Source organism: Convolutriloba macropyga, chromosome 4 (genome assembly GCF_964194025.1).
Source record: "Convolutriloba macropyga chromosome 4, txConMacr16.3, whole genome shotgun sequence".
Taxonomy (NCBI): domain Eukaryota; kingdom Metazoa; phylum Xenacoelomorpha; order Acoela; family Convolutidae; genus Convolutriloba; species Convolutriloba macropyga.
Genome location: NC_134471.1, coordinates 51,455,975 through 51,528,063, shown reverse-complemented (window position 1 = coordinate 51,528,063; position 72,089 = coordinate 51,455,975). Strand labels below are relative to the sequence as shown.

General features: G+C 36.7%; 1 protein-coding gene and 1 long non-coding RNA gene across 2 annotated transcripts in view; both read right to left on the bottom strand.

Moving 5' to 3' along the window:
• Positions 1–14,195, bottom strand: part of LOC142338494 (uncharacterized) — a 19,321-nt gene extending 5,126 nt beyond the window's left edge. The window contains exon 1 of the long non-coding RNA XR_012758985.1: positions 14,045–14,195. This is a non-coding gene — a long non-coding RNA (uncharacterized LOC142338494). The remainder of the gene's footprint in view (positions 1–14,044) is intronic.
• A 27,415-nt stretch (positions 14,196–41,610) lies between these two features.
• LOC142338492 (uncharacterized) lies at positions 41,611–66,286 on the bottom strand. Its single transcript, XM_075388271.1, has 3 exons — positions 66,064–66,286; positions 64,038–64,224; positions 41,611–41,905 (listed from the first exon to the last, which is right to left on the bottom strand). Exons 1-3 carry the CDS (start codon positions 66,166–66,168, stop codon positions 41,628–41,630), a joined length of 570 nt encoding a protein of 189 aa, XP_075244386.1. The 5' UTR covers positions 66,169–66,286; the 3' UTR covers positions 41,611–41,627.
• Between the last annotated feature and the right edge of the window lie 5,803 nt (positions 66,287–72,089).

The window sequence follows — 72,089 nt, the reverse complement described above, 5'->3', positions numbered from 1 at the left end:
CCTGGTAGCTCAGAGGAACAGCTGACTCCGCAACTTCCAGTGTCAAACAATTTTTTAAAATCAGAATACCACTAGGCTCAACCTACCTTATAACTGGTTTTTGTAAAGGCAGGAACTCTCAACTAGGCCGAGCAACAAAAATTTTGGTTAGGGATGCCCAATGATATTTGCTTCCAGATACAAAGTACGAAGAAAAGTTGATGCCCGCCACTGAGTTATTGTGCATATCAAGGTTTTTTGGTATCTCGAAAAAAAACTTGGTTAGCCGGGAATATGATGGGTTTTCTTGATATTTTTTACAATTAACGGAAAGTTATCACAAAAATGTGAAGATGACGATGTTTTGGTTTTTTTCACCATGCAGCCATTACACCAATTTAATTTTAAAAAATGTAGATGAAATTTATGCTTAAAAACACATTGCGGAACATTTCAGCTTAGCTCTGGGGTTTCGTTATGATTTCTTATGTTTTAACTTTTTTTTATTCGTTTGGTTATTGTTCTCCAGAAAATTATATATTAATCTTCATCATATAAATAACTGAAGAAATGGTTTGAGTTAAAATAAGAATAATTCTAGACGTCTTGGTAGTATTAGTTGGCAATAAGATCATTAGGAAAAAAATCTTAAAAAAATTCCTTTAGTCATTTTAATAGAAAAAAATTAAAGTTAACAGTCTCCCTCATTGTTTTTCAGTTTCATCGTTTTTTTCTTATGTTTACCAAACGTTCTCCAGTTGATCGCCTCTTTTGACAACCTACGTTATCAAAATTTTGCCGAAGAGTTACGAAATCGTAGACTTCGTCTTGGTGCAAAAATTTGTTGAAATATGATGAAATAATCTAATTTTGTTTTCTGTTATTCTGAGCTGCGAGCAACTATCTTCCAAAACTGTAAAGTGCAATCCAAATCCTTAGGCAGCCTAAATTTATTTCTTTACACACACACATAAATTCTTATATATATATATATATATATATATATATATATATATATATATATTCACTTAGGATAGGCGTACCCATTAATGATATACTCTTGCATCTCAGTTCGGCCAAGGATTGCAAGTTTGACGAGGGTCAGCATGAAGAAAATTGGCTTGGAACCACACTGGCACGTTCAATTTAGCAAAAAACTGTACTGTTACTTAACTGAAAATCAATTTTCAATTTGTCATTATTCGTGAATTGCAGGTATTTGTGTATATATATGTGCAAAATAGGGTCCAACTAAATGGTAAATTTGTCTTGTGGAGAAAATGTTAAAATTAATTCACAGGGAGCCTGCAAGAGATTGGAGAGAGAGCGAAAGAACTCAAAAAAGGAAGAGAGTAAAAGATAGAGAGAGAAAGAGAGTGAAAGAAAGAGAGCAGCTCACTCTTTTTAATGTCCAAAGACGTTTTGCAGTAAAAAAAAACAGACGATAAAGAGCTCTAAAATTCCTAACAAATACGAGGGTTAATCAGGGAAACAAACTTCCAAAAATATTTGTATATAAAACTTTTTCGCAAGAATAGAAAATTACTTCTCAACATCCGTATGTCTTTTACGTTTAACTAAAAAAATGTTTTGAAATCAATTTTAAAATATCGAAGCATTGTTGTATAAAAATGAATAGTATGCAAGAGTTATATTACTAACATTTTTGGAAAAGAAGTTTTTTGCCATCACGAGACTTTTCTTATCATAAAAATTTTAGCCGTGAAGACGTATTCAATTTTTTTTGATTCCGTATGTTTTGCCTCAATAAAAGGTCCGCACGTTAACATCCTGGTTACATTTGACCGAAAAATTCAATTCACTGATACATTTATATGCAACATATGTCATTCAGGTCTTGAGAACCTTCTGGTTTTCATCCAGTTGGCTTTTAGCAAAACCTACATTTCAAAGGTTTATATTTTTCGCATCATTCAAACACCTTTTATCTTTTTCAGTCTTTTTTAATGTTCTGTCTTTAGGCAAATTTTGCCACTATCGAAAATGAACTAATTGAGGTTTTTGCAGACTCTATTTGATAAATTTATCCATAAATTTTTCAATATTTACGCCCACTATAATAGAGAAAAAGAAAATTGGAACCGGAAATTTTAAACATTGTACAAGGTTTTTAAATATAAGCAAAAGAAAAAGAGAAAGAAAGAGAGAAAGAAAAAGAGAAAAGAAAAAGAGATATCAGAGAATAAAATCAATAGCAACAAAACGTGAGAATCAGTCTGAGCCCACAATAATTTCAATGTTCTCAACACAGCTTTCTCTGCAAAACAATCTTCATCAATTTTTTTTAAAAGTTGGACCACTCAGGGATAAGTCTTTCAGGGAATATGCAATTTTTTCGAGATGTGAATTTCGATGCCAATCTATCCCAACTAACCATGAGTGGGAAACTGAATACTGCCAGTTAAAATTTACAAGAATAGAGGGAACTCGCGGACCTGTTTCTATATATCACTTAAACATTAAAACAAGAGACCGAAAACAGTTAAATTAACTGACTGAATAATGAATTGATTCTGAAAAGAATGAAAAGTAACAAAAAGAGAGAGAAAGAGATTAGGAAAAAATGAAATATTTTTTTCTATGTTTGCTCAGTTTGAGGAAAATAAATAGTGAAATCACATTTATATCAGACTCATGCGACGCGGGAAGACCAATGCAACAGAGGGCCAAACAAAAGTCAAGAGTTGGAAAAATAGCCACATTTATGTAAAGTAACAATTTTTGATTGAAAGGAATGAGCCTTGTTTTTCCGTTTTTCTGATGTTCAAAGTGTTGGAAGCAGAAAATTATTGTCTCTGTATCTTATCTAAAAATAGTGTTTTAAAATGTAAGAAAATTGGCGACGATGTGTAGTAATTATCCTAGATAATAATTTATGAGCAGTTTCTGGTTGCGTGTCACAGCAACCGCATTCATCCAAGGCAAGGGTAAAAATCAATAAACACCGTTGCGAAATTTGCATATCTAAATATTAGTTTAATAGTTTTTATTAAGATCAACTTTTTTTGACAGGGTTCTCTGCTAGCTAATATTACTTGAGAGTATGTTTGTTTCTCGGAGAAGAAATTGTTTTTGTTGTCTGCATACGTTAGGTTGAGATAATACTGATTTAGTTTTGCTTCTGAATGTTTCTTCAAAGGCCTGCTCAAATCCTGAAAGTGGTGCCCCGTGCATGAGAATGTTTTTTTGAATAAATCTTTCTACGTTGTTACCTTTTTCATGATCAAAATTGAGTTTGACAGATAAACATTCAGCATTTAGAGAAACTATCTGTAGATGCCAAACAAAAAAATTGCTTGATCCAAGGCGTAGAAAAAATAGCCCTCAAAGTGTATTTGGAGTTATGCATTATGAATTTGACAATTTTTTAATCTCCTTTTTTATGCAACTATTGGATTTATCTCTTGGCCCTATCTGTCATTCCTCACCACCCTAGATGAAAAGCTTGGAGAAATTCCGATGCGATCGTCAACACAGACGAGGCCTGACTTTACATGGAAACTCCGCCATCAGTTACAAATATACAGAAACATTTTTGCATTGCTCCTCATTTTCTGTTGTGCTGTGAGGCATGCCATCTTCACGTGAAGCTTGCCAGGAGCTGATTCGTGAAAATGTTGGGCTGTACGAGCATTAAAACATATGAATACAGTTGAATTCTTACCCTGATTTTGACGGCGCTCTTTGTTATGTCTGTAATTTGGGTATTGTTGTTTAATCGAAGGCTCTGGTCCGTCATCATATTGACATTGATGTTATAGCAGCTTTAGAAGTTGATAAGATAATTGCAAAGTAAAATGTTTGCAACATGTCGCTCTCTTTTTGCATAGTTGTCCCTATTTAACAAGAAGAGTTTTGTGCAGCGCATTACCAAGTCTAATTTTGTAACAACAAATATTTCGTTGCAATTCTGGGTTGCGAGGATCAGTTTTTACTAATCCCATTCTCGTGCCTACCCTGCAAATGTTCTATTGCAAAGTTGATTGATAATAGTCGATCTATACAACAAGTAGGCAACTTATGTAGAGTTGCTGGCTGGACATTCTTTCATGATTGATGTCAATGCTCTATGATACATAACACTAAAAAATTTTGCATAGAAGAACAAAAATCAAAATATCCAAGCATTTACAAATCTTGCTTATTATATCAATGTTATCAGGATTTACGAAACCTGGCGGGAATGGCATTTTCCTCGAGTTTTCTTATCTGCTTTTTTGAGCGTGCATATTCCTCGACGTCACGCGTCGCACTTAACGCGGGTTTCTAATGTAGGACCAAAATGTTTGTTCTTATTTGCTGGTGAATTCGGAATCAAAATTCCGTTGAAATCTCATAAAATTTCTGTCCAAACAAATTCAACTAATTATTTGAATAGTGGCCTTAACTGGTGAACATTGCTTTCTAAGTTTGAAACAAATTTATTCCGATGATGCAGACGTCAAAGAGGGTTTTTTGAGGATGTTGCCCGGAAAAAAAGGCTGGAAATTTCGTTTCCTAACTATTCGTCAGCTTTTTATTAAAATTGACTTCTTCCCCGTCTTTTTCGTTCTGAGCTAAATAGTATTTTGGTATTTTTTGTCTCGGAGATTTTCTTCATCGTTATTTTCAAGATAATTTCTTTTTATTTTATGCACTCTTCTGTGTTTGATTTGATTACAATAAGTTCGTCATCAAAAAAACGGTTACTTTTAAATCTAACTAAATCATTTTCAATCACCCTCCGAAAAAAAAGTAGCATGTCTGTAGCTAAGTAACTGTCAAGATACCGCCCACATAAAATAAAGCCGAAGCAGTTGAATAAGCTGAATAGTTTAATAGTTGAATAATCTCTTTTGATAGTTTTCTTTATTATGGCGATGAATCTTTGATCAGAGCATTAGTTTAACACTTCAATACGTTTTTGTTTGAAAAGCAGTTCTGAGTCAAGCGTTACTTCTCCTTGTGATTCTATCAGAAGACAGCAATTTTCTGACGAGGAGATTGTCACTCTTTGTAGAACTCAGACAAAACAGTTGTATTAAGGAGTATTCAATGACATTTGGGTAACTATTTAAACCATTCGTGGTCCTGGCAAACGAGAACTTTTTGGGGCTGAAATTTTTCTTTTTTTGTTACAATAAGAACATCTCGGATCAGAAATTTTGTCTTCCAATAACGGGAAGTGCGCAACTGCAATGCGGCCTGAGATTAATCACATTTTCATCTCACTTAATGAGAGATGGGATCAAGAACAGCTCTTTTAAGATCGTTAAAGAAAGATAAGGTTACTGAGAAATAATCTGTTGTGAATTGAGTACCTTTGGGTTCCTAGAAAGATCTTCTCAGTCAATTTTTATGTATTTCTTGTAGTTGAGTGATAATATCCTGACTAAAATGGTTTATATGCAGGAAATTTTGATATTTTTCATGTTTTTGTACGTTTTGGGAACTATCTAAGAAATTAGATCATCAAGCAATTAAAAACATTTCTCTCTCTCAAAAAGGACCAATTGCGAGAGGCTTATAGCGTGGCTCTATATCTGTTGACTGCGACATCTCGTAGATAGAAAGTGAATTTTACTTTGTGAGGTGAATCGCTGCAAATCAGCTTCAACAGAGTAGAACATTGCAGCGCAGTTTGAAAAATAGTGTCAGTAACTGTTTACAGGAAAAGATTGGGACTCCTGACCCAATTGTTACGTAACATTTGAGATACAAAACAATAGAGCAAAAGAGTTTAACTAACTGACTAAATCTTGCTTTGGTTCAAAAGATCATAGCAAATAAACATTAAGACAACAAATGGAATAATATGCACAAACCAACCATTTTAGTAAATAGTTCGCAAATAAATTTTCGTTTCTGGATGCGCAACGCGGGATGATCATTATAACAGATGGCACGCAAAAGCCATTGACTGACTTGAATGATTACATTTATGTAACAAGATCTTCTTATTAATTTTTTTTTCACAGATAACAAAACACTTGGTTTAAGGAGTATTCATTGACATTTGGGTAAATATTTATACTATTCGCGGTCTTTTTAAACGAGAGATTTTTGTGGCTAAAATTTTGTTTTATTGTTACAATGAAAACATTTTGGATTAATACGTTTTTGACCTGAGAAACCTAAGCTGCCTGTTAAAATTTAGTCACGCATGCAATTGAAACAATTCTCATCACATTTTTGAACGATCTCATTTTTGACTTCACTTAATGAGAGATCGGATGAAATACAGCTCTGATACTATCTTTAAAGAAAAATAAGATTACTGAGAAACAATCAGTTATAAATTGAGTACCTTTGTTTCCTAAAAATCTTCGCAATCAATGTTTATGTATTTGCTGTAGTTGAGTGATAATATCCTGAATAAAATAGTTTATATTCCAGAAACTGTGATAACTTTTTCAGATTTGTTGACGTTTTAGGAACTATCTAAAATAAAAATGTTGATCTTCTGATTTTTCATCTTATTTTGAAATCAAAATCGGCTTCTCTTATCTGTTTTTATCTTTAATTCATAGCAGGATCTCTTTTTCGATGTACTTACGGTGGCTCCCATAGGCGACGAAAAGATTGGATCTCCTTTAAAAGTAATGCGTTGTTATCTGGCAAGATCACTAACATGCCAGAGAGGAAGCACGAAAAACGTGAAATGGTATAAGATTTGATAAAAAAAGATTTGGTCTAAGATATTAATTCAAATAAACTGGCTGCCACATGCAGATCAGCTACAATGATTAAATATATATAAGTGTTAACTGCATTTGCAATGGGTCAAAGTACAAAAGTGGAAGCCAGATTTGAAAGCGAGCAAATCTACATTAAAAATTAGTAATTTAGTAGCAGTACACGTCTGTAAAGATGGGATTATATTATCAAAAAAATCAGAAACGAGGCTATCCCCAGTGAAAAAAAACTTGATACACCCCGCCATGTCATGCAAGATCTTGAACACACTTGAAAAACTAGAAATATCCTACCAAGACAATGAGAGCAAAAACTTCTCGTAACACCTCGGTAAGATCTTGACAAGATCTTATCAATATATGTCAAAAGCTACATCTCTTTGCGTAACTTGCTAAGATCTTGATAAAATTTGACAAAAAGAAAAACAGTTTTTGTAGCATATATGGCAACAGAAATACGTTTTCCAAATCAAATTTACGGTTTAAAATTGGGGCAGTATATCAAGAATAGTTTCAGACCCTCTATTTGCAGAAAAAGTTTCTAAGCACTATGAATGGAGAAAAACTAAACATCAAAAAAGGTTCATCAGTATTGCCGCGCTATATCAGTACTCCAATAACTCATTTCATTTTATCCGCAACTGCCGGTCACCAGCGCGGAACGGAAAAAGAGGAGTGAGAACCACACAGATGATACCGGAAAATCTAAATCTTGATTTGTTTTAATCAACTAGAACAAATTTTCCGACAGTTCTAGCATAACCTTATTAGTGCTTGTTTTCAATTCCCAACAACTTGTCAAATTTGCTAAGATTTTTTCCGCATAGCCTTGTTTCTGATTTTTTAGAGCAATTTCAGACACCGAACAAACTTTCAGACATCAGAAAGCGAATAAACGTTCAGACAGCGAATAGACTTCTGAACAGTACAATTGACCTTTCTTCTTTTGAAACATTGGTCGACTTTGCACTTATGCAAATACAACAAAACTAAATTTCAGTTTTCATTCAAAATACAGAAATTGCAATGTCTATCACTAATAATATTCAACTAGAAAGCCAAGAGCATATCAGTCTAAATGAACAAACTGATCCTTCATTAATATCCCTAACGGAATGGGTTCAACTTAAAAAGGAAACTTCCTACAAATTATATCTTGACTTACATCAAAGAATATAAAAAAGGGAAAAATTTACTGAGAATGTGCTCGTTACTTATCAGCGACAACTGCAGAACAAAACATTGGAACAGTCATCTACTGAAGGTGAGGTCACAACCAACCATGAATCAAAATCTCGGAAAAACCAGCTTTTTTCAGAGAAAGTCAGAGATTTTGATTTAATCCCCCTCAAACAAGAGCAATCAAATTTCGTTCTGGGTAGCATCATTGGTAAACTAGAATGGGACGCAACAATACCACCGGACACAGCTATCCATTCCTACCGTGGGTCAACCACCAAAAAAAAATAAAAATTGTGGAAAAATATGAATGGAAAATACATAAATCTTTAATTCTTCGAGACAGAACAAATACTGTTTCGAAATTACACAAAAAAAAAGAGCAATGAGATATTAGATGACATGATCAAACTTATTGATGCCTGCAAAAAAAGTTCTAACCTGATGTGTTTATAGTGTTTATAGTCATGGAGGTAATACAGTTCAAAGAAACCGACTACAACAGGTCGAAAAAAACAAATTAATTGAAGAGGTTAACGCTGCAATTAAAGAATCTCTTGGTGAAAATTTTGTGTTGCTCAAGATGAATGAATTAATAACCTCAATTGCCTCCTTCAACCCAAAGATCAATCATTTTAATCTTCTTTATCATGACAATGTACATTTGAATTTCAATCATGGCATTCTTTTCTTTCCCTAAAAATCATCTTCTAATGTTTTTACTTCAAACATCTACTGGAATTTGTGATACTAATAAATTCACCAACCGGAGGTATAAACTGAATAACTCATTTCAAAATTCAAACAACAGTACTGACCTAATGCAAGTGCTAACCCATAATTTTAACTTGAATAGTCATTCCCATTACAAACCATATTAGTAGAGGAAAACTTATAAAATGCCGAATCAATTGTAATTTTCTGTTGTATTGAATGAATGTGGTCTCAACAGTTTGATAAGCTTAATGTTTTCAAACAAGATATGTTTAATAATTGTAGGAATTATGTTGTTGAGATCTCAAGTGATTTCCTCTTTTACCACGTCACTTGACTCCATAACATTTCCTACTCAAACTTGGTCAAAGACCAAGTCCAGTAGCAAGAAGCAAGCTTTGATATCATTTGGATGTTTTGTCTTAATTAACTTATTTATTTGGTTATACCTTAAAAGTATCTAGCTATAAGAGCATAAATAGAAAACAACTTCCGTTAAAAAGGCTAATGAATGATGTGGGCGCTAATTGCATCTATGGTCTATCTGAAACATGGCTAGATACTAAGATTGACCCTAATTTGATAAACCTGAACAAAACAAACTGTCTTTTATTTCGCAACGATCGGGTGAGTTCAAAGTGGGGAGGTGTATTGTTAATTGTTCCCAGGAAACTTAACCCAAAACTACTCGTTTATCTAGCTTTCAAAAGTACTCTTTTTGATACTCTGTGGGTCGAATAAACTTGCCTAAATATTAAAAACTTACCTAATAATGATTTCCTATAAAACAAAAAAGCTTCTTTACAAAGAACTTCCGGAGAGGTCTGCTAGATCAATTGATACAGCAGTTACTGATAACAATACATTAATTATAATGGGAGACTAAAATATCAATTATTTGGAAACCACAGAAAATCAGTATATAGAAACAGTCATTCAACCGTATGTTCTAAATGTGACTAATGAGCATCAAGCAACTTGAGTTAAGGATGAATCGAACTCACATATAGATTAGAATATTATTGACGGAAAGGAACCCTTTCCTTATAGTGAAATGTTTGACTCACCAATACAAACAGATCATTTTGCTGAATTAACTTTTCTTGGAACAAAACTTAGCAAGAAGAGAGTAATCAAAAAACAAATTTATGATAAAACGGATTACAGCTCAAATGATTTCAAACAATTAAATTGGGAAACTTTTTACAATTCTGCAGTTCAAGTGAAATGCTACGCTCAATTGAGCCAAAACTTGAACAGCAAATACTCCTTCATGTGCCAATCGAAACAATTTTTATGAGAAACAACAAATCACAATTTTCTCTTGCCAATCGTTTCAATTTCAAAAACACAGGTAACAAAAATCTGCTTAGAGAGCAGTACCTCAATTCAGAATCTTTCCACGAATTTTTCAAAATGAAAACCGAAGTGTGCGCTGGGTATGAAAAAAATGTTGAACATTTTCATAATCAATTAATTGAAAGCTGAACCTCAGTGTGAAGGAAATGGAATTTGATCAATGAAGTAAGCAACTCCGTGAAAACGACAACTACAGTATACTCTTCAAAAAACTCTTTCAATGATATTATTACCGAAACAACTAAAATAGCCAACTTGCTTTATTTAAAATTCAGTTAATTAGGGGAACTCTTGAAAAGTAGGAACTATACTTTAGCCATGGACATGGTGAGGAAAAAACTCATGGGCATTGCGGGACGCAGCTAGTGAACTAGCAGAGCCTATATGTTTTCTATTGAATGAATTTATAAAAGCAGAAACATTCCCTGCTGAAGTCAAAAGGGCCAACATCACTCCACTTTTCATCGAATCTCGTATTGAATAAAAAATTGATGAAAATGTACCTAAGAATGCCTTGCTTTCTAAAACAAAGTCTGGTTTCAGAAAAAAGTTTTCTACAACAGACGCGCTAGCTTATTTAAATGAAAAAATACGATGCAACAAAAACGGGAAAAAAATACTGCAGCAGCTATCAAAAGCTTTTGACTCCATTAATCACGAGCTCACGATTTAAAAGCTTTCCATTCTTGGATTTGCGGTTCCAGCTCAAAATCTAATTACGAGTTATCTTTCAAACAGAACACAAGGAGTCATAATCAATATTGTTAAATCAGGGTGGATTGTAATGGCTCAAGAAGTTTCGCAAGGAAGTTTTAGGTCCTCCTCCTCAACCTATATGTTAATGATCTCAGCAATTTTTCGTCATGCGAAACAATACAATACGCACATGAAAAATTCCTATTAAGGCCTCATGATGAAGTTCACAAATGCAAAGACGAGCTTGAGAAGGCCATAGAAAAGTGTATACACTTTTTTAAATTACATCACCACAAGATCAATCCGGATAAAATAGAGTTTTTTATTTTTGGTAGCTCTAATCCTCAAGACGAAACGACATTAAAAGTTGGAGATCAATTAATAAGTTCGAAAGCAGAAATCAAACATCTGTGTGTTTATGTTGACAAAGACCTCAAATATCAAAAACAAGTAAAAAATCTTTTTGTCAAAAATGGCCAGGTCATTAAATGCATATATGCACTCAGGAACATAATTCCCAGTTATACACAAAAAACACACTTTCAAGTCTTTTGTTCTCAGTCATGTTTAATATTCTTCTGTATTACTTCCAACTATCAAAATCTCATGACAACACTAGAAAAGCAGTTGAATTGGGCCATCAAAGCTTATTTTTACAGACAAAAGTTTGACTCCTCATCAGATATTACAATCAATCTTGTCATACTACCTATTTCGCTACTTTCTGATTGCAAGGCTGCCACTTACTGTCATAGCATCATGAATAAAAACAAGCCTGCCTTCTCAAGCTCAGCTTTGAAACTACCAACAGCAAGTTTTTATATACACGACTGAACTCAAAAACTTTTTAGGCAGCCAATTTCAAAAAACAATTTCCATGAAAAACGTGTTTTTAAGAGAGGTATTCTGCAGCACAATTCTTTTCCAAGAAATTATTTGTGAATGCCATACAGCCTTGCAAAGAAGAATTATAAGCAGTTTTTTTCTTAATGAATACAAGAAGGACCCTAAGAAAACCAAACATGGTTCAATTACTTGGAAATATCTTAAGTTCAACTAACTTTCTGTTTGTATTGTTTGATTGACTTTATGTTATTGTCGTTCCTCCCCGTTATTACAAATGATTTCTCTATTCGGTCGGTAGTTTAGTTTTTTTTTAATTATTAGTTTTCTCTGTTTATATTTAATAGGTTTCTACACTGAAACGTTTACAGATATTAGGAGAAATACAGTGTTGCGTTTTTACAATTCAATGAACTTGAATTGTATTGGGGCGCTGTGTTTTTCACACATTTTTGAATGACATTGGTCGTTCATAACGGGATAAACAGGTAAAGCCAAGCGGTCATTAAATTTCAATAGAAGCCCGAAGTGGGCTTCAGTAGTCCCGAAATCGCTTAGAGTGGTGTAGTTGCTGAGATGGCCTTAATTTAGAGTTAAAAGGCTATTTTTAGGAGCTTTGGGTGCAATTTTTCATGTTTTTTAATGATCTTTTTGAATTTTGCGTTTTTTTAGTCTGAGTTTCAAAATTCTGAAAGTTGATGTAGGCCTTTTGCGAGACAAGATTACTCGTTTTAACCATTTTATGAGCTATATATTTCAGTGCTACAAACAGAAACACGCAAAATGATGCTAAAATTTGCAATTTTTTTCAAATTTTCTGAAAAGTTTTGTCTTTTTTTTAGTTTTTCCAGCTTCAGGGGCCATGAAATCTCTTTTGAGGTTCGACAATAGAGCATTGTATAGTTTCTGGTAGTAATGGACTGGTTTTGAAAATTTTAATGTCTCAAATTTTAGCGTTTTTTTTTGATAAAATCTCCTATTTTTTTAGTTTCTTAAAATTTTTGGTAATTTTTGATTTTTGTCCATTCCCAAGTGCCATAAAACCGATTCCACAGTCTGATTAAAAATTACTGCTCGGTTGTTACTTTCAATGGATTTGTTTTCAACAATTTAGCCTCTTGAATTTTAGAAATTTTTTGATAAAATTTGCAAATTTTTTCAAGTTTTTTCAAAATATTTGATTTTATTCAACTTTTCTCGCCTCAGTAAACAGGTAACCTCATCCAGGGTTTGATAGTATGTTGTAAAATTGTTGCTAGTGGGCAAGTGAAAGATTTTCAACATTTTAATAGAACGGATTTCTATCTTTTGATATTTGAAATTTTAAAAAATTATTGCCTATCGATCTTTGAGCCAATGATTTTTTAAGGCTTGGAATTGGGTTACCGGATAGCCTCTAGAGACACGGAAATGATTCTGAACATATTAATATCACGATTTTCAGCAACATTTCACTAAAATTTGAAATTGATTTCATTTTCATTTTTCGGTCGTTTTCGAGGCAATCGATCTTCAATTGCCAATGAATTTTTTTCAGGTCATGCAGATATAATAGTGGAACGATTTCAGAAACAAAAATTGGTTTTGAATTTATTATTGAAAGCGGTATATTTAAAGGAATCCAATTTTGCCAAAGGGGTAAAAGCTTCAAGAGTTTTAGCAAAGAGCATATTTTTGTTTAGTTTGTTTGGTTGTTTTAGTTTCTCTATTTTTTGAGATGATTTTATTTGTGTTTTGGCTGGCACTGTTCAATTGATCTGCTTGTCAAGTAAAGTACTTCTAGGTTTTTAATTCAAATCTTTGAATTGTATTTCAGGACTTGTCCTGCTATGTTTTTTTTTCTTAGACATTATTTCTTCTTTATCTTATCAAGATCATGTTTCTTGATTTTCTACCAAAGACCTTTAATGTCCATAAATATCTTGACTTTTTCTTGCCAAGCATCCAACCAAGATCTTATCAAGATTTGCCACATTTCAATAATCTTCTTATTAAGATGTTTCGTTTCATTTCAGTGGGTGAGAACTGTTCTGAAAACTTTAGCAAAAGTATTTAATTTTTAGAAAGTGCAACATGTAAATAAAAGATTTTGTTTACATAAGCAAATCTAACAGAAACTACTGCAATTTAAACAAAAGTGATTATAGTGAACTAAATTTTGAAGTGAGGAAGAATTAAATTAATGAAAATATGGTCCACTGTTATTATTATTCGAGCAGAGTGGTTTAACAACGGAACCACTCTCACTACCTTCTGTATGAACTAAAATTGATTTCACTGATATTTCTTCGAGAGTCGAAGAATTTATTAATTAAGAGGTGTAATAAATGTCTTTGGCTTGATATCTGTAAATTGATGTTTAGTTTTTCAAAACACGATTAAAATTTGGAGGCGAAAATTGATTTAAAGTGCCATCAAAATGTTCGAAATAGCTGAAATCTATAAAAACTGTTGCTCATGCGCTTGAGGGTTGCAATTTGCTAATTACTGCATCCTCTAAGCTTTGGTGGGGTGTGGTGGGGTGGGATAGGTTGAGGCGGGGTGGCGCGCTCAAACTGAAACAATCCAAAATTACTTACCTTAGCGCTAAACAGTTTCGGTTTGGCTTGGTGAGCGACTATTTTAGATGAACTTTTCTCCACGTCCAGAGATTCGGGAACTGAAAAAAAATACGGAGTTCAAATTTTTAAAGTAGTTCCTTATTAAAGTTATGTTTGAATAGGTGTTGAACCTGTCATCAGGAAAGAAAACCGATTTGCTTGTTATATATTATTTATAACATTATTTATTCATTTCGGTATTTTGAAGCAACTACTCTATCTGCAAACCTTACCGTTAACTCATAATAATAATAATAATAAATGACGCTTAAAAGGAAAGCAAATGAGATTTAAGCGCACTATTAAGATGAGAGTGAACGAATCAAATCAATATCCGCTGTCATATTCATCTGATTATATAAAAGAGGCCAGGGATTGGTTGTTTAGTTTGATAGTCTGCTTGTTTACTTCTTGAATTATTGATTAAAAATTGAAAAAACTATAAGAAGAGCTTTTCGGTTTGAACTTTCAAGAACTAGAAACCTGAACTTTTAAAGTTTGAGGTATAATAGTTCAACTTTCCAGACGTTTAGAGCTTCAAGTTCTTATGGACTTTCATGGATTGATTTGATAAAATTTGAGTAGGATCCTCTGGAAATTATAGCAATCCAGAAATCTCAAACAGTATGGCTTAGAACAATTTTTCAGAACATATAGTCTGGAAATTCAGCAATGTTAGAAATTCGCCAAGACCCTGATCCGCTTTGAAAGAACACGTGACTACGCTGAAATTGAGCAGCACATACAAATTTAATCAACTTTGATAAGGTTGCGAGATTGAGTAAGATGAAAACAGCATGGATAAAGCCAGCAGTGTGAGTTACAATCATGCAAAAATTGAGTAAGGTAATTGAGTTGTGCCAAGGGCACGTGCAATATTCGTATCTATTCTGTTTCGCCACCCCCCCCCCCCCCAGTGTTTTTATGACCCCCAGTTACAAAATATATGTTGTTATACAGCACGATACTATGTAAGAAAATAGTACGCGCGCCTGGGGGTCATAAAAGATTTATGCTCACTGAGCTGGGGGGGACAGATTAGATCGGGACAGATTAGATCCCAATATTCAACAAGGTTAACTTTGTCAAAATCAGAGTATAATAACAATTTCTATATATATATACAGAAAGAATATGTTGTTTTTTACGGAAGTTAAAGAATTGGTGGGTTAACATCACAAAAGTTCTATGCTGTAGCCGAGGAACAACAGTTGTCAAAGTGATTCCAGCAAATCATGCCAAAATAAACTATTATACCAGTTCTAGCAAAGCTTGCATCGGTGAAGCAAGCTGATTGGCATGTTCCTCTGTGGTCAGATCACTGCAACACCATCAAACATAATCAGAACTAACTGAAAGAAGAACACTAGCGTGTTCTTCTGCGAGTTTTCGTGGTGAACCCCCCTCCTAACTAAGCTTGAATCGCACTCCAACGAAAAAGATCATTGCAAAGACAAAAGCAAGGTCGAAGGCAAAGACAAACATCAGAGCCGCAAAGACCACAAATCCGCGTACCACCAACAAAGTTACCGAACAAAAACAAAAAAATCTTTCGAAAATGTGGTATAGTAGAACATTGTGTCAAAAGGGACTATTGATTTGGATATACCAAATCTATTTATATTAAGTTGATTTTAATTTAGTTCATTTTGTTTATCATTTAGTTTGAGTTCATTTCCAATTTCTTGTTTGAAGATCAGATCTTCATATTTCACGTTTCCTTAATTTGTTTACATCCTATGTCTGAAAACCCTGTCTGTTCATGAAGTCTTGTGATTTGAGTTGCCGCGTTTAGAGATATTTTGTTGTGATCAAATTGTTGTTCAGATTTAGTTAACTTTAATTTCCTCATATTTCATCTTTCCTAATTCAAATTCAGTTGTCTCTCTTTTAATATGAAACCGCTAAAGCGCTAATTCGTATCGAACAATTCTAATCTACATTTCGTAATGCGAAATACGAGTCTAGTCGACAAAGCTAATTTCGTGCCACCAATTTTATGTATTCTCTGCACTCACAAAATTGGATTAATAAATTACAACATTAATATTGAATTCGCTCCGCGAAAGAGCCAATAAATCTAATTGATAAACGCTGTAATTTGGCACCGCAAATCTACTCGGAATACAGTAACCAAATCTGTATGACATGGCGCAGCCATTTCGTGAATCTCGGAAAACGCCGCTGTTGATAGAACCATTTTGGGAACGTCCTACTTCAGATCCTCCAATAAGATGGGAAAAGTGGCGCATTCAAGTAAAACATGCTATTCTCGCTCGAGAAAACATTACACTAGATACGCTCTTACAACTAAAACCAACAACTGTCCGACTACCAGCTTAACCGAAACATGAGATGGCTATTGAAGATGCAACGGAAGACACAGAAAGAGATCGCCAAATTAGGAATAGTTAATTGAAACTTCAATGGGACTTGAAATGCCAAAAACTGATGGAGGCAGGCGTTCTGTGTGGAGAATGGCCATGGAACATGTGTGACCAAAAATGTGTCTCACTCTTGTACATAAGTATCGGAACAGAGGGACGACGTCTTCTAACACAAAAATTCCCTCATGACAACATATACGATCTCACCACCCTCAAGCTCTGGGAGATGATGAAGACAGCATTCATTCGTCCAAGAAATATCACTTCCGATTGCTATGTGTTTTTCTCAAGAAAACAGAAAAAAGGTGAAACGGTTGAACGATTCTACATTATATTGAGAGAATTGGCGGAAAATTGCTACTTCGAAAACCGAGAAAAGGTAATAATCAGAGACATCTTCATCACAAACATGTTGGACGATGACATTGAAAGTGAATTTTTGCGTGACACAGTTGACCCAGAGAGAGCACTCAGTATAGCTGTAAATATGGAGATTGGCAACCAAAATCAACAACGGATTTCATCAAGCAACAATAACAGCGCAGCTAACAATACAATAAATGCAATACAATCCTACAATCGATTTCGCGGCGCGAGTGCACGCGGAAATCCGACAGGCAGGGTAGCAGTCAATCGAGCACCGATTTGTCAATGTAGAGGATGTGGTCAGGCTTGGACTACAACGCACCGCCAGGTTTGCCCTGCACTGGGTCAGAGATGCAATCATTGCGGTTTGTCTAACCACTTCGCAAAGGTATGTCGAAAAAAATTCAATACTACACGAAACTCTCGACAAGGTAATCGTATTGATAATGTAGAAAATGCTGAAACTACAGAACCAAATACGAATTCTGAAAATCAAAACGTTTATTATATAAACTATAATGAACAATTCAACTCTGATTACGATTCTTCAGACGATAATTACGTTGCAACGGTAGAAAATGTTAGCACAACGCCCATTGCACTGCAAAATATGACGATAGCAATTGGAAATACAGACTGTCAATTGCTTCTCGATTCTGGTAGTGGTTGTACTATTATTAATATGCCACTCGCAAGAGAAGTAATGCTTAATTGTGCGCAATCACAATGGTCGGAGAAAAAACCACTTGAATTATAGTCTTTTTCGAACGATATAGTTGAAAATCTAGGAACTTTAAAAACGCCAGTTCGTTGTATTGACTGGAAAATTCATAAAGCAAAAATCACGGTAGTAGCAGACGGATTTCGACCCATCCTTGGACGGCACCTGTTTGATCAATTGGGAATAACAATTTCACAGAAACATTGCCCAAATACAGAAATCAATAACATAGAAATATCCTGTGCAATCAAAAAATCACTAACAAAAGCATTTCCTGAACTAATCTCACGAATAGGAAAATCGAAGCAACATACGGTCAATTCAAAATTTCATAAAAATTATCGAGTTACACATCAAAAAAGGAGGAAAGTGCCCATTCATCTCCAACCAAAAGTAAAAATCGAACTTGAAAAATGGTTGAATGAAGGACATATCGAAAAACTAACAAATTGCTCTGATCAGTTTTTCATATCTCCGATAGTCATTACAGTCGAAAAGGATCAATCAATCAAAATAGCATTAGATTCCAAAATCCTGAATAAAGCTATCCACAAAAACAAATATCATTTGCCGAATATAGATTCGCTAATCCAAACGATTTCACAAACACTGTCAACCGCGCCGCAAGAGACGGCTTATTTTACGACTCTCGATTTGCAGAACGCCTACAGTCAATTAAATTTATATAGTGATACGGCCCGCCATTGTAACTTCAATCTTGTAAGCGGAGATATGACCGGAACATATCGTTTTAAAACGGGATTTTACGGTCTTACGGATATGCCAGCCGAATTTCAAAAAGCAATAGATTGTACCGTCGCTGGCTTAAACAATACATTCTGTTTTTTGGACGATATACTGATAGTGAGTAGAGGAGGAATAGAACAACATCTCGATCTTGTTCGAAAATGTTTGATAAAACTAGATTAAGAAAATCTTCGGATAAATCTTGCGAAATGCCATTTTGCAAAAGATAAAATTGAATAGCTTGGACATAGCATAACTTAAACAGGCATAACACCATTGTCAAATAAAACGGATGCAATCGAAAAATTATCCTCACCCTCAAATCTCAAAAAAACTCAGATCATTTATGGGATCAGTTCATCATCTGGGCAAATTTATTCCGCACTTGTCGCAATTATGTTATCCACTTAGACCTCTACTTAAGAAGACAACAAAATATATTTGGACGGATGAACATGAGAAACAATTCAAATTGATAAAAGAGAAGATTGCCGAAACAACCGGAAAAAAGCTTTTTAATCCGGACTTAGAAGCACGCATAAAATGTGACGATTCTCGAAAAGGCTTGGGTTTTGCATTAGAACAACGAACTCCAAATGGTTGGCACACCGTGGCATTTGCTTTGCAATTTTTGAATTCTGTGGAAGATAGATGTAGTATCAATGAGCTCGAGCTAGTCGGTGTTGTCTGGTCTATTGAACACTTCAAATATTATTTAAACGGCAAGCCATTTATTGTAATAACTGATCATACGGCTTTGCTTTTGATCATGAGAGAAAACAGAGCTAATAAATCTTACAATAATTGACTAACACGTTGTGTAGATTGACTACTGCCTTTTGATTTTACGATCGATCATCTTCCTGGTTTAAAAATGGAATTAGTTGACTATATCTCTCGCGACCCACAACAAAAAGCTGTTAATATATCTGCTTATGACGAGCAATTCATAGTTGCTAAATTGGATGTAATTAAGAGCAGCGCGAAACGCTTCCTATTAAACGTCGAGATTTACGTAAACTTTGCAGCGCGAAATCCGCTTATAAAACCAGCCTCAAATACTCCAAATTCCAATAGCAAATTATGTAGTGAATTCGCACCGCGAAATCCAGAATATTCTTCAATTAGGAGAATGATAATTGAATTAGCAAATTAGAACCAAATAACTCAAATTCTATTCTCTAAATCGAGACAGTCTCCAAATCTAAACATTCTTCACTAGCTTTTGGCCTTGAACCGCTCTACTGATAAGTTGCCCAATAAATTGAATAATTTCCAACGAATCGCTAACAAGTGCAACAGTGTCCTCATGATGTCGAACTCTGATGAAAAAACCTTGATGCAAGTAAAATAATCGACACCCTCCAAAGTTAGATTTGCCGATGAGGCAGGACCATCAACGGCTCCTGCGGTGCCAGCAACAACCTCTACTCCAAATACTGATACTACAACAGTCACGTCACCTTCAACCGACGATCTGTATACAGATGCCTTCAATCTTGCGCTATCCAAAATCTTCTGCAGCACATTGATGGCCAGTCTAACCACCAAAGACGCGATCCTCGAAGAAATAAGAGACTGAATCCTGACGGAACACGAGGATCAATGCAAACAGATTTCACCGTATATCTATTCTTTTTGGAAGAATTTGCACGTCAAGAATGGATGCGTGCGCTTCGATGAAAAATAAGCCATCCCGAATTCGATCAAGGATGCGTACGTGGAAGCCATTCGTGCAACCCACCCAGGAATCTGGGGGATGACAGATATGGCGACACATGCATGGTGGCCCTACATGCATCGGTACATAGTTACAAATACGGCAAAGTGCAATCCCTGTGTTAAAATCGGTAAAAAATTTAAAGTCTATTATTCCTGCTAGCAAATGGGCACCATTATCAATATGCAAAGTACCAGATGAAGAAATCCAAATTGATTTTGGTGGACCAATTTATAATGAAAAAAAATCCAGAAGTATACTTCCTGGCATGTATAGATCGATTTTCAAAATTTTCAACCGCAGAGGTATTCGATAAAGCTAATGCAAATAATATTTTGAAATTTCTTCAAGAGTATGTTTTGCTACACGGAATGCCCCGTTCAATTAGATTAGACCAAGCTCGATGCCAAAATGGTCACCAAATTAAAGCATTTTGTAGTCAAAATAATATACAGCTAATTGAAGCTCCAATACACGATCACAGAGCGATTGGACTAGTTGAAAGGCTATTTCAAACAATCAAGAACAGTTCAGCTTGTATTAAAACGGCGGCGCGAAATCAATTTAATTTGAAAGCATCGATAAATTCCATTATTTACCAGCTACGTATATGCCGTCAAAAGACTATCATTATATCACCATTTGAGGCCCATTTTGGTAGAAAGGCTAATACTCCATTCAGTAACATATCAACAAAAACTGATCCTAAAAGTCTCACGTATGAACACATTTTGAATAAATATTTAGATTTGGAGACAGTCCGTTGGGACGAACTCATTTCGGAAGAAAAATTGGACGTAGAGACCAGAAGCGACACGGAATTAGAACATAACAGGGACAAACTGAGCAAAGATGCAGCTAGATGAAGGAACGCGGATCCAGAAAAAGAGTCCAGAATGATTTCTCATCCTGAGTTCGGTTTGCCAGTACCGCGGACAAAAACTTCCCTGGCAGTCAAATTAGCCAAAAAGAAACCGAAGACTAAAAGGTCGAAAAAAAGTCTAGATGGACTGTACGAGGTTTTGGCGCCAGGTTCTTCAGTGGTAAAAGCAGACACATATACTTATGTCATAAAAGAACCCGGAAAAAGAGACGTCACAATGCACAATTCAGATTTGGCGAAATTTGGAACGAAAGCGGAACGCCAAACTGAACTCCAAATGTATGCCAATAGGAGGCCCAAAATACCCACCGGAAAAACAACACAAGACCCTAATTTAATAATTTACAAAATTAGTATTGAATTCGCTCCGCGAAATAGCCAATAAATCTAATCGATCAACTCTGTAATCTGGCACCGCAAATCTACTCGGAATACAGTAACCAAATCTGTATAACAGAAAAAATGCAAACAGCCGTACTCTATGCAAGCAAAAAACAAGTCTGATGGCGGAGCAAGTTCGTTAAAATCTGCAGTAAGCGAAACACTTTGTTTGCATAGCAAAAAATGACTTTAACAAGAAGCGTTCATGACAAGACAGGAAAAGAGTTTGCAGAATTTTAGTTCGCAGTTAGATGACGACAAAAAGAAAGAGTAAAATCAATAACTGGAACCAGATTAAATACACAAAAAAAAGCGAACTCATTTTTCCTGAGGACAGCTCAGTATCGGGACCAGAAAACAAACAGAACTGCAACGATACAGAAAGAGCAGCACACTTGACTGATGAAACCTCAACAGATGAAACGATAACATCAGCAACATCGCAGCAACGAACATCCACCAGCATCAAACAGCAAAACTTCAACCACCAATCAATTGAAAAACAGCAGACGGCGGTTTCTAGAATCCCAGGCCAGCTTAGCCAACGATATATGACAAACAGCAACATATAAAAACTAGATTCACATGTTCAGAATCTTTCTGCATTTCATCAACGACAATCTTCTACTTGTCTTTAACCGAACGGAACCATTCTACACACCTTATGTTGAAGTGCTTCTCAAATTGGACTTTCAGAAAAACAATGGAGACGCGAGTAATTGGTCAAACATTTTCAACCGTCTTCATGATTGCAGACAGGCATCTCAGTGACGTACAGAAGATCTCATGTCATCAGTGACTTGTGATCTGTAAAGTTAAGGCAGCAGTCGAAGGATTTAATTGCATTCGGCACTCGTAAAAATACCATAAAGGATCTGTATCAATGGTTTGGGAGCTCACTTTGTGTTGAAGATTTTATACTTCTCGACATTCTTTGAAATGATGACCTAGTCTACAAGAGTTCTTTTTCAAAGCAGACTTGAAGTGTATCACTATCTTGAATCTTTTAACCGACAACCCTCCTGACGGCAATGAATTAGAATATTATTATAGGGCGACAGATTTTCTGCCAACCAACAGTTGTAGTTTTCAATAAACGACTTAAGGAAATGGCTGAAGATCGTAAACGCTCACTACATCACAGTGAGGGCAACACTCCGTAAAACAATCAACCCCACGCAATTTGAATATATGAGCCAATCAAGTGGACGCCGACAGAAAAACCAACAAACATTTTTTACAAACACCGAACAACAAACACCACATCAAATCTTCTCTCTGAAAATCCAACGCAGCAGACCGTAGGCGTTACAGCCGTCAATAGCAAAGATGAAACCAATTAACCTCCTGTTTGAATGTTCAACGAAGTAAACCGCTAACTGTTTTGTTGTGCAACAATTATTTGCAAAAAGATAGATGAAAGAATGGAGAAAGTTTATCAACTGAATTTTTACAGGAACTGCTTAGGAAAAAACAAAAACCACCAACAACTGTCATTCTAACTGAAATTAAAGAGTGGAAGGATGTACTAGCAACATAGCAGAATGCTACATTGAACAAATGCAAGAGATTTGAATGACAGCAACAAACTGACCGGTAAACTTTCCACAAAACATCAACTGTTGGAGAGAAAAGACTTTTGCAGTCATAAAAAAGAGCGGCACAGCAATGAAAAATTTAGGGAAAACCACAAACTTGGTTCATAATATGCCCGTCTCCTTATATAACTAAAAGCAATCAGTTCGAACATTTTCTTTCCTTAACACGGGTAACAACTTGATTATTGTTTTTAAAACAAGAGTACAGCGACTCCATTTTAAGAAGGGCGCACCTCAGTAACTTGTCCTGTTAAGAGCAAATGGGACAGACATCAAAACTTGTTTAAGTGCATTGACGGAGATATCCTAAGTTTAATACATCAACCAGTTTGGATTGAAAATACAGTTTGTGGAGAGTATCAAAAGACGTAAACTGAGACAGCACACCAGATTTCAAGACAAAACAACAACTTCAGGCACCTCAACATACCAACATTAACACATTAACAAATTGGTTGTCAGAAATCTGGTTGAATAAGGCAACCCCCGCTGTTATCACCATTCAAAATTAAGGGAAGACCAGCTTCAGCACCTAACGCAATTATCTTCAAACTAATATGGACTGTCTCTGCACCACTTACCTTGCCATATGATAAAATTAACTACCCTTAATGACACCACAGCATGTTTTTACAGCAATACTACAAGTATGATATCGACCCTAACAAGAACACTTCGAACTTGTCAGACGCCGAAGCCACGCAAATGTAAAAGAAGACAAAGTCAGAAGAAAAATTGTTCCGTTATTTTGTCAACAACGGAATGCTTCTCAGAACAAGCAAGAGGTTACCCGAGATCGGCAATATAAAACAACATCTCTGTTTGAAGACAATATCAGTTTGCCAGGTAAAAGATCACAAGCCTTTGTACATATCAGAAATCTAGCAGCAAGCAGCACACTACAGAGTAAGCCAGAAAAAAACAAGGAGGGGATAGGAGTTGATTTGGAAAATTGTTACATCAGAAAAGTACTGTCTTAGGAGCCAAAAGGTGGCCCATATGTAAAAATGCACGTGTCAACCAAAAAAAACAGTTAAGACACAAAAAACAAAAGGAAACCAACGCATCACAGAATGGAACCAGCCTCAAATACAGACCTGTAGCCGAACCAAACCTACAAACAAATATGCAAGAAAATTTTACTTAGACTTCCGCCACTTAAATTTGCCACGGTTGCACTAATAATAGAAAGGTTTCCTTCTAAATATAAAGAAACAACCCAACAAATCAACACTAGAAGTTCAAAACTTTTATCCACACAACTTTAGAGCGAGTGATTCGCTAATTTGTGCCAAACAACTTTCATAACAGACAACCGACACGATTAACCACAAAAACATGTGTAGTGAAGAATAATCTTTTTATATGGGTGTAATGTTTGCATTATTCGATGATAAATTACCTGACACTGCTACCGTTAAAAAACTATTTATGCTATCGCCAAAGATGTAACCGACAATGCTACTGTAAAAATGTCAAGGATATTCTGGAAAAAAATTCAAATTGTCGAAAGGGGAGCAGCAACTGCAATAGTTTTTGTCAGCAATTGCAAAACAGTATCACAAAAATCAAATAAGATCTTTTCAGCAGCGAAATGGTTCGGTGATTACTTCGATTTCGTTGCAGCAGTACCAAAGTTCTTAGAGGGATCATAAACTGCAACGGGAAACACAAAATATACAGTGGAAACAAAATAGTTGGAAAACCTGACTTGACATGCGCTCAACCAGAGAGATATGGACCACCAAACAAGAATCAACAGCCAAGGGAACAAGGGGACTTTGAGTATTCCAAATGAAATAAATTTCGCATTGGCTGTGAGGTCCAAATTTTCTGCAAGAAAAATTTAAACAGTGGATTATTGATTTTAAAGAAAATTCTTATCAGCTAAGTCAATCAAGAGATCGAAGATGCAAACTGGTTCAATTGACACCAGTAATGTGTCAAGATGGAAATATTTGATCAAACAGTAGACTCATCAGTTAATCACTCTTAATGGCAACCAAAAACAATTAACCTTAGTGGGAAGAAGAAAAATTGTTCCACTAATTTTTGCAATGATTTACAGCATCAACGTTCACGAAGGAATTGAATAACGTACTTCTAATATACAATGGACTTATTGGGTTTTTCAATGCAAATTATTAACAAATAAATTTTCCACCGGATGTTACGACTACCGAAAAAAAAGAGCTGAAGAGCTAGCCCTATAACCTGGGTTTTTGATGACTATCTATAATCTGTATAATCTAATGCTTAATGTTTAAATGTACTTATGTCCATAAAATAGCACGCATAGATGCTATTATATTAAAGTTTGTCTAAAATTATAAATTATTGTAAAATAGCTTATTGTAAACTAACTTGATAAACCATCTTACCTAATAGCACATTTAATAATTATCAGTGGTTATATGATGACTTCTGCTTCTATTTTTATTAAGTGATGATCAACTTAAAGTAATTTTACAACCAGGACAACAAGCTTTTTCTTTACTACAATCTTTATTTAAGCTACTTGTTTTATGAAAAATATCTTTTTCAATTTTAAATTGTGCACAGGTTTTATTTAATTTAGTAGAGGTATTATTCGTCTTATCTATGCAATCATCTGTTAATTTGTTCATAATCTCTATCATCAATTCAGTCATAGTCTCAGATCCTCCTTGCGCAAGTCTGCCTGCGCATACCAGCCATTGGTCATCCTGAACACAAGCATTGTTCAATTGTGAATTGTGCTTTATTCTGCTTATTGCTTAAAATTTCTTGCTCAATTTATAAGCTTTTGTTACATTGCGACTAAAAAAACTTGATGTTTGGCAACTTGTAGATGAATGCGCTGCAAAAAAATCAGAATTGATAACAAATTATATTTTCATTAAAAATATTGCATTGCTTTGTAATCTGCTGAATTGTTATTGTTTACCTTACTATGGACAAGGAATGAATTGGATACGGTTATACGGATACCGGAAAGAATAACGGGCCAAAAAAACGAAAAGGCGCTTCACTGAGATCTTGGAAAAAAGTTTAAGCTTCAGATTTATTTTGACTTTAATAACAAAAGAGATTAAAACTTGGTGTTTCAGGGCTACTTTTATATTGAGTTTAAAGTTCGTCACATCCCATGTTTCTCCATTCATCCCTCAGCTCAGCTATCTCTTCATTCAATTCATCATTTTGCTGATTGCGAGAGTCAATCAAAGCTTTGTTCACAGATATGTCCTCATTAGCCTGTGCAATCTGAACATCCAAATCGTAGCTCTTCTTTGCGAAGTCGTTGTAAACATCTAAAACCAGTTCTAGGGCTTCGTAAACGTTGGAATTGGTGGTCGCTGCATTTCCTAGCTTGTCCAGAAGTGCGTCAACTTCTTCGGTTTTGTCTGCGGGTGGTTTGTAGTTCGGGTCATTTGCAGCTTCGAGGGCCTTGTCAACTATTGCGGATCCGTACTTAGCCTCAGCTTCGTCCAGCATTACGTCCAAATCGTCGGATAGTTCCTCGTTAGTACACATTGTATCACTGTCGCAATCGTCGGCCATGTCCAGAATTTCTTCGACAATATCAGCCACAATTTCGTCTTCACTCTTGCCGTACAAGAAATCGAAGTCTCGTCTTTTGGGATCTTCGTCCCGCTTTGCAGGTTCGGGTTGTTCGTTTCGCTTTGCGGGTTCGGGTTGTTCGTTTCGCTTTGCGGGTTCGGGTTGTTCGTTTCGCTTTGCGGGTTCGGGTTGTTCGTTTCGCTTTGCGGGTTCGGGTTGTTCGTTTCGCTTTGCGGGTTCGGGTTGTTCGTTTCGCTTTGCGGGTCCAGATTGTTCGTCTCGTTTTGCGGGTCCGGGAACGTCACGTTTTACTGATGGTTCAAGAATATCTCGTTTTGCTGGTTCGGGTTCCACTACTTTGCGAAGTGCGGGCTGCACAACATCTTCACGTTTTTGTTGAGTCGGTTCAATCGATCGGAGTTCGGGTGCGTGGGCACGTTTCCAGGCTTGCCGCTCTTGTTGTCGTTTTGCAATGTCATCATCGCCACTTCGTTTCTGGTTTCCCATCGAATTCCTCTGTTCGGTTGGGAAAACCGCAATGAGAAGAAGGCATATAGCTAGGAGTAGAGCTTTGTTCATTCTCTCAGATTATTACTCAAATCAGTTCAATTCAATTTTGTTTAGTTATAACAGAATTAGCTCGTTTAATATCAAACTTACAAAAAGTAATAAATGATATGTGTTTGGTAGTGCTCTCAAAAGTTTAAAATGAGTTTTGGTATGATCGTTACAAACACGCACGTTTTGGTCGAGCTTTAGCCAGTTATTACATGAATTCGGCTTTATTACTTAAAATTACACCAATTGGTTGCTATGCAAGCTACATTGAGTTCAAAAATCTCAAGTAACAAGCTGTGATTTGTATAATAAATTAGACTGACTTTCTTAATGGCAGCATCATGAAAATTCTGTTTTCTAAACATGCTTTAGAAAGACGTGCATATTATAAAAAGCACATAAATCGCTTTTCGTTTTTTTTCTCGCAACGCCTGTAATCACAATTCAGTTCGTTAAGTTGAATAACTTCAATTTTAAATATAAAAAATAAGTTCATCAGCTATCACCTCAATGATGTTCGTGAATGGTTCGGCATGTTTTTTGATCAATTTTAATTATGAAGTTGTGAACTCCTGGAGATGAAAATCATGTTCCATTTTAGTTCAACTTCTGAGCATAATAACGCATGCTGTTCATTCGAGAAAGGTTCGGTCATTGTTACAGAATCAACATTTTACAGATATATGATACGCTTATGTTAAACGAGAACAAGTAATAGCAGTCGTCAAGTGCGGCTCGAGTTGTCAACGCCTAATATTGATAAAATTGTAATGATTGCTGTGAAAGATTCCCAGATCGAGTTGTTCACCGTGGAAAAAAATTATGGAAAGAGAGGAAAAGTTGAAAAAATATTTCCATCGATGTAATAAAAAAAATCTGGGTCATTTATTTTAAGGGCATAGTTAGGGTTTGATTAAAGTGCATAGTGGCGGCTTCCACACTTTCACTCCTGTCCGCAATTTCGATCGTTGGAAGTAACTGATGGAATTAATGTGAAATAATTATGGAACGAAAGTGTACTTATAGTGGAACTTCAATGTGTTCAATCTTCCACCCTCATCCCCCTCCTTTACTATTAAGGAATTGACCATTTTCCACCTTCAAAAATTGGGAATAAAAGTTTGCGCAAGTCTATAATTTTATCCTATAGGATAAAATTATAGACTTGCGCAAACTTTTATTCCCAATTTTTGAAGGTGGAAAATAGTCAATTCCTTAATCCGAGTTGTAAAAATTGCGTTTTTATCAATGAAATCTGTGGAAAAAAATTCACCGCTGAAAACAGCAAACTTTTCAAAAAAAAATCAACTTTAATTTTCCCGAAAAAATTACTGTTAATAGTAGAAAACTTCACCGTTTTGAGCGCGTTCGCTGCTGAATGGTGCTGAAGAAACATTTTAACTACTGTTCACTGCTATTCAACATTTTATTTTGAAAAACACTTCGACCCACGAGATATGATTTCTTAAAGGTCGAAAACAAAGATGAGAAGAAAGCTGTTGGCAACTTCAACTCTTAAGGCCGCATATTTATAGATAAAAGGGTTCGGCTGATTTAAAACTGGCAAATTTCTCTCACCTAACGTCATGGAAAGTGTGCTACAGCAAAAAGAACTGATTTCTTTAACATGTATATGGCCAATTAGAAACATTCGAATGTCCAATTTTGTGGACAAAGCTTGTGCATTTCACTTTAAAGTTACCCGATGTCAAAATACAACATAAATGGGCCGTATAAAAAGTCATTAAACTCTCTAAAAAGATCTAAATGCTCCTGCCGAATTGCTTGTAGTTTATTTTCTTCTGAGTGGACAGAATTATGAAAACCAAGCTGATCATTGCAATAAAAATTTTGTCCGATGTCTCTATTATAATTCAATTGCACTTAGTGGTAATTTTAAAAGTAATTAAAATTTTGCTTAAAAAAATATCCATTTTTTGCAAATATTTGCCAAAAAGATAAAAAATTATATCTGGTACCGCTGAAGCTTAGTCTTATGCATAAACATCAGATACGTAAATTTCAACCCTCTTGTTATTGACGCTTTTAATTAATCCTAGGCATTCTCTATGCCGTAGAGTAAAAAAAGCAAAATTTAGGCGAAGCCCAATCTAATGTTAATATAATTTTAGTCTATTAAATTGAACTATACCTATCGTTGTAAATTTAAAATTGTTTCGCCATATTTTAAAATTTGATTTTTGTGGAGTGTAATTTTGCAAATAATTAAAAAATACACAATTTACAAAAAAAAATGCAACCAAGGACTTATAAAGGACTAGGACTGCAGTAAACTTCAAAAACAATGGAAAACAACCATACAATAGATTTGCGGAATGTGAAGCAATGTCATTATGCGGAAAATTTGTACAGTACGAACCAACCACTATGATACGTCTTCGTTTTTTTGATAATTTTTAGAACGGTTTTACTTCAAAACAATTGAGTTGTGAGATCAAAGTCATTCAAGATCATAATTTCTGGTGTTTGTTTGAAACTCGGAAGTTTTCTATCTTTAATCAACAATCAGATCCCGATAAGAAAACCAAATGAGAAAAAATCTTGATTTGTTTTTTCTGGGGACTCCTGAAAATGGGTGTTTGCAGATTACTGCTAACCAGTATCTCACTTTAAATTGTTTTGAAATTTTTCTTGGGTTATAATGTAAAATCTGATATAATATTTCATCAGAAAGTTTACTAGGCAAATAATGTTAAATTCATACCGAAAAAAAAATCTTTTTTGATTTCATTTTATCGTGTAAGACCTGAACAGCACTTCATTAGTTCTAACAAATTAAAGTATGTACAATTGGAATACTGCATAATGTCTCTGAATTAAATTATCAGAATATATCATCCAATGAATTGGATCTCATTGTTTTTCTCATCTCACAATTGTTTTTTTCTGATTAAAATTGAAAAAAAACTGTCATCAAGCTGGTATTTGAACTTCTTAGCCTTGTATTTTTTATTATAACATAGGCATCAGATCCGGAAATTTTCATCTTGCTGTGAATTATAGTCGAATAGAACATCGAATGGCAATGATTGAAATTTCAGATTGTATTAATTCTATTGGCATAAAATTCCTTTTTTTCAATTTTTCGAATTGATAATGAGTTTAAAGGCACTCTTACAATTAATTTAAATTTGCCTAAAAAAGATATAATTTTTGTTTTTTAACCTTTTTTTAAACAGTTCAACTTTTTATCTTGTACCACTGACATTTAGTCTAATATACTAGCCTATAATACGTGGTCTTCTGAAGTTTTTATGATTACCAGTTTATATTAAATATAGATTTTCTCCTCCTCTGAAGTAAAAGAGATTCCCAATGATTCCAGAAATTTTATTTTGCTATGGTATAAGATCTCAAAAAACATCATACGATAATTCTTGAAGTTGTCAAATTATTATTTATCACTGCATAATTTTTATCCTTTTTGCGTTCGTTAATGAATAAATCTGTTAAGGGTAATTTAAGTTTGAAAAAATGATGTTGATTTTATAACTCTATTAAACACTTTCTTTTCAAAAACCCCCATAACACTTTTGAGTAATTATCTAGTTTTCTGGTTTTGACAATTCAATTTAATACCACATAAAAGAGTATCCACAAAACTACTTTCGAAGATCCAGAAACCAGCTGAAATTCCATAACTTCAGCGCAACTTCAGCCCCAACGGCGCATCAATAGCTATGTTGACCATTGGCATGTTTTGAGAAAATTAATTCAATGGTTGACGTTTTCATCATCATTTGCTGAAACCACGAAGAGTAAAAGCCGAGAAAGATTGGAACTGATAAAATTAAGTGAGTTTTTAAGATCTGGTTAGTTTTAAATAGACAAAAACAAAGCCCGTTTCCCTAAAAGCTGACGAAAAACTGTTTTTAATTGTGCGACCGAATCATAAAAAGTTCAATGAAAATGTTGCAAATAAACGTGAAGCTCTCATAAGATCTACGGAAACCTGATAAGTATTTTGTATGCTCTTTGAAGATAATAATCCAAAAGCATGAATTTTTTTAATAAAAACTTAGAGATACTGATCAGATCTTTTGCTACAAAAAAGTTAGACTCGATAAAATTTTTCATTATAAACTCTCTGATATGAGTTATAAATTGCTACCCGAATACGTGATAAAAGTTCCGGTAACATTATTAAAGAAATAATGGTTTGCAATGAATTTGAAAGCTGTTAACTCTGATAAAACAGAAGTTCGGGCTCAATTCAAATCTTTTTCGACTATAAGAATACGTACAAAGCATAGCAACAACGTGTAAGCATTAAGACGTACAAAGCAACAAGTGGAACTTAGACGGCAAGATTTTTTGTTGTTCATTTAACAGGTTTTTTTGTCTGATGACATTGACGTCAAAATCAGTTCGTATTCAATTGGCAATTATCTAGAAAACCTAAAAATATTAAGCCGAAAACCAGCTTAATCGATACATATAGTGGTTATATTTACTTAAAATTAGGTTAAATGAACTTTTTCGGAACTTTCTACGTATATTAGAACGTATTTAATTCTTATTTTAAAGTTTAGAAATACTCGAATCTGATTGGCTAAAATTCGTTGTTTTATTTACTTCGTAACATCCTCCGGCCCAGAAGAAGATGTTGGGAAAACTGGTACAAGTTTTACAAGCGGGCGGACAAGTGAACCAGTCGACGTACGTAAAACGGCGGAGCGCGCGACGCTATCGGAGCCGTAACGGAGTTCCACAATCCGAGCGGTTGGGTAGTAACCCCTAGGGTTGGTTTCTTCAACTATCCAAACCAAGTCACCGGTCTTAAGGTGTTGCTCGGCAGGCGTCTGCCACTTAGAGCGTCGGTTCAGTGTCGGTACGTACTCTCTGATCCAACGGGACCAGATCGCATTAGCGTACGACTGCGCACGGGCGTAGCGTTTACGGTGGTCAAGCTCATTATTGCCGACAACAGACGGAATACCGGTAGAGTATTCTCCTAAAAGAAAGTGGTTGGGCGTTAAAGCGTTCAAATCGCACGGATCGGCGCTTACGGGTGTTAAAGGACGCGAATTGAGAGCATTCTCCACGAGACAAAAGGTAGTATGCAGTACCTCATCCGTGAGGCGACGCGTGCCAAGAATAGTGTACAACACGCGTTTGAAGCTGCGTACCAATCTCTCCCAGATACCACCTTGATGTGGTGCACTGGGTGGATTGAACCTCCACTTTATACCTTTGTGAGCGAGCTCAGCTGCAATGTTGACAACGTTCCACTTTTCAATACTTTCTCGGAGTTCTTTCTCCGCCCCAATAAAGTTAGTGCCATTGTCCGACCAAATCATGGCAGGTGTACCCCTACGTGACACAAACCGCTCAACTCCCATAACACAAGAACTGGTGTCCATGGATGTAACTATCTCGACATGGACAGCGCGCGTAGTGAGACAGGTGAAGAGGAAGCCCCACCTTTTCTCAGTAGTTCGGCGGACAGTAACATAGAATGGCCCAAAGTAGTCAACGCCAGTGTTCGTGAAGGGAGGAGACTGGTAAGCAAGTCTCTCCTTAGGTAAGTCAGACATGATTGGTTGCATAGTTACAGCTTGGAATTCTCGGCATCTCAGGCAGTGTGCTTTGATGGAACGCAAGGATGATCTTAGTTTCAGTACTGTATATTGTTCCTGCACAATTGATCTTAGGTATTCAACGCCTTGATGAAAATGCTTTACGTGCGTGTGTTCAAGAAACAGTTTTACAAACGGATGACGTGCGTCTAAGATGATTGGGTATTTTACGTTAAACCCAACTTCAACTAACCGCTTGATGCGGCCCGAGGAACGGATTAGCCCATTTGGACTAATAAACGGTGAATGTGGAGCAATTCGGCTACTCCGTTTAACGGATTTATTGTCAAGAAGATCTTTTCTTTCGGCTTCAAAAGACTCTCCTTGCACCAAGTACTGTAGATGACGCTCGGCTTCGTCAAGCTCAGTAGGGTCAGTAATGCTACCATTGGGGTTACGGTAGCCGGCATGTTTCGGCAAAAGCCGGAGAACGTACGCGGCAATGCGCAAGTACTTTTGATAAGAACTAAACTTATCAAGTGGGAATAACGACGGAACGGGAGTTGTCTGGTTTTTAACAGATGTAGCGAGAGAGACAGTGTCTTCTATGATGACTGCTTGGTTGACGCCAAGTTTGATGTTATTAATGACGTCTTTGTTTGGCACGAAAGGGAACCTTGAGTTAGTTAAGAAATGTGGACCATTGACCCAACTGCTTAGTTGCAAAACCTCAGCGGACATTCCACGCGTGCCAGCGTCAGCTGGATTATCCTTAGTTGCGACGTGGTTCCATTGGTCAACGCTGGTATACTCCAAAATTTCACAAACGCGGTTTGCAACAAAGATTGGTTGCTTTTCATTAGAGTTTATCCACTGAAGAACGGTCGTGCTGTCTGTCCACATGAATACTTGGTGAACAGTTACAGTAAGTGCCTGAATAATTTCGTTCTTCAGCCGAGCGGCAAGTAGAGCTGCTTGCAATTCCAGTTTTGGGACAGTCATTACCTTCATTGGCGCCACGCGCGCTTTCCCCAAAACAAACGCAAGCTCTGTTTTCATCCTGCCCGTAGGAGTTGTTACTCGGGCTCGAAGAAATGCAACGGCACTAAAAATATCCTGAGAACTGTCACCGAACATATGCAACTCTATATTATCAAAGGGTCCACTAAAGTAACTTCGAGGAATTTTGATGTTTTCAAGCTTTGGTAAATCCGCACTCCAGACCAAGAACCTTTGAACCATGTCCTTATGTCCTGTGGGAGCTTGTCATCCCATTGCTGTCCTGTGACACGCCAGATGTCTTTTAAGAGCAATCGCGCATCGACGGTAAACGGTGCGACAAGACCAATGGGGTCAAAGACTTTCGAGACAAGACTTAGGACCAAGCGTTGCGTGAGGGACTTGGTGATAGCGCAGCTTGTACCCCTACTCACAACTAAAGTGTCATTAGTGTGATCCCACTTTAACCCTAGCACATGCGATGAATCCTCCTGACATGAAACAATAACCTTGGGCTCAGTAGATTGAGGCGAACCATCAATTCGATCAGCCAGATTTTGCACATTGCTTACAAACTTTGTAAGCTTGAACCCACCGAGATGGAGAAGATGTACCAATTCCTTCGATCTATTGATGGCTTTCTCAGGAGACTCCACTGAGTCAAGGTAATCGTCCATGTAGAAGTTTTCAAGGACGGCTTTTGCAGCTTCGGGGTAAAACTTGGCATTGTCTCTCGCAGTGCGTTGTAATGCATAGTTGGCGCATGTGGGCGAGTCTTTAGCCCCGAATATATGGCGCGTATATTGATACACTACAACGTTAGTTGTGGGGTCCTCCCGCCACAGAAAGCGAAGTGATGGTTGATCTGATGGTAATACACCAACCTGTAGAAACATTCCCTCGATGTCGGCGGACACGGCATATGGATGTTGTCGGAAGCGAAGAAGTACGTAAATAAGATTTTGGAGCAGATCAGGGCCAGTGAGCAGAGATTTATTCAGTGAGGCGCCATGAAATTTTGCTGCTCCATTGAGCACCCTACGCACCTTACCTGGTTTGTTCGGGTTTAAAACCGGATGGTGGGGTAGGTACCACTCTTTATCAGACCGACTCTCAACCTTGTGAGCGTCCGGAACCTCAATTACATACCCCTTATTTAGGTCTTCCTTGATGGTACTAGTATACTTCTCTCTGAGAACCTCATCCTTGGCCAAACGTTTTTCGAGCGATTTTAGTTGCACAAGGGAGGAGAAGTAATTATTTGGGAGCTGGATGTTGTCTGCTGCCCACAGCATTCCGACATCGTATCTCAGGCCATTGTGTATGGAGGTACTCTCAAGGACTTCGTGAGCCCTTGCGTCTGCTGCAGATCTTGAGTCGACCTGCTTGTTTGCCCCGAATGATTCAATGTCGTACCATGACTTTACTTGACTTGCTAACTCATTGTCTTGTTCGATATTCACTTTAAAGCACGTTGAGGTTAAACACGAACTTGATGGTAACGGACCGCTTAAGACCCAACCTATGGGCAAGCGTACGGCAACGGGTGAACGCTTCTCATCGGCAGAGAAGTATTCTAACGGGCGGATGGCATGATAGACATCTTGTCCGAGTATCATCTCAATGTCTTTATAGGAATATGTTACGGGATCAAGGACTGCTAAGTGTGGGTAAGTCTCTTGCAGGGCCTGTACATTAATTATATCTGAGCCGACGTTCAGACTCTCTTTAACGAAAGGGTTGACGGTGAATGGTTCGAAATCTTGTTGTTCTTTTGGTTTCACAGTAACTTCAACAACCCTAGTATCAACTACTTCTTCGGTATTAATACCCTTGACAGTTAGCTTTAGTGCTTTACCGTGCAAACCGAGTCTATCTGCGAGACTACCGGCCACCCAAGAGTTACTGCAGGCGGTATCACACAAAACTAAAGCCTTGGTATCTAAACCGGACGAATTGACCAACTGCAATTCAGTCACCTGAAGGAGCCCCTTAACATCAGTAACAGATGACATTGTTGTGGTCTTATTAGGCTGGAGTTGACTAGAAGCTGCTTTACTTTGCCCTGTGTTGCCAGAAGGTTGAATGGTATTGGAATTTGTCGACTGTTTTGTTGGAAAAACCCTATCTGCTCCATGCAATAGTGTGTTATGCGAACTATTGCACCCTTCTGCTCGGCACTTTCTTGGTTGAGGGCACTGGCGCAATGTGTGCATGTCCCGTAAGCACGAAAAGCAAAGTTTATTATCCGCCACCAACTTAGCTCTCTGGGTTGGAGTCTTTTCCTTGAAAACTCGACACTCCCATAGCCGGTGGTTACCTTTGCATACAATGCAGCGAGAGTAAGTGTTTGTGGAAGAAGATGGCATTTGCTTCTTTGTTTCCCTTTGTTGTGAATTTGATGCAAACACTTTTGAGGCTGTTTTGGTCTCGGTTACTGAAGTGCTGTTATCTTCAGGCCTTGCCTTGGTTGCGCTTTGTTTCATAAGATCGTGGGCCTCAGCCTTTTCTTTAAGCCAGTCGTTAAAGTCAAGGAGGGTAGGCTTAACCCAGTGCTTCTTAACCGTAAAGAGTGACCATGACTCTTTCATGTTTGGTGGTAACTTCTGTACCGCTTGGTTAAGTAGGGAAGCGCTCTTCAGGTCAGCATCATATGATAGTGACTTGAAAACCCCAACGAGGCTGGATATGGCTGCAGAATAGTTAATGATGTTATCACTATTGTGCATTTTAAGAGGCGGAAAGTTGCTTAGTTTATCCAAGTGTGCACTTACGACTGCCTGTGGCTGGCCAAATTTACGTTCCAAAGTCCTTGGTGCATCCTTGTACATTAAACCACAGTAAGCAAACTCGGCGATTGCAATCTTTGCTTTACCAGTGACGAGTGTCTTAAGGTATGTCAATTTAACGTCATCAGTGAGCGTTTGCGAGTCAATCGCGCTTTTGAATTGACCATACCACTCGTGCCATTGTAATGGATCGCCATTATACTGAGCAAGTTTCCATTCTGGCAAAGGGTCATTTTTCTTGCTGTTTATTGCGTCAGCTAATTCCCTAATCAATGACGCATTGTCCGGTATCGGAGGGGCAGGTGCAGACACCTGCGGACCACTCCAACTCAACGGAGTGGGCCCAACATAAGGGTATGTTGGCTGAAAAACCGGAGTGGCCAGACCAGGTACAATATTACTTGTAGTTGCAATCGGGTTTTCTTGATGTGTGCCGGATGGTGATTGCATATCAATCAAAAGGGGTGAATTCGAATATGTTTGTTGTGGAAAATTAGTAACTGATGGTGCGATGTGAGCCTGTACATTTGGAGCAACATTATTTACGGTGGTAGCGTCTTGGTTGACTAATGACGGTCTGTGCTGTGGAAAACGCCAATGGCTCATATTTGGCACAAAGTTTTGGCCAAGAGGGATATTGGGCATATCTGGGAAACGAGGAGCAACGGAACGTACAACTTTGTGTACTTGACTAGTATTATTTTGAAAGTTGTTGTGAGCGGGTGGCTGATTGATCAAAGGGGCGTGTGGAATGGGAGCAGTGAGGTTAGGTGAAAATACTGGGTTCGGGATGGGAAGGGAGTTATGATGAGCGGGTTCGGAGATGTGCTGTTGTGTGTTTTGACTTGGTGGGGGGCTTGGGTGCAGGGGAACGTTTATTGCGGGGGCTGGATGATTTGTTGTCGGAAAAGGAGGAAGAGTGGCGTTTGGTGCTCGGGGGACAAAATTATATTGTTGTCGTAAGCATATACGCTGGGCCGAATTATTTTCGGGCAGACTTGATGTTTCAGGTCCCCTGGATTGCAAAATTTGAAGTTGTGCGTTGGGAAAAACCTCGGTTGCAATATTCTGATTTCCTTGTGGTGCGGACGTCTGTGGTGGAATGGGCTGTTGAATGGGCGGTGAAGAAGCCCCTGGGGCGTGTACAGAAGGCGGCTGACTATCCGCGGTTCCTTGGTTAATAATGCTTGGGAGCGCCGTGACTTGCTGGCCTGTTTGATTCATTCGCGCCCTTAGGTGCGCCTGGTACAACGCCTGTGTGTTAGCAGCAGCCAAAAAATTTTCAGGTGGGGTGTAATAAGGGTCGAGTTGCTGCAAGGTCTCATTGCTTAAAATGTAATTGCCTCGACAATTTTTTGGAATAGAATGCCTTGAAATTTCAGTGTTCTGATCTTCCACTGTTTTGCCGTTGTTGTGGCTAGGACATTCTGGAGGGTCAATCATAACCTGTGGTTCACTAGTTTTCTCCTCATTGTGAAAACTTAAAGCAAGTGAGGTGTTGATCCAGTCTTGGACAACCTTTTCACTTCTCATTGAGCTCCTAGCACTTGCAGTTGTTTCAGATTGGCTACCTTTAGAAACGGCGTCCAGCAATTCAAATTCTTGCAGAGTTGCCTCTGCCAACCGTTTCCTGTTGTTTTCCTCCAGTTCATCTAATTCTATTTGCTTTTTCTGTTTAGCAAGACGAATGGCTGCCTCATTCTGTTTTTCAATTTCTTCGCGCTTCATTTTAGCAATTACGTAGTCATGTTTACGCTGACTAGATGTTTTTGACGAGGTCATAATTGAAGGAAGTCTAGAACGAATGGAGGCCCTCGGTTCCTGAAACTCACTCACTTTATCATCAGCAGAGTTGATGTAGTTTCGTGCTGAAGTGAGGATCTTGTCGTTCTTGGTTGTCATTGCTTCTAAGTAAGACTCTAGTGAAGGAACAAGTGCACTTGGATCCTCCGTTTTTCCAGCAAATGCAATCAGGTCCTCATTTTTGTCTACAACGGTCATAAATGCTTCGTTGCACTTTGTTACTAGGCGTTCAACTTTCACTCGCCTACTTTGATTAGTTATGCAATGAAGAATATCTTCATGTATAGCATGCAATTCAGCCTCACGCTTTGACCTGGCAGCGTACAACTTTTTGACTTTTTGATCAAGACTATTAGACATCACGATGTTATTATTTCCAAAGACCAGCAAACCTACCTTTGCACACGGTTAATTATTATATGCACACTCCAAATAAATCGAACCCTCGCAAAACGAACCCAACGAAAAAGACACCAAACACAGCACACTGTAGACAGTCTGTAAAACAAACCGCCCAAAGAGCAAAGAAGGTAGTCGAGCACACTGTGCCCGACAAAACAGAAGTGGAGCGCTGAACGCTATGCGCTCAACGCGGAGGGAGGCAAAGGACACACGGGAAGTCGAGCGAGCAACGCGCGACGAAACGGAGACGTTACGGACGGGAAGTCGAGCGAGCAACGCGCGACGCGACGGAAACGGGACAGACGAGAAGTCGAGCGAGCAGTGCGCGACGGAACGGAAACGGGACGTGCGGGAAAGCGGGTGGAAAACGCGCTACGCAACGAAACGGGACGGTGGGAGAGAACGGGGGGAAATGAGGTTGGATAGAACTATGTTAGCAGACCACAGCAAAAACTCAAGCAAACAACCTAGCCGTAACTCCAGAACAAACTTAAGTCACACCCTAGGAAGAAGGAGAGAAGCTACTGCAAGACAATCTAATATAGTTCATAATGGGTCTATAACGACAAATTTAACGACAAACTATTTTACGGCAATGCAGTAGTACACTAAAAGGATGAAAAAGTCGAGAAATTTACTAGCCGTAACTCCAGAATAAACTTAAGTCACATCCTAGCAAAACCCAAACCAAAACAAACAATCAGCGTACTAACGGTATTCAACAAACTACAGCAAAATTGAATGAACTACCTTTGTGTATTTGTAGACTAAGACAGTTGGAAAAGTCAAGAAACAATCCAGCCGTAACTCGAGAATAAACTTAAGTCACACCCTAGAAGGTAACAAGACCAAACCAACTAGCAATCATACAGGTATAGCAAAATACTACAACAGGAGGGCTAGTAAATTAGTAAAGTTGAAAAGTCAAAGAACAATCCAGCCGTAACTCGAGAATAAACTTAAGTCACACCCTAGAAAGCTATAAGACCTAAACAACAAACCAGCATACTAGCATACTCAACATACTACAGCAAAACAACAACATACTTTATCACATATGACATACTACACTGAAATTCAGAAAAGTAGACGGAGAAAACGAAAAGCGAAGTTTTGGGAGAGCGACGTTATTGAAAAAGGGAATACGGAGAACTGAAAATTTAAAGGACAAAAAGGACGCGCACGAAACGGTACATAAACGAGCGACGAGAAAAATTATAGGGATTCAATTGTTTTTTTTTTCTTCTGTAGGCCGGAGGTTGTGAAAATTTTCACAACTTTTTCTGTGTTAATTGAGTTTCACTCAATTATCGAACTTTCTTGTTGGAGAAATTGATTTTTGACGACCTTGTCAAAATTTTATGCTTTTGTCCAATTTTTCAAATTTTGGTCAATTTTTTTTGCAAATTCTTTATTACGGAACGGTATTCCAGTAAACTGGACGGTTTTAAACTCAAAAATACGGTTTATCAATGTTCGGTATTGATTTTCTTTAGTTTTAAGAATTGCCTCAAGATTGACCAAAAATTTTCGAAATTGAACGATTTAGCATTATTTTCTCTCAATTTTCTCTATATCAGAGGTACTTTTTTGATATACTAACAGACTATATCATTTTCTTGAATTTTTGGTAAATCGGCCAAAAATTTTCGAAATTGATGTTTTTTTGTCTAAAAAATTGTGGGCCCCCTTACCAATGTTTTTTACAAAATTTAGTTTAACTCTACTACACCAATGTCAGAAAAAATTCACGGGGTGGGTTTCTTGCCGTCTAAACTCCGACAAGTAAATTAAGGCACAAATTTATTCCAAAATTTATAGTTCTGTCTTACAGTTTTTTTTGTCTGCTGCTTGTGTCGCCCACTCTCGCAGTCCAAGAGCGCCAACTCTGAACTCACGAAAACAAAACTAGCAGCTGCAATCAAGTGAGCCAGATCCACCAGCCTGTTTTATTTTCAGAACACTGTCAATAATTGGTACCAATTCCGTGCAAAGGCTGTCCTTTTCGTCCTCGAATCATTTTCATCAAGTTTTCTGGGTGAGTCGTGACGAGGGCATACGTATCCTTGCATAAAACCCGTCATCGACGAACCCCGTCATTTTGCCGTAAAACGTATTCCAGGTCAATGTTTTGCTTATTTTCTAAGATTAAACTTGTCAGCTTCTACTGAAGGTCACTTTTCGGTAGCTATTTGGGAGGTTTCGCTGTTTTCTGGTCCTGCATTCTGATTAAAACCCCGAGAAACAGCTGCTATGAGCACCAACAAGCATCATATTTTTGTCATGTCATAACAAGGAAAGCTAATAGGAAAAGGAAACTGACTTTGATCAGCAAGCGAACCTAACTGATCCACTTATTGATCAATGGGATTGAAACAATGGCGAATATCTAGAGGTAATGTGCTATTATAGGTATATAAGTAGACTACTTAATCAGAATTAACTATGAACCAAGTTGTGGTGAACAGATGATAAGGGTCGCGGTACCATTGTTAACTCTGATAAAACAGAAGTTCGGGCTCAATTCAAATCTTTTTCGACTATAAGAATACGTACAAAGCATAGCAACAACGTGTAAGCATTAAGACGTACAAAGCAACAAGTGGAACTTAGACGGCAAGATTTTTTGTTGTTCATTTAACAGGTTTTTTTGTCTGATGACATTGACGTCAAAATCAGTTCGTATTCAATTGGCAATTATCTAGAAAACCTAAAAATATTAAGCCGAAAACCAGCTTAATCGATACATATAGTGGTTATATTTACTTAAAATTAGGTTAAATGAACTTTTTCGGAACTTTCTACGTATATTAGAACGTATTTAATTCTTATTTTAAAGTTTAGAAATACTCGAATCTGATTGGCTAAAATTCGTTGTTTTATTTACTTCGTAACAAAAGCCCCCTTATAATATTTAAAATACCTAAAAAGCGAATTAGTTTTCAAAATTGATATTAAGAAGAACGAATCATCTCAAAGATGATGCCTTTTTGCTTCCTTTTCTGCAAAAGATATGTAGGTCAAAAAAGCTGACAAAACAAAATAGCTTAACCAAACAACGGGAAACTCAGTTTTAGGGGTTGATAGGTCAAAAATTTTGTCCGATTATCGCCAATATTTATTAAATTTTAATAATAAAAACTAAAAAGAATCTTATTACTAAACAATGCAATTAAAACAAGGTTAAAATGAGGTCTATTTATCGATATTGCGAATGAAAGACATTGACCGAACTCAATTACAGTTTCTATGCACCGCTCCATTATAGTCAGAAAATCAAACTGCATGCAATCTTTTTCCAGCAAGTTTCCCACGAATGATATGCAACAACTGTCATATGTAGCTGGATACTGTATGCTGGCTGAGAATTTGGTGGTCTTTAGACAGCTGCAAACACCGTCAGCTCCTAAAAATTGGCAAATCTAGAACCGTTGTAAAAGACACTTGTGAATATTCTCCCCGTGAATAACATTTTGTTTTCAATACCATGTCCTTGTTTTTGTACTAGTAATTTGTTGTATAACCTAATAAGAAGCAGGTGGTTCTATATTACAATTTAAAGGTGGGACATGTCAATTATGCAGGATCATAACCTACCTGGCCAAAAAAAACTAAACGAAAAGTCGGCCTGATACATTAAGAAAACTCATTCGAGCAAAAAGAGCACGGCAAAAGTTTTCCCATGTTGGGGTCCGAGAGTGAATCAGACAGGCTGCAATAGCTTCTGATTGGACAGATGGGGCAGATGACCCAAATTGAGTGACGCCATTTCGCTCAAAACTTTCCGTGCTCTCTAAGTGCGTTTGGATCAAGCAGTGATCAAACTAAATTGCGTAAAATTTGATCTAGTCACACAGATTCTCGTGCACATAAAATCCAATTCTAATCAGACATGTCTTTGTTTACGAACACTGTCTTGTGCTCAAAAATGACTCTCGTCATACTTAAGAAATAAGAGCTCTCGCAATCCCTGTAGCAAATCATTGTTCGAATTTTCCTTCGAGTTCTAACTTCTTTCTCAAAGTAGTGTGGCTTGCAAATAAGCTTTAGTTTTAGACATCCTTTTACTTGTGAAAATAGCTGTTTTGTCTAACCAATCTTTTGTCACTGCTTTCCTTTGGAATAGTGTTGCAATAAGCCTCATTAGGCGAGTTTGTTATTACTCGACACCTAACTTATATGACAAACTCCCAAAGAGCCAAGATATATACGTTAACGTTAATCTGCGTATTCTCATTTTGTTGCAATTAGTAGTCACTGAAAACATTTGTTTTTCAAGTAATGTCATCTCGTCTCCAAAATTCTCACGGTGGGTGTCATGTCAAATTCTTCCTCGGTAATTTTGACAAAATCTGTACTCTTCTCTTGCATGAAAATTTTTCTGTGTTCCAAATAAGTTTTTCTACGTAATTAAATTGAATTAACTCTTTTTTGCTGGTAATGCCCTCAGTAATATCCGGTACCTAACTCCAAGTCTATATCAGTACTAGGCATGTCTAAATGCAAGTCTTATTTCGTTTTTGAATACTGGGCAAGTCTTACAAATCTTGCAAGTCTTGGCCCGCACTTGGGTAGCACTTGCAAGTTGATAACCAATTCAAAAATTACTTTTCAATAAAATTAGAGAGAAAATTTTTGCAACTTGCCCCAATTTTGAAGTTGTTGTTTAACCACTTAATCGAAGTACCTTTAAATCGCCCCAAAGCTACCCGATGCAATAAATTAGCAGCCTGGGGACATAGGAGGTCATTAATGCGTTTTCAGCCGTGTTAACCTCAAAATAGCCAAAATCGTCATTTTTTAAAAAAATAAATCTAAAAAAGTTAAAAGTTAAATCTGATGTAACAAATGTCGAACCTGTCCAGCCTACGGAAAATTGTTAAGAGGCGTACAACAGTGAGGGTTTCTTTGATTAGCCGAGGCCCTGTCATCCGACATCAGGTGCTGATTCTTTGTAGAAAAATTCGCAACCGGGATTTCGCAAAACAAGTCCCGCGTCATTTAGCTAGAAATTTTGTAGCGCGGTATATATAATAACATGATATCTGAACAATTACTACTATTAGCGACAATCAATAACACCCGGATAAAGGTGTTCGTGGGTGTAAATGGGAAATTTTGTTTTAAATGATCTCAGTGTGCTGAAACTGTGTAAAAAATACGCTGAAAGAATGGAAATTGCGGACCAGAAGAACGGAAACTATCGCGTAAGAAATAACCTCACAGAGGCTGAAAAAAATACTTTTCCAAAATTTTATTGCCACCAAATTATAAAAGGCTATCCGTTTATTTTGTTGGCAAGTGCTGAAATTTTGTTTCAAAAAAAGCGTTGAAATTTGGAACAATTTTGCGTAAGACTATTTTGCGTTAGATATTCTTCCTGATGAGATCATTTCCTTTGTAGGCTGTCAACGCATTTATTACAAGTTTTGAAGCCAAAACCTCGATATGGGCAACTAGAACAGACACCATAGAAATCTCATTTCTAAGCAAGCTTGCTCAATATGGAGAGTGAAATCCTCCTTACGTTTTAAGTAATCAAGGCGAGCCAAATTGCTTTCAATTCTAGATTCAGGCAGTATCAAATTGGACTGTGTTTAGATCAGATCATACGATATGTTTTTTTTTCTGTATTGAATAATCTGATAATGAAACAAATCAAAGGCAAAGATACATATCTAAATCCTGAAAATTTTAATTTCAGAAGGGAATAACTTCAAAGTTTATAACTTCACAAGGGACATATAACTTGTGATTCAATTTGTCCTCTCAGAAAAGAAATCGGATTGTTATTTTGGCAGTTTTTGTTTTTTGGAATATAATCAAGGTGCCGTTGTCTGCAGTGTTGAGATACAAAATTAAAATTATTCTGTTCAATATAGGTGGAGAAAATTATTATTTTGATTTTGACGGATAGTGGGCGCACCACAAAAATACGTTTATACTAATGTGAATTCTAATTTTCCTATAGGCATTGAAATATGAGAAAGTTTATTTTCTTCATTTCAAAAAATCTTTTCATTAAATTTTTCGTTGTAACTCGTTGAAGTCACCCGTTGTCTGCTTTCCCCCTTTTAAAAATTGCTGCATTTTGTGATTTTGTAGATGTATATTGTTCATTTCCCTAATCAATCTGCTTCCTCTTTCTTTGACTTGGCGGAACTTTGCAACTTTGTAACTGTAAATTGCAAACAGCAAGCAGATCAAGATGTTTTAATTAATTTTAGAGCCGCTCAGGGGAAAAACTTACATTTTCCGTCTTGAATCTAAGCGAGGTAATTCTGTAACCCAGGCCTCAGTTTGGACAAGTTCATTATATTTATGTGCAAAGCGCAAAATGTAATACATTATTTACCTTAGGTGCGCAATATTTTTAGCGTGTTGCAGTAATAGTGGTAATTGTCGTGTAGCTGTATGTTAATCTCGCAAGATCTTGAAAGATCAACTTCGTCTTGCAAGATCTTGCATGATTCACATCGTCTTGCAGATCATGCAAGATTCACATCGTCTTGAAAGATCTTGCAAGATTCACATCGCCTTGCAGATCTTGCAAGATTCCTGTCTCGACCAGAGTTTGACACATGGTGGAGATAAAATTTTATCAACCCTGCATCCACATACACATACACCAGTAGTATAGTAATTTGCCTAGTGCTTGTAGGGGGGGGGGGGGGGTTCGGACCCCCCCCCCCCTACAAGAAATTTTACCTCTGAAAAAGTGAAATCTTTGTAATTTTTTCAGAGTATAAGGCAAATTACTATACTTTTCAGCTATTTCCATTTCATTTTGATGGTTCATGTAAATTGAAACTTGGGAATGGGGTTATGGTGGTTTTGAATTCATGCTTTTGGCGCGATTGAGGGTAAAACTTTAAATTCGGATTTTATTTAGTTTCGAGAGCAGGGAAATGTTTGGACTTGTCAAAGATTTGTTTACGGTGTGGAATTTACGAGGAACGGAATCAAAGGGAATTAACTTTGTGGAAATTTAAATTAATGGTTAGACAAAATCAAATCTGAATGTTTTTATGGGCTTTGAAATTATATTGCGGTAGTGAGGGAAAATGTTCAAATTACGATTAAAGACAAATTCTGTCGGTAAATGAAAGACTTCAAGTGGGCTATTTAGGGACCGAATTAACTTGTCTAAGTCAGGGTGGTATGGAATATTTTGTTATGGAATGTCTGGAACTATTCCTATTCGCCTACAGTAAAGAAATGAGTGTTTGAAACTTGAAGTTTGGAAATTAAAAATATTCAATCTCCATTTTAAAGTTTCTACTTAAGGCGCTAAGAGCTCAATCTATACAATTTGCTCAATGTTTCAGTGAAATGCATATTTGCAAAATTTGTGACATTTATTTTGACAAAAATCAAGAAAAAAACGCCCATTTTTCCCATCATCACCCTGATATATACCTAAAATTTTGTACTTTATGTTGCAAATCTGTTTTTTTCCTCCTAGAAATGAAAGCCCATTTAAAACACAATTCATACCTCCAGCCCCACCCTTTATACGACTATCGTTCTCTTGCAGCTGGTAAAGTTCCCGATCAAACTTGTCCTTTTGTAAGGAGGTCTTTTATTAAAAACTTGAATTGGAAGAGCACCATTTAAAAAACAAGTGCTTGGGTGACAAGGTGAGAAGCCTCTTCAGGAGGAAAACGGGAGAGAGATTCTAAAGTACGTTTTCTTCTAAACTTTTGAATTGAAGAAAACAGTTTCTTAACACTTTACTTTGCAAATTTTTAACTTTCCTTTCTTTTAAAAATGTACTAATTAAACTATACAAAGCAGCAGTATTATTTAAACTGAGTCAGAATCATAAATAACAATACGTTGGCGTTTAGTAGAAATAACTGGGGAGTCTCTATTACTTTGAACTTCTTTCTCCTCAATTATTTGTGGTCGACTAGTGCTGGGTAAATTTTTTTTGCTCTCCTCTCTTCTTTTGATTTTCTTTTTTCTCTGTTTGATTACTGACAAAGGCGTGTATTCGTCGCTGGAAGAGGGACTGGTGTCAGCTCTCTCGCTTTCTTCAGCTTCTGTCAAAATAAAGGCGTTATTGGGAGTCTCATGGTTAGACTCATCGCTCATTTCAGAGAGGTTAGTTAAGTCAACAACGTCTTCAAGTTCCTCATTTGAATAAGTGCGCTGGTTGAAACCGGGATCAGGGGTTCCCCATCCAGACGCTTCCCCACCCTCAGGTAAATTGAAGACGTTAATATCCTCATCTGATTCGATTCCCCAATCGGGCTCATCACATATTTTCTTTGAAATGTCCTCATCTCGAAGAGAGAAATGTCCAAAAGGCAATGTTGTTTTCCGGTCAGCATTTATGTATCTCTTATCGTCGTACGCACTCGAGGCAATTTTGTTCACGCATACAGTTTCTAGTTGATGTTTTGTCGAAGCAATCTTTACGTTTTCGAGTCTGACAAGTTCACCGGTTTCGAGGGTTTTTTTGAACAGCTCATGGTGGAGTTTTGACTGGGCAAATTTCTTGGTGCCCTTAGCAGACATTTTTTCGAAACCGCCAGCAATTAAAGAATAAAGTTTGGGCTTGAGTGCGCAGAACTCTTCAATTGGTGCTCCAGCTAATTCATCCTTAAACTTTAGCACCACTTTTTCATTAGACTGATCGTATAGGGGGTGGTTTTTTGGGAGAATAGACAGATCAAAGTGTGCAATTAGGTTTGGGTTTTTTGATAGATCATCGTAAAAGTTACCCGTTTGTACTTTGTAGATAAAACTGTCCGTGTCAGAGTATAAGAGATGGCATGATGTTTCTTTTTTCATCACATTATAATGGAAGTCCATCATGAAAATTTTGGACAGTTCCAAAATACATGCGCCCACTATGGTAGGCTTGTTCCACATTATGTTCTGTTTCTTTTTGGTAATGAGCGACAAATTTTCGTCAATAAATTTTATAGTGCTAATGACAACTTCAGATGTATCTTTTAAAAGTTCGTCTTCAGTGCGGACAAAAGTTACAGTAACTCGATTCCTTAAACTTTCACAAAGTTTACCAAATGTCGAATTCGTCATTAGCTTGAAGAAATCCTGGACAAGTTTTGATGTTGCTTCTTGTCGCCTTTGGGTATTTAATTCAACATAACTTGATAACCACTTTGATTGTTGGAACTTGATAGCTTTATGAATCTTTGTTACTATAATTCCTTGTTCAACAAAGAATTTCAGGTTTCTGAAATGGGTAACGTAATGAGACTTAGAATGAAATGTTTGTCTGAGTTTATTTGTTTTTGTTGCTGAAACCTTCAGTGCGTTTTTCATTTGGGTCTGGTACTCACTGAGCTCCAACGGTTCAATTGGTTGTTCGTCAGAATTGATTGGGATATCCGAATGCTTCTCATGAATCGCATCCGGATATTCCAGGTCCACTTCAACAACAAACCCAATCTCTCCATTATCGTCCGTTTGGAGAATTTCCTCAAGAGTTATTTCCTTTACCAACTCGAACGCTTTCTCAGGTAGTGGATAATTGGACATAACCCCGCCTTAAAGATTATTTGCATCGATATAAATGATCGATGCCAGTTCTTTTGACTCATGATAGTTGGGCAGTGAAGGACTGTTAGCCCTTTCTAGCCTTGAGCTGAATACTGATGCTACCCCACCACGGATCATTCTTTCAGTCATATCAAGCAGCTCGCGGTCAGTCAAAAGCTCAAGTTGTGGTTGGCAAACTTTTAGACATGCGCTGCCTGAGAGATTTGAGGCGGTGTAAAATTGCGCGCAGTCAAGCGAGTATGTTTTATAGCACACAGACCTCAACTCTTCAAACCAACAAGCCAGTTGCAGAACGTCTCCAGTGAGGTACAGCTCTAGAAATTGCTTTAGGTTCTCACAATTGAATTCTCTGAAAACTTTTTTCAGCTGATCAAGTTCCGCATACGTTATGTCGATGCTGTTATCTTTCAGGCTGTTTTTTCAGTGTCGTATACCAGGAAGTTCGAGGTCGTTTAGTTGGTCAAAACTATCTACATAAGAGTAGGGAAAGTTTCCTTTGTGTTTTAGCAGTTCACGTTGTTATTGACTATATCCACGATAAAAGTTATCCAAGGTTGTGAATTTGTCATGTGGCAGAGTCTGTACTAATTTACTCAGGCTGCTGGGCATGAATTGGAAACTGTCAATGAATCGTAAGTACTCATAGATAGCAACCTCGTCTCGTTTTCGCCTTCTAGTCTCAATGTATACACCATAGTTCAAAGCAATGAACTTTTCATCGTTCGTGGGTATCACTTCAATCTTTACATTTGCTGTTGCGGAGTGCAGTGTTTTAACAATGTGATGAAGATCATAGTTCATCATATTATGAGAAATAACTGGCGTATAATCAAGTGTTCTGCGCTTCAAGTTACACTCATTGTGAGCATAACCCAGAAATTGTCCCCGAAAGTGGCAATGATCCAGAACTTTTTCATCATCAGTTTCAAAGGGAACATCGCAAATCCAACAACATGTATGAAATGTTTTCGAAGGTGCTGTTCCAATGAAGATGGGATATTTCCTCTTCTGATGATAGGAGAGTTTTGCTAGCTTCTCGATCTTGGACAAAAATCTCTCCATGCTGTCAGGACCTGTATAGATGTCAAAGTGTATGGGTTCAGGGTTTCCTCGCTCTATGACCATTCAGCAATAACTGCACGGTAGATGTTTCTCTAAAGCATGAGTACTGGAGACATTTGGATGATTTTTCACTGTTGCTACTGGAACTATCAATGATTCAAGGTCCAAGTAAATCACAAAGGGTGAAAACCACCTGGCAGCAAAATTTTTGAATGTCACTTTGTTTTTCTTTAAACTAGGCATAGTTATTTGTAGCGAATCTTGTTCGAGACATTTTTGTGTGTTGAAGTATTCAATGGAAGAACAAATATGGAAACAGTTTCGACACAGATAACTTCTTTCACGATATTCTTTTCCACTAATTTTTGAGATGAGTTTGTGCAAGTTTACTATCAAAACATAATGGTAGGTTTCTCTATTGCTGAGTAGAAGTAAGTCAAGAAGGAACGGATAATTTTTTCCAGTGGAGAGTCTCAAAGGCAGCAGTTGTTTTGACTCATACCTAAAAACAATTTTTTTTGAAGAGCTTTAGTTAGTGAACACGGTTTTTTTTTACATCAATTAATTTCATTGGCTGGTTCTTTTTTTAAGAAAGTTTTTTGTGTGAATTTTTGGATAACTATTGCAAAGAAGTGGGGTTACCTGAAAACGTTGACCTGAACTTTTTATTAGATCGTCAAACATTGGAATGTCCAACAGGCTCATCGGCATATCAAATTCACCAATCGGTTGCTTTACTGAAGGGTTCTCGCTGTTATATGTCAAAATACTTGTCCTGGGTCTGAAGCAGGGTCTAGGCGGTTCCAACTTCTCTTTCAAGTAGACAAGATGATACCCAGCAGTGAAACAGTACAGAAAGCACTTGTCATCATTTGCGTTGTGCATGATCAGAAGATTGGAGTCTCTCCTCAATGGATGGTTATCCAGAAATGGTATGAAGCTGCTCCTCCTCACTGGAATATAACGCACCAGTCTGATCGTGATTTTTTCAATTGTCAGCAGCTGCCATCCGCTTCCATAGCTTGAAAAAGAAACCAGCTTCGAAACTATGTTGTCCACTAGTTCCTCAAAAACGGTATCAGTTATACCTGTGTAGTATACCGTTGTTGTATTCGTGTTGAAGTAGACGCTGACTTTTTCTGGTTCTTCTTCTCCAGGTTTTTGAAGGGTCATCTCAACCATCAATTGCATTTTTTGAGGGTACTGATTGGTGTTTTTTCTGATGATTTCTTCCATCTCGTTTCGTTTTCTGAACAAATATTCCATGATGTCTTGATCGTTACTGGTAGGATGAAGTTCATGGTAGTTGATGCCCCCCTTGATTGAGCTGACAACTGGCGTTGCGGGACTCGATTCAACTGAATCCATTTCAAAGACTGGAAGACCGTGTTCGTTGTTTATGTGACGGGCAAAGTCAAACTTCGACTGAAAGCTCATACGACATGCATAACACACTTTCAGAATAGGTTGGTGATGGGAAACCTGTGAATGTTTGCGTAGGGAGGGCAAATTTTTCACTTGTTCTGAACAACTGAAACAGCTGAACGTGGGCACGTTTGGATGAATGTCATGCTTCCTTTGCAAATGCTTGTTCAGTGCTCGTCTATCAAACAACTGAGCCGGGCAGTTTGTGCATTGCAGAGGCATTCTGACAGAATTGATTGTATTTTGGGATTATGTTGTTTTTTAAAGCTAATTGATCAAGGTTGTAAGAAATGGTAATTAAACAAGAAACTGCTTTGTAAAAGTTGAAATAATGATTGAAAATTGTTTTATAAAAGTTGGTTTGAATTTGATAAGAGAATGTTTAGAGAAAGGTTGTTTCAGAAGCAATAGGAATTGTCAAAGATCCAACGTATTCAAGACTCGTAGTTTGAGTTTTATTTTGCAAGAAATTTATAAGTATTTTGAGAAAGTGTTCGCACACACGTTTAGAGACAGTGAACGGAGCAAAGTGAAAGTTAGAGAAATACAAATCTACACGCTGCTCCCAGTAACGCCTAAACAGATCAAATGTCAAACATTATCTTCCGTTGAAAGGTCAATAATAGTGAAATTACTAAAACATTAGCTCAAAATTGTACCAGTGAATTTCGTTTGTTGCATTTTGGTATCAAACATTGAAATCAGATTCTTATATATCTTATCTGGTTCAGTTATAAGTATGGGTTGGCGCAAAACATGTTAAACTTGATCAATTTTATAGTTTAGTTTCCCTAAGCATTTAACCAAAGTTGAATTTCTGCATGTTTTATTGAATATTCAACCTATGTATAATTCCCAAACATTTTGAACACTCCTTTTGATCAAGTATGCAATTGAAATTGTGCCTGACCTCTCCAACGCCCACTTGCCAATGAACAATTTGTTTATTTCCCAGATTTGATAATGTTTTATATCCCAAATATTGAAAAAAACTCTGCGCTACTTGACAAAATTGTCAAAATTTGCGCAAGTATTAAAGAAGGTGTGATCAGGAACAAAATATTAAAAGTGTCTTATTAGGGGGAACCGAAATGGTCAACAAAGTTTCCAAATAAGTTGAATTGTCTTCAATGAATTGTATACAACGAAAAAAGTTAAAACAATTTTCAGCTGATGATCTGTTATGAAAAAATTTTTTCTTAGGAACAAGTAATTGCTTCCAATCAACTTCCAACACAATGTCATGAGCGCTCAGAGAAAATTTTCATAATCGTTAATCAATTTTTTGAGATTTTACCAAAAATTTGCCCAAAAAAATTGATTTTTTCATAAAAAATCTACAATCAGCTGATGGTCTGTTATGAAAAAATTTTTTCATAGGAACAAATATTTGCTTCCAATCGACTTCCAACACAATGTCATGAGCGCTCAGAGAAAATTTCCAAAATCGTTAATCAATTTTTTGAGATTTTACCAAAAATTTGCCAAAAAAATTGATTTTTTCATAAAAAAATCTACAATCAACTGATGGTCTGTTATGAAAAAATTTTTTCTTAGGAACATGTAATTGCCTCCAATCGACTTCAAACACAATGTCATGAGCGCTCAGAGAAAATTTCCAAAATCCTTAATCAAGTTTTTGAGACTTTATCATAAATATGCAAAAAAAATTGACTTTTTGTACAAAAAATGTTCGAAAATACTAAAATTTCCCCAAAAATTATTATAATATTAGTTGGTCTAGAGTGAGTCATTTGATTGAAATCAAAGTGTTTTAATAGAAGGCTTTGAGCGAGGATTATTTAGTTTTCAAAAAATGGAATAACTTACATATTTTCTGTGGTTTTTGATATTTTTTTTCCAAAATAATGAAAATTTTTTTGTTCATTCTTCTTTCCTCAAAATTTTTTATATTAAAAAAGGTTTGTTTGAACCTCGCTCACAGTGAGCCGATTGACTCTAGTTATAAACAATTCTACTTTATTCCATAACCTGTACGTTTAAATTTTCTGTTTTGAAGATTTAAGGATTTCTTGCGTTCAGCCAAATTCGGTTATAACTCTGTTGTTATAAAACCAAAAACAGGAAATTTAAATTTATCTGAGAACAAGTAAATCAGTTTTTGGGAAACTTCAACACAACACACATTAGATTTGGAAACTACTGAACCTTTTAGTTTCAATATATTGACAAATTCTTTATGAAATACTTCCAATATTAAAAACAATTTCCCGCTCTCATGTGGAATTATTGCTTTTCACTTTGTATAAAAATCAAATTTTTTTTGACCCACAAAATCCAGTAGTGCATACAATGTTGTACATAACTTTCTAATGTTTTTGCCAAAGAGTAGGAGATAACTGAAATTGTTCCAGTTTTAAGAAAGTTTTTTGTTAGTCTGAGTCTTCAAACAACTCTCTCACACGGGTCGATGATTTTCTTTTCTTTGGAGCATTGATGGTCTCCGGGTTCTCTGTGTTCACCGGTGTAATTTCAATAGTGCTGGCTGTATCCTGATTTTCTTGGTTGTGTTGAGTTTTTATTGGAGTTTTAAAGTTAGTACCTGACAGGTTGCTCCAGAGACCACTGAAATTTTCTTGAGAGCTGCTAATGCAACTTTTCATGTTTTCAAAGAGAGATGGGCTGGTTGCTGGGGATACAGCTGGACTCGGATCAATCGCTTGAGTAACTGCTGGTGTTGGTGCTGAGGGCGACTCAGGTGATCGAGGTAGCCCCCATAAGTTAGCAAGATCATCGCAAGCTTGGGTAACACCTAGTTGGTTCTCAAAGAATGGAACTGTATCACAGTCGTATTTGTGCAAAATTTTCGTGACCGGAGAAGGTAAATTAACTATATCGTAAGCCACAAGAGGATCCTCCAGTTTTGAGGGGAGGAATAATACCACCTGACGTGATGTACGATCCTTCGATCGAATCTCATGACGGTTTATCAGGAAGTTGAGATAGAAAGTTTAGAAAGATTTTTGGAATCATGCAATGTTGTTGGGTATTCCAAACATCCTTCTCATTGAATTTCTTCTGTTGTATGAGGACAATAAAATTTTCGTAAAAAGTTTGATACGCAATTGTCGGTTCCCAGGTGCCTTCGCTTTCACACAGATGTAATAAGACATTCCTAGATATTTCAGTTTTGGTGAAGTTTGTATTTTTGGGAAAATCAGAAATTGAAACGAACAAATCGAAGAATTCAAGAAATAAAGGGAGCAGATGGTTTGCTGTTATTCAATCGCAAGTAAAAAAGTGAATGAGTGGGTTACCAGAATTCGGTTCACAACTTAAAGAGTTGGAAGTTTGTACTCATGTGATTAACTTAGTAGCTAAACTGGAAAAACATGAAACTACAGAAGTTTTATTTGTCTTAGTCGTGGTGGTCTCGGCATAGGTTTTATGACTGATAATAAAGTAAACGCGTGAAATTATTTTAGTTAGAGCTATTAAATAAGAGTTTTGCTCCATGGATTACTGTTCAAAACCTAAGGTTACAAGTGTCTTTCATTAAACATTAGCGCTGAATGGTGAAATGAACATACATGTAATCCGTCTGAACCTGTTTTATGACCTTAAGCGGTCTGCTCTACGTACAATGTTTGTGAAAGAGCACATGTGGTTCTAAAACGCTAATCAGTACCATGAAGCAATTATTCTGCTTAAAATTCGCCCTTTACAAAACTCTTATCAATCGAACAGTTCTATTTTTAGCACTATGTAAAAATTGTTGAGTTTTACTTTCACCAGGTGAGACATTATACACTATTTGCTGAACAAGAACAGTTGAACAAATTTCAAATTTCAACAAAATCAGAATGCCATTTACAGCTGAAAAAGACGCCGAGTTTGGAGACGCTCATTTTGACGTTTCTAAGAAAGAAAAACGCTTGATTCGATTCACGCTCAAAACATATGAAAGAACAGGAACTTATATCTTTCTAAAATTATTCAAAACGGGTGAACATGACTATGAACTTCAACAAAGAATAACCCTGACTTTCGAAGAGTTTGAAAAGTTGTCAAAGAAAACTCCAAAAATTCGAGCGGCTGCTAAAAACTCAAATGACATTGATTCAACAACTAAACCAACCCCGGCAAAACCACCAAAGTTAAAGCAAAAGGACGACGAACACGAATTATCTGATCAAGAGTAAATTGTAAAGAAAATGGTGGAAGCTATGTATGAGCGCTCACCTGCCTACTTTAAACAATTTCAAAAGAATTTCAGGTTTTTCGTTTCAGAAGAGAAACCATCCTCAATGTTTGCCACGAATTACGCTGTATGCATGCTTTTTGAAAACAATTATTGTGAATTTTTACCCTCTAACCATTATCATGTGTTGTTTGATGTGTCTGACGTTTCTACAGAAATATTGAAAAGAAATAAGCTTTATACAGTTCCTTGTTTGTAGACAATTTTCAATTTTTTTTTCAAAATGGAGCCACAGTGGAGACAACTGGAGAGATATTCGAAAAATTCAAACTAGCTGTGGAATACAATGGTTCAGCACCGTTGACAAAAGGAGAATCAACCGGCATTCAGAAGCGCTTACCAAATTTGATCAATGCCCTGAGCAGAAACCACCACCAAAATGGATTTGTTGGTTACAAATCTCTGGATATTGCTGAAAGAACATTGAATCAGCAATTACAAACTGACCGGATATCAACTGAAACTCTAAAGAGATTTGAAAACATTTTGTATGGTCCTCATTCTGGTGCTTTTTGCCAAATAATGGATATTTTTGTGAGTGGCTACGGAAAGCTAGATATTGACAATGATGCTTTGTGTGTACGCTTAGTTTTTGAAGAAAAAAAAATTTTGAAAAAAAAATATATTTAATCAAATCATGTTAGTAGAATTAGAGCATCATATGAAGCGCAAAACGCATCATTTCAACATCACTCAATTTTACAATTTCTTTTCCACCAAAAAGATAATGAGCAATATAAATACAAAATAAGCCACACAATATTGAGTTTGGTTTTTGTAATGGCTGGTTTCTTAGCAATTCATATACAGTTTGTATATTACCAGCAGAGGAAACAAGTCTATTGTGCAAATGTTTATATGAACTTAGATTTTGTCCCAAGGGATCCGCAAAAATATAATCTCCGTTCCTTCGACAAATAAGTATCCAATGTGTTCCAATTGATTGAGAAGTTGATACATTCACAATAATGAAACTGTTCTGAGATAAGTGCAGCGGAAAATTGTCAGCTGCAGACACACCATGAAATTTGTACTTCAAACGTTTACATCCTTGAACTAGGTTATTTATTTCATCTTCATCCATCAATTTGTAAGAATAGGATTTTTCGGAACTCTTCGTGCAGAGTCGATAAAAATTGTGCTCGCTTTTTCACCAACTATGAAAATTTCAATATTACTGGGCAACACGGCTGAAAACATAAGTTCAATTGACATTGAACAATTGGTAAGTTCAGGGTGAATAAAATCATGTGACGCCCTGAGCAGAGATCAAAACGCTGGTGAGATCAAACACCATAATAAAATGGTTAGGGTATTCAGACAAACTTATTCCATGTCCGCTCTCAATATAGGCTAAATCTGACATTTTGTTGAAGTACAAGCGTTGTACGCCAGCTGTATTTATGGGGCTGTCTGCACCGGGGAGTCCTTTTCGATAAATACATATCTGCTCCAGATTAAATTTACAAAAGTGAAAAGGATTGAGTTGTTTGCTTCCTAAGAAAGCTTCATTTGTGTTAACACAAATGGCAAGACGTCGAATAGGCTCCCTGCTAAAAACATTTTCCTGTTTCCAACTTTGCAAACCAGTAGAAGCCAGAAATGTTTTTGTTATAGTTTCCAAGTAAGGAAAGGACGCTGGGCTTGTTAGTAAAGTTTTTCAGTGGCCGAAACGACGTCGTCGTTCAATGTCATTTTTCTCACATACAAATTAGCTTCTATAATTTTCACTTTGTATTATTTTCCAGCATCGTCAGATATTACAACCAAATCAGCTATTGATCTTCGAAAGGAAATTTGCAATGCGACTCCACTCAAAAGATGTCGATCACATGTAAAAAAATCTACTGCCACTTTTCCATAAAAAGTACATTCAGCAGATTGTCTAATCAAAGCTTTTCGTCTGCTAACTTCAGCTGTTGCTATCACTCAAGGATTATCCTCGTACAAATAACCTTGGCAAGCCAACCAAGTAGCCTTTGCGTCTTTGTTGTGAGAAAATTCGGTTTCAATGAAACTTTTGTGAGCATAATTTCCATTTGCATTTGAAATTTTCGGTCCGTTGGCAGATACTGTACAGTCAGAAAAGAGTGAATGTAAAACATTATTAAAAAAGTAAGGAGCGTCTGTTTTGGTTACATCTGCTGCAGCTCCAGCATCATATTTTAAATCAGCTTCAGAAGCCTGAACTATCTTGCATTTGATTTCCAGGAAAATTTTTTGCAGTTTAAAAAAATTATTTCTGTCTCCAGCAACCTCAAACTCAAGCATGGGTCCGTTAGGACTGTAAACTGGCCCTTCTTTTTGACAAAAGCTCCCATCAAAAGTTACAAGAAGCGCTGGTTTTTCGAATAAATCCAAGGAACTATGTGTTGCCTCTGTTGGTAACATATTACCGATCATCTTTAACTTTGGCAAAGAAATCCGACCGACTTCTCTTTGGCTGTTTGTATTTTGAAATGATCACCTTACTTTTTTGCTACCTTTTCTCGCTTTTGAACCTGAACGTTTAGATCGCCTACGATTAATTCGCCTTTGTCTCATTCGCAGTGCCAATGAGCCTCCTGTTTGCTTTTTGACTGTATTTGATATCGTGTTTTTCAGCGCTTGCTTTGGAGATTTTTTTACCGACAACGTTCATTAACTCTAGTACGCTCTGTAAGAGAAGTTGTTTTCCAACACGGTTTGCTGCTGGTAAAATAAATTTTCTTGGAATAGGTAGAGCGATTCTTCCTATACCACTTGCTAAAGCTCCAAAACCGCTACCTCTTTGCCTATAGTGTCCCGAAAAATAAGGCAAGGCAGATGCTTGATTGTTGTAGTATGATGAATCCATTGCTTTTACTCACCAAATTGTTTGAACTGTATCGTCAGAATAACTTTACCAGTCCCTGAAAAGGGGACTAATTGACCTCTTTTGGTGCGTAGTTCTATAGAAATTGACTGAATCCTATTTGAAAGAAGTTTTTTTGTACTCCAAATTCGAAAAAAAACTATTCGGTGTGTTGGTTCAAGCTCGCAGACGCTACCGTTTTTCAATTGTTGTTTTGAGTCAATGAATCGTAATAAAGGTGCTTTTGCATCGCCCACGTATTGATACTCAATAATGTTCGTATAAATGAATATCAAATGTTTCCCGGCGCACAGCTGGAAAGTCGCCCATAAAAGCCTTAGTATCATCTTTTTTCATCAGTTTATTTGCAGTTGTGTCCATTTTGTTAACAATGTGTGTTCCTCGTCCATCAGGGACAACCTTGAAACCAATAATGCTAGGAATTTTATCGCTTGGAAACGTAATTCCCTCATATTTTCCAAAGACAATTTCAAATTTACCAGAACTTTTATTTTCTCTGAAAGAAAAATTTGGTAAACCAACAGTTCTTTTAATGGTAGCTAACAACTGTGGCACAGTATCAAAAGTTCTTGGCTTGAAAGCTAATCGCTCACCGTTGTATGGACTTCATATGACATTGGCTCCAGAGCTATTCCGTTGGTGATCTTCTAAACCACTTAAACTGTAAGAAATTAGGACTCCGTTTGTGATGTGCTCTATTTTTGTTGGAAAAATAATTTCACTCAAAGCTACTCTCCAGTCTCCCGACAGTTGTATTTCATCATTGAAAAAACTCCTGAATGAAGCCAATGTGTTTTGATCGAAGATCTCCATCGAAGTGGAGGAGATTACATGTACCTTAAATTCATCTTCAAAACGTTTACTTGCCATTTTGCACAGGCGACTCTCGAACTAATTGGAGTTTGCGTTGATAGAATTTACCCTGAATAATTTCCTTATCGGTATCGATAAGAGAATACGTTGGAGGGTTCAATGTTGGGATAGACGAAATTTCAAAAACCTCGTCTGTAAATGACTGTTTGTAACCCTTTCCAAACGTCTCCTCTTTTTTCAGTATTCATACAAGATCACCGGCAAAAAATTTTGGTTTTTGAGAATATGATGTTTTCGCAATCAACGATACCAGTCTCGGAACGTCTTTTTTCGTGACTTTGTTTGGAGCAAGATTGATTGTTCGATTAACTCTAGAATTGATAGTTTTAACAAATGAAACCAGTTTATCTAGATATGAATAGGTCCACTTTTCTTCTAAGTATCTGTTTATTATATTTTTGAGGGAACGTATATTTCTTTCAGCAAAAGCAAACTTTTTCTCACTGAACGTACTGTATAAATGAATTCCGCGTTTATTGCAGAGGGCTTTGAAAGCACCGAGGAATTCTGTGCCATCATCGACCCAAAAATTTAGGTTGCTTATATTTGATCATTTTTTTGAAAGCCTCTGCAGTTTCTGTAGCATATTTTGTTTTTAGTGGTTCAACTCTGAGATATCTTGACAGACAGTCAACTGCAACAAGAAAATGTTTCACACCACTGTTGTACTTTGCAAGTTTATCAACAAATGCTAGATCTACGGACCAGATCTCACTTAGGTCGTTAACAATTACTTTAAGCCTTGGATATCTGAGGCGACGTGAACGATATTTGGTGAGGGATGGTTTCGTTTCCAGATACATTTTTTTTTCATTGATAAATTACTCAATTTTTGCAGTCGTTTTGCGTTTCCAAATGACGCAGGTCCTCTTAAATAGAGGTTATCAAGTTTCTTCACATCATCTATAGAAAGCCCAGTCTTTTCTACTCGTGTCTTCGTCTGTCTTCTTTTTGCTCTCATCAACTTTTGGCTCTGCACTTTTTTTCTTTTGTCTCAGATCTTCCTCTTGGTTGTTTTTGTTGCTGTTTCTTTTGTTTTCGAGTCGGTTGCTCTTCCTCTTCTTCGCTGTAAAACTCATCGAGAACTTTTTTTGTATGAGTATTGTAAACCAAGTGGGCTGCTATATCAAGTTCACTCAATATTTTAGAATACTTTTGCACGTCAATTTTTTGGTAGGTTGTTGTAAATTGTACAAAAAATTTGTCACCTTCACTCCTTGAGGTTCATCTTCAATATGGAGAACATTATTCTCTTCACTAATAGAAACAGTATCGGAATCAAAAATTTTTTTCAGGATTATTGCAGCTCTTTTTGTTTTATTTTCATCCATTAGTCTTAGTTCTAGCATTTTTGAGTCAAAGGCTGAGTATTTCCGTTTTTTCACTACAGGTTCGATTTCACTGTCATCACTAACAAATGATTCTGAGTTTACATCATCTGGATCACTTGTTCCATCACCGATACTCCTTGTTCTCGTGATACGTCTATCAGTGCTTGTGTCAGCATCTTTTTGTCCACTGCTCTGCTCAAAATTTGGATTAGATCTTTGTAGGAGCGATAACTGAGTGGCTTTTTGTTGATATATTGGATTATCAAAAATTTCCTCCTTGGTTGGGTTATTAGATATGAACATCCTCTTGGGAATCAAAACAAATTCTTCTGCATGCATTGTTTGACTTTTAAGTAAAGATAGCACGAGAATGCTATTGCCTGGATAAGTTGTGATTTTTTCGTCAAAATAAATCGCTTTTAATTCAGACTTGTTTCCTTTGATAATAACTGCTGAAATGAGTCCTCTTGATTTTTTAGTAACTGTTTGTTGACTGGAACATTGCCATTGATTACATTGAGCAACCACTCGCACAGAAAATTTATAAAACTATTTGGTGCTTCTTTGAGGAACTTTCTGAAATTACTATCAGACAGCTCAAGCATTTGCTTTAGCATACATAACTCTTTCTCTCTCATCTGTTAAATTAGTTATAACCGCTTTGGAGGAAGGTAGATAAAAAATTGTTGGACCTGGTTGTACAATATTTGAACAATAACGCAAGGAGTCTGAAGTTTTTGGATCCAAGTCGATGAGTAAGTGACCGAAAGTTAATTTTGTTGCTTACTCGTAGCTTTCTTTCAAAAAACTTGTGTTGTTTAACTGCTTGCCAATATAGGTGATCTGCTTTATGCCTCTAGATGATTTGAACAAAATGATGTGGGTTGTATTGATATCAAATGTTCTTGACCATTTACTCTGTTGGAATAAGTTATGCTTAACGTAAATGATGCTAATATTTCTATGACGTCCAGCAGTTGCGAGTTTAGAAAACTCTTTGTCATTAAAAATTTCCTCGCAAGAATCGTCAAAAACAAGCAGACAGTTTTCCAGCTGTGAAATGAAATCAAATCCAGAAAACTTTGTGGAAAAAAATGTTCAAGTTACGCTCTATAGAGCTGAACTTTGGTTGCTCATGTTGATAGAAGTAGTAAATAGATTTAAATTTTGGGTAAAAAGTGTTTCTCAGTAACATTTGAAATATGAGCTCAGTTTTACCACAGCATGACGGCCCACAAACAGCCATGAATAATCTATCGCTTGTTGAAATTATCTTGTTCATTGCTTCGGATTAGGAAGCGTGTAACCAACTGTGCATGACAGCAATGACAATCAAAATGTTGACTCTTCACAATCAAGATGAAAAAACACAATTTTGATCAACGACACACCAATAAGAAACAGTATTATTACAATTTGAGTAAAATACACTACTTCTGATTGTGGTAGTCTAGAGTTACAAAAATTCCAAGAGCGTCTCTCTTGATTTTCTTCATTGAAAACTAAATCATTCAAACCTATTCCAGCAGGAGAATCTATCTGGTCTTCCTTATCACTCATTTGAAAAGATGTTTTGATCAAAAATGAATTAAAACACCAGTTTTTTTTTGTGTTAGCTCATTATTTTGTTAGTAACTCTCTCAACCATAAAAAAATTCATATGTAGTATATCTAGAGTCTTTGTCTTCCTTCTTAAAAGTTACTTTGTAGTTCGATTGCATGCCATAATCCTTTGCGTAGTAGACAATTGACTCCACGTTCCCTTTGCTGACTACCTGCTTGATTTTATCAGCGAGACTTTCGTCGTCCAGGCTCACTTGAACTGGGGTTGGCGACTTGTGCATAGGTAAAGGGGTTAGTTTCAGTCTTTACATTTTCTCTTGTAAAGACATGGTACATTTGAAAGTATTCAAGCAGTGAAAGATATTTCTTCAGTGTCTCAATCTCCGATAAATTGCAAATAATCTGTTGTTTCCTCAGAATGGATTGCCTACGTGATTCTACTCTATCTTCTCGGACCAAAGATAGATTTATTTGATTATCATTCGTTATGCAACTGCATACTGTCAAACTTGGAGATAAATTCACTTGAAGAACTGAAGGAGCTACATTCTCCACTCGACGGCTCATTGGCGGGCAATTTTAGCCAATAGAAATACAACTGTGCTTTTCTTTTAGCTAAATGTCTTTTCTTTTGTTTCTCAGGCAAGTAAAGAGAGTGTAGAGCACAAGTAAAATGTTTAATTGGGGTAACAATTTCCTCAACTTTAGGGCATGAAAATGTATCCAAATCTATCACTTCTTTCTGTAAAAGTGTTTGCAGTGATTCAGTTTTCTCTTTCTCTTTAGCATAAAACTTTCCTGAAGGAAATCGAAGTTTAATTGCAATAAAAATTTGAGATATAAACCAGTAAGGATAATTGCCACTATTCCACAAAAAACCGTGTAAGAACCTACTAACCCACTGATGAGATTTTCTCTCACTAGCGGATAGTGAGTTGTAAGAAACTGGTGGAAGGAACAAGATTGTGTCTGTGTAGTTGTTTGAGCAAATCGATAACTCCTTAATTATAAAACCCGATTTCTTATGACGAAAACCTTCAAAATCTAAGACAAAAACTTCTGGCTTTAACATTCCAGCAAACTAAATAGGTTTCGTTTAAATGTTTTCACCAAGAGGCAAAACATTAATCCAGTCATGTGACCAATGTAGGCGTTTGTGATTGGACACGGTAAAACGTATGAATAACCAGGACCTTTCTGACTGTGCTCTGCAATAAAACCCGAGGCGTCATTAAGTATTGCATGTAATTGAAGGAATTTATATGACTTAAGGTATTTGTCTAGTGAAGCGTTGTCTATACCTATAAGACCACCATATGGTCTCAACTTGAGAACAATTTCAAGGTTAATGTCTGGGTCCAAATGAAGACATGCTGCCAAAAAATATACAAACCGCTCACTGTTTTCCGGATAGTCTAGTTTTATTTGATCATAAATTTCATGAATATTTTCAAATCTACCGTTGCAATGGTTTTCATGCTGATTTGCAAATGATAAAATGAAATAATGAACTTAAGTTCGTTGCTTTTTCATATAAGAAAAAAAATCAATTTAACAAAATTGTTTTCTTTAGATAGTTTTTGACTTCTATTTTTATGTAGACTATTTCAAAGAAAATAAAAGTCAACATAAAATTGTTTTTTGAGTGCTCTTTCACAGCGCAAAATCCATTTCAAACAATTTTAGGATCGAATTTTACTTGGAAAAATTTTCGAAAAAAATTCAAAATTTTCAATGTTATGACCCCCATAGTGCATAGGTGAAAAAAGTGAAATCAACAAAAAATCATTTTTGAGTGCTCTTTCATAGCGTAAAATCCATTTCAGACAATTTTAGGACTTTGAAAAACTTTCGAAAAAAAATTTGAAATTTTTGAAATTTTTTCCAAGTTGTAGGCATCAGGAGTCTCATATAGGGTTTTTCGAGTTTTTAAAAAAATCATATTATGATATTCTATGAGTTTAGGATCTATCCAGTTATTCTCTAGTGAATATTGGAACAGCCGTAATTTGCCCAGTGATTGTAGGGTGGTGGGTTCGAACACCACCCCTACAAGAAATTTTACCTCTGAAAAAGTGATTTTCTCTAAGTCAAATCAAGTTTTTTTGGTTAAGTTTTGCCAGCTTGGGTGAGAATGCACCCAGGCTGGCAAAAGTTAGCCAAAAAACTTGATTTGACTTAGAGAAAATCACTTTTCCAGAGGTAAAATTTCTTGTAGGGGGGGTTCGAACCCCCCAACCCCCCCCCCCCCCCCCCACAAGCACTAGGCAAATTACTATACTACTTACACCCAATTGCACGGGCTTTTTAACGTGGTATTATGTCATATGACAGCATGTAACATGTAACTAGTGGCCATAAACGGCATTCGGGATCCAAAACAAAATAGACCCAAAATTTGTTGAACAAATTTTTTTTAAAAAAAGGAAACATGTGAAAAAACAAGCGTAACCGTTTAACACTTACCTGATCAGAAATTTCAAGTGATCAATCATAAGGAGATCTTTATCATGTATCAAATATAATAATCCATCTGATGCTGTTCCTATATGGTCTTAAACAAAGTTTAAAAGTTTTAATATGTCTATTATGAGGTATTTCATGACCAAATATTCTTGTAGCAATTGGTTGTACAGAAAATCATCAGTTTCTGTAAAACAAAAATCTCCCTTGCCTTCTGATGTGTTCATCTTCTCCATGCACATAAAACTTTTGAAGATCTTCACTTTGAACTCAAACTTGTCCTTATTAACGTTTGACATGTTCAAACTCGAAAGTAGAGAAGATAAAATTATCGAGCCTGCATCAGTCGAGTCATCTCTGTTATCATCGTCATGTTTGGAGGAATTTGTGCCCTCAGACTGAAACAAACTTGTGTCAGGACGTTTTAGGCAAAATGAATCATGCTCGCCAAGGTTGGGAGGTGCGCGACTCAAGCCAGCTCTGATATCAGACCGTAGAGACACAGATGAGACCCTGATCATACTTTCCAGACCTGACCGTAGACTCTGCGGTTAGACGCTGTCACTGGGTCGCGCGGTGCGCTGTTGAGCGGGACCCAAGTCGAGCTGATCAAAGCTGGCTGGGGTTCCGCACCTCAACTTATGTAGTAACTCCATATTCGTACGGGGCACGTCCAAATTCAGTTTCAACTCAGCAATGGATCATACACTGCTGCAATTCAACACTTTTAGCAAAATATTGTACCGCATGTTTGAATAATTATTTTGTTTTCTTAAGTTGAGGTATGCCCAAATAATATATATTATTTATAAATGCAAATATGGCACATCTCACAATTTGACTTTTCTCAGTGAAACAAAACTTAATACATCTTGCCATCGTAAAACATTTATTCCAAAGTCGAGGTGGCCAGACTGAATTGAGCCCTGATGAGACCATCTTCTAGCGCACACATGTTCTCGGTGCGCTCGAATTACATGGTCTGGAAAAAGCTTCGAGCGCACTTTTGACTGGAACTTGTCTGATCAGAGGTCATTTCGGAATGGGATGGTCTGACCAGAGGCAGTTTCAAGCGCACACTAGTCTGACCAGTTCACAAGTCGAGCGAATTCTTTTTTCAAGTTTTTCTCTTTTTAACTCACAGATAAGAGTAAACAAACCGCTAAGAGTCAACAATACAGCAGCAGTCTGATCAGAACGCCATTGAGAGTCAAACGGGTTAATGCCATTGAGAGTCAAATGGGTTGATTAGACCAATGGGTCCAACTGATAGCAGCTACCGGTCCCCTCATGAAAAGATATGGAATTATTGTAGATCATGAAATTTTCATGTAGAGCTGTCTTAGTTCACCTATTCAGTTTAAATAGTGAATTAATAAATGGCGAACCCAATTTTTTTCGGTATTTGGGTTTTCTTTTCATCAGCAATACTTATAGAACTGCATTTTTGTTAGTCGAATATATGATTGAAAACAAAAATTTTCATGAAGTGAATATATTATAGCAATATTGAGAGCTTTGTTCATGTTCAAAAACAGTTTCTGGTCAGAGGCGATTTTGAGCGCAATTTAGTCTGATCGCATTTAATTTTGAGCGCACTTGAGTTCGACCAGAACCGATTTCGAGCGAACTTCACTCCAATCAGAAACGGATTCCAGTGCACGGATCGGTCTGATCAGCAGTGACATTCGAGCGCACAAAAGACTAGTCAGAGGATAAATTAACCTGGTTCGGTCTGATCAGAGGCCATTTCGGTCTGAACCTCAACCTGATTATGTTGCAGTTTTCAACTGTTTAAGCGCCTCTGATATATTTTTGCAATAGGAAAACTCTTCTGAAAAACTCTTCTGGATTTATGTGTACCAGAGATATTATTTTTTGAATGCAACTTTCTGTCGTAATACTCTAATGCGAGATAGATTCAATGTTCGCTTTGTAGAATTTGGCAAATTGAATGATTTCAATCACATCCCAAAACTGATAAGCTATTCGAAAAATCTTTGTTTTTGCCGTTGGATTCGATATTGGAATGACAACTTGTTATTCAATCTAATTCAATGCTTTTTAATTGACTCCACTGAATCTAGTTCATATATTTTGCGCAAGAAAGTAGAGATATTTTGCAGGTGTTAATGTAGACCTTATTAATAGATGTTTTGCTGCTTCGAACGGTACCAGATTTTTGTCATCTTATGATTAACTCCATCTTTCTCCAACTTTTTCAGTTGACTACTGACCTTTAAATCAACTGTGTTCCAGTGTCTCTTAGGAGTTTTACTGGCCGTAGTTGTTTTATAGCTTTGGTCCAAAACAACAAAATGAAGATTCGTTGCCGCTCGCATCGTTTTTGATGTTCGGGTCGTTGGACCAAATGTTGCGGCTGCTCATGAATCTCAGCGGCATCCAATCTTCACAGCCTGGTGCTGATAAATTACGGCGGATTCATTGTTTTTTCACTTTGATTCCGATTCGATAACAATCTCGTGGAAGCTATAAGTTAATAGGTGTTGAAAAAGGACTGTAAATTTAATTCATTGAAACGAAAAAAAAATCTTAGTGATGAACTATGTTAAATCTCGTAATGATAAAGCTTCATCCATTTTATATGATAAAGCTTCATCCATTTTATATGAATTGTAGTATTGTTGCTGTCTTCTAATTTGATAGATCAGCAAACAGTTCACAAATTTTAGCAAAGTAGTTCAGAAATTTTGTCAATTTCAATATCTAGCCAAACCAACATAAAAAGACCAAAAGTGATTAAGAATCAATTCATTGTCAAAAAGAGATCCTTGCATCGGTTTCCAATGGTTCTAAGTACACAGCTCGCACATTATTCAATTCATTCGGTAAATGCAAGTTAAATTTAAATTGGAATCTATAACATAAGATTTACTAATTAATGATTGATTGATCTGGTAAGTGAATAGGGTCAACATTTACATGGCAAAAACATATAACATATAAGTGCCTCAGGGGTTGTTGCTACTTTCGAAGCATTCGTTTCCTCATACATAGGGTATTCGAATAATAATAATATCTAAGAGATCATAGGAAAAGTTTGTTGAGAAATTTGGTTATGAACAGGTAAGATCTGACAAAATCCTCTTCTGCACTATATATGCGCAAGTATCCACAATTGTGGTTACGTTCTAATTGGAATCGAAGTCATTCTAACCACGTACCATATCTTGGTCGTTTTGGCTTTTCCTCTTCAAAATCGGGGGAGTAGTGGACAACTTTGCAGTCGCAACTTGTAAAATTACTTAGTTTTGGGCTTTCGGGTAGTAGCAAATACTAAGTTATAGATAACCCTTTTCTTTATTTCTCTGGAGGTTTCAGTACTTTTTTAAAGATGGTGCCAACATCCTTGCCCTTTTTTGATCTCGGAAACATCATAAATGAACAGTGGCTCCAATTTTACTACTGATGGGCATAAGTCTCGACTTGCCATTTCGACGCCTGTTGATCAAATGTCGCAAATGACGAATGGATTATTTGTTCGATTTGATATTCACGCCGTTTTACTGAGTCTTTTACCATGCATGAAAACTTTCTTTCGTTCAGGTTTGGCAGATTCCCATTCGAGAATCTTGATTTCTGGTTCCAATGGAGAAGATATTTGCAAGTCCATTTTTTAATATCTTTTTCGAATATGCTTGCGTTGTTTTCAGGCAATCTCTCAGTTAGTGGTCAAAGTGACTGGATGGCATGAATGGAGTTGTAGCATTTTCTCAAAGCATCAAAAATTGGTTGGGTTTGACGACTGTCAGATCTTGGCAGTAACCACCAAATGCCATCAGTGGTCCCACGTTGAGTTTTTTCTCTACAAGACACATTCCCGTGGTGTGTACTTCATCAGTGAGGCCACCATTGTCCAAGATCTGAACCCTGAAATTTAACTTTCAAGTTTTTTCACATTCCAACAACATGCGGGTGTCCTGGGGTTTGTATTTCTATTTAATATTTTTGTGAGCTGAGTCGCTTTCCATTATAGCCTTTTCCCATTCGTTTATGAATTCGTTTTTCCAATTCTCTGTGTTCACAAACAAAGTTTGTGTGGTTCTCGCTAATGATCGTGCCTTGGTAGCAACGTCGTGCGTTGAATATTTTCATTGCATTTAATCACGGATATGCGTTCAACGAATAAATCAACTCAATGTGTACTGGTTTGGTTGTTAAGAAGGTTAAAAAGCCGCACATTATGTTTAAAGTGCTATGTCAAAATTTGAATCTAAGCGGCCTTAATAAGTTAAATTGGGTGTGGGGGAATAAGAAAACATGACCGTCAAATTGCTTTCTTGGAAGTTCAGCTAACCGAGAGTGATTTGGTTGGCGTTCCTGAGCCTACGCATGGCACATATCAACTCTTGCAAGGCATCCTGTAATCCAATGAACCAAAACTCCTGCTGAAAACTGGTTCTCAATTTCTCTGTGTCTTCAAGATGGTTGCCATTATGTGCCCTCTCCTTAAGCTATATGATTGGATGCTCCGTGGTTAGCAAAATTAAGGTCTCCGCATGGTAAATAGTCTTTACTTCTGTAAGTCAAAATTTTTCTCAAATTGTGCTATTTTAATCAACAAAGGAGATTAAATTGACTTTTGCGAGGACTTCAATATATCGTCTGTGGCGGCTATAAAATCTGAATCAATTGGAAAACGTTCAATTTTGAACAATTCATGAATATCATTTGCTTTCAAATGTGCCCTATTTTCCGCAATGAACCTCTTGCAAAGAACCCGCTGTAGCGTTTCCAGTCATGGGGTTGATAACTAGATTCTCCTAGATTTTCGGTTTTCAGAGTCCTGATTGCTTGCTCACTTTCAAATTTGTGCTCTCGGCACCACGGCTCCTGCCTTTTCTTTTCCACCCTCTGAGGCCTTGCTGGTCCGTTTAAACAACCGATATTTTTAAACAATCCAGAACTTTGACCAAAGTTTTTCTGGTGCCTAACTTTACTGTAGGCTTGAGGACACCTTCGGTGTGTCTGCATTGATACTTTTATAAGTTTCCCAGAATTGCTACGCAATAGTTTCCTATCAGTCCTCAGACTAATCGTTGCTTTTTCAGTTATGATACGATAGCAGATGCTTGTTTTGGTGCATATGTTGAAATGTAGAGTCAAAAATTTGTGAAGCTGTTTTCAATTAATTGGAATCGTTGTTTTTCTCTCAAATCAGAGCACCAATTGCTGAACTGTTTTGAGTGTCCTGCTGACAATTATTTGCTGCTGGGTTGTCCCATTGATGCACAAACACTTTTTACATTTTTTAGAAGGAACTCATTTTTTTATGAAGACCCGTATTCAAAGCTGACCAAGTTCTAAGTAAGTCCCACAGTTGGGGTTGGATGTATTCCAGCTCTCAAGAAATTCAACAATTTTTTGTGATATTGTCTTTTTTCGGGGATCTGTGACTTCTTTTGTTTGTCTCTCGTTCTCCACTCCTCTTGGTTGGCAATTTAAATCCCCATTTGTTGAAATTGTTCGTCAATTTCTTGTTGATTTTGGGTTCTTCATGAACGTTGTGACAGACTTCAGAAAATTTTCCAAAAAAAAATTTCGGGTGATCGCATTTTTTTCGTTTTTTGAGACTAGGATTTAACAACCCACTGCTTGTTTTTCAACTTACATGCTAATTTTTTCCTGCTTTTGAAACTGTTGTTGTGGCAAGAGTTAGTGCTGCTCGCTTTGCCATTAATTGACCACATAGAGCCCATTCAATTTCTGATTTAAAATTGAAGTGCGCAGGGAGCTTTTTTATCCTCTGGTCTCTTGGGTTTTAATAGGTGTTGATGAACGTCGTAGCAGTTCTGTCCATACAAAACTTGATTCTCATTTAACTGATAAGTAATTTTGATTTGATGAATTCTTCAGCTACGTGAAGCCCTCTTTCATTTCTTGAAGCTCGACCATTGGGTTACTAAGTTTTAGTTTTCACAAACTGAAGACAGTGTTGTTGAGAATGGTCGGGGTTTGTCATAGGCTAAAACAGCGTTCGGTACCATTTCTTTATGGATCCCTCCTACCTATAAAGACGTTTTTTGGAAATTACATTTTGAAATTCATAAAAAATTGATCTATTCACGAAAAAATTAGAGGATCCAAAACGATTCTTCGTTAGCACATTTAGACTTAGCTTTTTGTTCGTTAGTTTGATTTGCAACACTGGGAGTTTTCCTTGAATAATTCTGGTTGCTACTGCAGTTTTAGTAACTGAGACGTCAGTTCTAGCCTCTTTCCGTGAGAAGTCGGTATGCAGAAGATTATTGAGTCGTCTTGCATAGTTGGGTAAAATGCACATTCTGCCTTTGCAGTCCTCTGACAGGTTACCTGATCTGAAAAAATTTACAACTTTTCTGTCGTTCAATTACTTTTGTTGTTTTGATTTTTTACAAGCCTCAAAATCAAGGTGTCCGTCTTTGAAAAGACCGTCGAAATTTTTTGGTTTCCTGGAGTTTTCAGCGTTTAAGGCGGTTGTCCAAGTTCTTGGCTCAAAATTGAGACAATGCTTGCACTGACTGCATCTAGTTTTCTTCTGCACTATTCCAATTTGCACGAAGATTGTTTTCGTGATTCAGTTAAGTTTGCGTCGGGATTAAAATTTCAACAATTCTGTCAAACCTGCTTTCAACTGTTCTGTCAAGCCTGACACGCCGTTTTGGATTGATTGACTGTTTTCCATTAGGAGGAAGAATGGTAAAAAGTAAGTCCGACTGTCTAAAAGCAGTGAGCGAGATGGTTTAATGTCTCGGAAATCAGGTACTTTGTTGATTACCCATTGAAAACCTTTTCTCTGTTCTTTCACATTATGCCTGGTATCAGCATTTAAAAACGTTCGAAATGTTTTGGCTTCAACAATTAATTTATCGAATTGTCTATTGCCTTCTTAATTACTTTAAGTCTCGAAGACACATGGATCTGCTTTGCATTCTTTTGTTGTTGTAACTCTTTGAATTTGTGTCAGGTACCGTTCTAACTCCGTACGGTAGCGTAAAAATAACTTGAGTGGACAAGATTTTTTCAACATCTTGAGTTGACAACGTGCCTTCCAGTCAATTGAGTTCGGTGTCCTTTAGGAGTTTTACTGGCCATCGTTGTTGTAAATCTTTGGTCCAACAGATCAAGTTGAAGACTCGTTGCTGTTTAAATCAATGTTGATGTCCGGGTCGTCGGATAGACTGTTGCGGCTGCTCATAAACCTCAGCGGAACAAAATTTTCACAGCCTAGTTCTCAAGAATTTTGCTGGCCTAATAAAAGAAAGGCCGTAACTTTCTTTTATTGAGCTGAAGAACTCTCTTGGTGATAAAACATGTTCCATCTTGTATTGAATTTTGTTACGCTTTTGTCAAAAGAAAGTACTGTTTCTAAACTCTTTATTGATAGACCGCCTATCTCTTTATATCAGTTTGCTTAGAAAATGGGTGACTTAGAAGTTACCCTAACCATGTTCATACGGCCCCGATTACCATAAATAAGCAATAATTGGGTATATATATATATATATATATATATATATTTATATATATATATATATATATATATATATATATATAAATATATATATATATATATATATATATATATATATTCCTGTGCAGCTTTAAGGGGGTTAGACACGTAATTAAAACATCGGTTGGCGGTTTGGTTTTACTATTTTACCAAGAGGAAACAAATTAAGCCCCGCGACAACTGAGACAAAAAATCACGTGCATCAAGATGCTGAGTGCCAAGGCCAGACTAGATTAAAATTTTTGTTGCAGATCAAAGACGTAAAATTTTAGCCTAATCAGTTGTTTTGACAGTTGCGAAAATAAAATTATGTTTATGCACATAGGCGACTAAATTAGAGCCTTTGCTTTAACAAATATGCATTCAAAACTTTGGATCTATTTTTCATTGGCCACAAGTTTTTGGGCATACGTTTTCTAAGCCCTCCAGGCGCATGTGCTATTCTTTAGATAGTAACTTGCTATATAACATATAAAATTTAACTGGAGAGCTTATAAACACTAAGAGGATAGGACTATCTGAAATGTTGTGGCTAATATACTGAACAGCAAATGTAATTTGACACCCCTTAGTTTTACGAATTAAAAACTCAATTTATGAGACAAGTTTAACCCATTTTAAAATGGTTTTTGCGGATACATTTGTCATTTTGATCTCCTGCAATACTGCTCTCGTCTAACTATGAAATTCAGGTAAAACGCAACGCTCGCTTACCATAGATCTCAGTGTAAAGTGTATGAACTCCATCAA

Excerpts from the sequence above, each read along its gene's own strand:
- LOC142338492 (XM_075388271.1), bottom strand. The coding sequence starts at position 66,168 with ATGCGAGCGGCAACGAATCTTCATTTTGTTGTTTTGGACCAAAGCTAT. Across the intron at positions 64,225-66,063 it reads GGAACACAGTTGATTTAAAG|TCTGAGGGCACAAATTCCTC; the intron begins GTCAGTAGTCAA and ends AGTTTGTTTCAG. Across the intron at positions 41,906-64,037 it reads GAAGATGAACACATCAGAAG|GAGCTGACGGTGTTTGCAGC; the intron begins GCAAGGGAGATT and ends GCCAATTTTTAG.